Source organism: Homo sapiens, chromosome 13 (genome assembly GCF_000001405.40).
Source record: "Homo sapiens chromosome 13, GRCh38.p14 Primary Assembly".
Taxonomy (NCBI): Eukaryota; Metazoa; Chordata; class Mammalia; order Primates; family Hominidae; genus Homo; species Homo sapiens.
In genome coordinates, this window is record NC_000013.11 from 90,866,303 (window position 1) to 90,938,391 (window position 72,089).

The 72,089-nt window shown below is 36.2% G+C and overlaps 2 long non-coding RNA genes across 2 annotated transcripts; one reads left to right on the plus strand and one right to left on the minus strand.

The window, feature by feature from the left end:
• Nucleotides 1-14,012: 14,012 nt before the first annotated feature.
• On the plus strand, nucleotides 14,013-30,600 carry LOC105370311 (uncharacterized). The gene is made up of 6 exons (XR_931637.2): nucleotides 14,013-14,077; nucleotides 15,959-16,294; nucleotides 18,716-18,817; nucleotides 20,864-21,053; nucleotides 22,154-22,208; nucleotides 30,339-30,600. It is a non-coding gene; the product is annotated as an uncharacterized LOC105370311 (long non-coding RNA).
• On the minus strand, nucleotides 24,652-60,295 carry LINC00410 (long intergenic non-protein coding RNA 410). Its single transcript, NR_027039.1, has 6 exons — nucleotides 60,179-60,295; nucleotides 45,029-45,152; nucleotides 37,092-37,208; nucleotides 34,919-34,936; nucleotides 27,085-27,238; nucleotides 24,652-26,139 (listed from the first exon to the last, which is right to left on the minus strand). It is a non-coding gene; the product is annotated as a long intergenic non-protein coding RNA 410 (long non-coding RNA).
• Between the last annotated feature and the right edge of the window lie 11,794 nt (nucleotides 60,296-72,089).

The following is a 72,089-nucleotide window of genomic DNA, read 5'->3' on the forward strand; positions in this document are numbered from 1 at the left end:
CTATGCTAGTTTCTCATGAAGACTGCAGTTGGATAGCTGCTATACAATCTGTATGGCCAACAAACTCAAAAATATTCACTCTCTGAGTCTTAAAAGGAAATGTGTTAGGGATGCAAATTATTAAACAAGTAATTTTTGAATGTTTACTATAAACTAGGTGCTAGAGATACAAAAATGGGGAAAGAAAAAGACAAAGATCCTTGACGTTTTAGAGCTTACCTTCCATGGTCAGCTCATATCTATCATTCCAAAAGTTCAATATCCCCCAACACCCCTCTTTTTGTTCAGCTTTACTGAGGTATAATTGACAAGTAGTAATTGTGTATATCTAAGATCTACAACTTGACCTTTTGATAAACATATACATTGTGAAATGATCCCACAATCGAGCAAATTAACATATCTGTCACTTGCACGGTTACTGTGTGTGTGTGTGTGTGTGGTGAGAACACTTCAGATCTAAGCATATGTCAAGTACACAATACTGTATTGTTAGCTACAGTCACCACTCTGTGTACATTAGATCTCCAGAGCTGATTCATCTTGCACAACTGAAACTTTGTACTCTTCGACAAACAGCTCCCCACTTCCCTTTCCGCCAGTCTTAGCAACCATTCTTCTACCCTGTTTCTATCCTTCCCCCCTTTTAAAAACATTTCAGTGATTTTAGTGTTGCTCTTGGTAACACAAAACTTCCCATCAGGCTGGACGCGGTGGCTCACGCCTGTAATCCCAGGACTTTGGGAGGCCGAGGCAGGTGGATCACCTGAGGTCAGTTTGAGACCACCCTGGCCAACATGGCGAAACCACACCTCTACTAAAAATACAAAAATTAGCTGGGCATGGTGGCCGGCCCCTGTAATCCCAGCTACTCGGGAGACAGGAGAATTGCTTGAACAGGGACTGGGAGGCGGAGGTTGCAGTGAGCCAAGACGGTGCCACTGCACTCCAACCTGGGTGACAGGGCTAGACTCCATCCTAAAACAAAAACAAAAACCTTCCCATCATGTGTTTTATTCCTCCTGTGAATTGGTTGCTACTCATGGAATCTTGTGAGACTTGAAAGCCTATAGCAGTGTTTTCTGAGAAATTTCTTTGTTAAGAAAAGAGAGACTAATCAGAGGTGTGATGTCAGCTTTACAACAAAAAAGACTTGTGCACCACCTAGAGGCCGAACTGGGCGTCGGGATTAATCAGTCCTCCATTGTTGACAGGGGAAATAATGGTGCTCAAAGGCCTGAAATGGAAGCTAATGGTCACACCCACTGCACGGTATGAGGAAGGATGATATAAGAGGATGTGCAAATATTATGAAGCACATCAACTGGTACAAGGCAAAAGAAGCAACAAGTATTTGCCTTAAAAAAGGTCAAATAATGCATTATATTCAGATATATTTAAACCTGAGGTAAATTCAGTCTTCTTTTCTGGCTTATCAAGATGCAAAACCCCCTGTATTATTCAGCACCTCCATCATTTTGCTGTATGATTGTTTCTGTTTCACTCTCCACTTGGAAACTGTGAGCTGCTTGGGATATCAGAGAAGTTTAAAAACTTCTCTGGTTTTCAAAGCAGTATTTGCGATGAAACCAGCACTCAAATATTTTTCTGAACCAAACAGAATAAACAGTGGCATTCCTGAAAAAGTAACTAACAGATGCTTAGTTGACTAGATATTTTCAAATGCTTTCAAATCTTATTTTATTGAAGGAATAAATAGGATTATTTTTCTTTTTTAAAAAAGATGTTATAAAAATGTTTTTATAAACCAAAAGTCTAGTTTTGTGTGCTATGTGGCTGCCCATTTGAAATAGCATTTGTCATTTGGAAATCCTGAAGGTCTTACAGATCTTAACCATTGTAATTATGTTATTTGTCTTGCAGTGTTTAGGCAATCAGTGATATAGTTGGTTTTGCACAACTTAGAGAAGCACAACTTTGTCATACTTGACTACCAAGATAACATTCAGTGAAGAAAGTTTTTCACTAAGGAAAATGACATGCCCCAGAGAGTGTGGAGGCTGTACTTCTTTCTTTCAGGTTAATGTGACCCATTAATATATTTCAGAGTTTCTGGTGCATTTAAAATTGGTTTATTAAATTCTTTTGCAAAGATAAAAAATCTTCCAAAGTGTCATAATCCATTTTAAGGGAAAATTCTGAAAATTAGAGCAAGGGAGCCCCCTTGTGGACTGACTCTGATGCCATGTACAATGAATTATCAGTTAAATCAATGATTTCATCAATATTTATGAGATAATTTTAATAGTAAAATAGCAATACAGTTGACCATTGAACAATGCAGGGATTGGGGTGCCACTCTTATGCAGTAAAAAATCTGTATATATCTTCTGAGTTCCCCAAAACTTAGAACTAATAGCCCACTGTTGACCAGAAGATTTACTGGTCAATTTAACAAATACATAGTCAATTTAACAAATAAACTAGTATCTACGTATATTTTATGCATTAATGACATACCTAACTTTCTCTTAATTTTCTGACTTTTTAGGTTATGCAGTTCATCTGCGTGTTTTCTCAAATTGTCACAAATCTCCAAAAAATTTCCAATATATTTATTGAAAAAACTGCATATAAGTGGACCCATGCTGATCAAACCCATGTTGTTCAAGGGTAATTTATCTTCAGATGAACTTTATCAGAAATGAATTACAAATTATATTTTATTTGCAATATATTTATATGAGTATACTCAATATAATACGAAGTAATTCCTAAAACCTGCCTGGATGAATCCTGAACTTGGAAAAAACAAACTGTCCTAGCCTTAAGTGATTACTCCAATAAAGCAGCCCAAAGGATTGATTCTAGAATCAATGGCTGCTCATTCAAGAACTCAAAAATATAGTTGGCATTGGAAACCAAATATGTTTCTTTGCACGATGCTGAGTTTAAGCAAAGGTAGGTGAATTTATTGATGACTATAGTTTGTTTAACAAAACCAGTTATTTAAAAATGCAACTGCTTATATTTCTATCCAGAAAGCTGCTCTAAAGGATACATAAAAAATATATTCCCTTATCTTAGTAAAACTTTTCTCATCTGGAAAGTTGAGAATGAAAGAAAAGAAATGTATAACTAGATTTATGAGCAGTGACACAGAAACAAATGCATTTCCTTTAGGCTAAGCTCCTCTATCTCACATCTCAGCTGCAGATCTTAAAAACAAACTTCTTTTAAAAGTCTGGTTTTATATTTCTTCATCTATCTATTTTCCCCATGTGCTATATTTGGACTGGAGAATAAAAATCAGTAAAAGTAAATAGTTACAAAAATTGTAGTTATTAAGTTATTAATTTTTTACATTTTAAGTACCAGTAAAAAATCGTTTTTTAACTTTTTTTGTTTTTTTATGACAGGGTTTGCTCTGTCACCCAGGCTGGAGTTCAGTGGCACAATCTTGGCTCACTGCATCCCCGACCTCCTGAAGCTCAAGCAGTCCTCCCACCTCAGCCTCTTGAGTAGCTGAGACCACAGGTGTCTGCCACTATGCTCAGCTAGTTTTTGCATTTTTTGTAGAGACCAGGTTTCACCATGTTACCCAGGCTGATCTTGAACTCCTGGGCTCAAGCAATCTGCCCACCTCACCCTTCCAAAATACTAGGATTACAGGCATGAGTTACCTCTTCCAGCTAGTAAACAATCTTTATACACACTTAAAAACAAGAGGCCTGCATGCTCTAGTAATAGTTTATAAATTTATTGAATTCTTATTGCATTGGAAAATTGCCCAGATGTTAGTGGGCAGAAATAGAATATATGATTTATTCCATTTGAATGCAACTCCCGATCTCTATTACAAACCTCCTTTGATATTTTATTTCCTCAGGAAACTGCACTAGCTTTCTGTGGGGTTTTATTTGAAACTTGTGATTGACATATAATAATTGTACGTATTTATGGGGTACAACATGATGTTTTGATACATATAAATTATATAATTATCAAATCAGTGTAACTAGCATATCAATTCCCTTGAACATTTATAATGTATTTGTGATGAGAACATTCAGTAACCTCTCTTCTAGCTATTTTGAAATGTACAATATATTGTTGTTAATGCCAGTTATTTTACTATGCAGTAGAACACCAGAATTTATTTTTCTTAACTAACTGTAACTTTGTACCCATTTACCAATCTTTCACCATCCCACCTTCCCTTGTCCTTCCCCTTCTTCTGTTAACCACGATTCTACTCTCTACTTCTATGAGAACAACTTTTTAGATTCCGTATGTGAATGAGATCATGCAGTATTTGTCCTCTGTGCCTGGCTTATTTCACTTAACATGACGTCTCCCAAGTTTTTGCATGTTGCTGCGAATAACAAGATTTCATTTTTTTGTATGGATGAATAGTACTCCATTATGTATATATACCATATTTTCTGTATCCATTTATTCATTGATGGACATTTAGGTTGATTTCATATCATGGCTATTATGAATAATGCTGTAATAAACATGAATATAGATATCTCATTGACAAACTGATTTTATTTAATTTAGATGAATAGCCAGTAGTGGAGTTGCTGGATCATATAGTAGTTCTGTTTTTTTTCTGAGTTTTTGATAATGGCTGTACTAATTTACATTCCTACCAGCAGTGTGTAAGGGTTCCCTTTTCTCCAGATCCTTGCTAGCGCTTGTTTGTGTACCTTTTGATTTTTTGATAGTAGCCATTCTGACTGTAGTGAGGAGATATCTCGTGGTAGTTTTGATTTGCATTTTGCTAATAATTAGTGTTGAGAACTTTTTCATATGCCTCTTGGCCATTTGTATGTCTTCTTTTTTTTGGAAGAAGTAATATTGTTTAAAATATTCATAATATACAAAGCAAGCTACAGATTCAATGCAATTCCTATCTAAATACCAATGGCATTCTTGATAGACATAAAAAAAAATCCTAAAACTCATATGGAACCACAAAGCCCATGAATAGACAAAGAAATCCTGAGCAAAAGAAAAAAGGTGGTGGCATCATACTTCTGACTTCAAAACATACTACAAAGTTTTAGTAACCAAAACAGCATGCTACTGGCATAAAAAGTAGACATATAGGCCAGTGGAACAAAATAGGAAATCCAGAAATAAACCAATACATCTACAACCAGTGGATATTTGACAAGTGTGCCAAGTACACACGATGCAGAAAGGGCAATCTCTTCAATAAATGGTGCTGAGAAAACTGGATATACACAGGCAGAACAAGAAAACTAGACCCTATCCTATCTCCTACTGTATGCAAAAAGTAACTCATAATGGATTGAAGACTTAAATGTGAGACCCAAAACTATGAAATCACTAGAAGAAAACATAGCGAAAAGCTTCATGACATTGGTCTACATAAGGATTTTTTTTTTAGATAAAACCTTAAAAGCACAGGCAACCAAAGTAAATATAGATAAATGACATTACGTCAAACAAAAAAGCTTTTAAATGGTAAAGGAAACAACAGAGCAAAGAGACAACCTGCAGAATAGGAGAATATTTTTTGTAAACTGCATCTGATAAGGGTTTAATATCCAAAACATATAAGGAACTCAAACAACATAACAACAGAAGAACTAAGAACCCTGTTTTAAAATGGGCAATAGTTGCCTGTGGTTTTTTACAGGTACAAAAATGTGCTGTTTAAAGCCACACAAATCCTCTGTGCACTACAATATTGTTATAATTTATTTCTGTTGTGAATTGATTTCTTTTTTCAGAAAAATATTTCCATGAGGGGAAGGAGATAATATAGTAGTGACAGAGTGACAGCTAAACTGTTCCGCATATGGAATTAATCTAAATTCAGAAGTTTGAAAGCATTTGAGGAGCTGGGAGATACAAGCAGAGTACTGAGGCTAGGAAGTAGATGCAATCAATCTGTAGCAGATAGGGGAAATGCCTCTTAATATAAAATTCCTGGCTGTGGGGATGGATGGCCCAATACTCTTACACACAATGGTGTCTAATTTTAATTAGTTATTTTTATTGTGTGATGGGCCACTTTTCCTACCATTAAACAAACCCCTGCAAAAGTTACCAAATCAAAAACGTTTTGTGGGAAAGTTGTATTGAAGAAAGCATGGAAAATGAGCTGTTATACATGTAGTTCAGGGCAGAAAAGGACTCAGCAATGGGAAATCCAATGCGACAGACCAAAAATCCAAAAGCAGTGAGAAATCCAATCCAAATATGACTATCAGAACATAAGCATTCAAAGAAATTGTGGAGGATATACTGACTTCCTATAAGACATGGATACTTGGACAGGATAATCCGAGATGATAGTTGCACTCCACAGTTATTGCAAATTCCTGTAAGCTAGACTTGCCACAGCCTTATAATTTCTTTACCTACACTTCTCTCTCGTTACCAAGCAAACATTACTTTAACCCACTAACTTAAAATGTGTCAGTGGCTTAAAATCACTCTTGAGATAGAGCCTCTGAATACACCTCTAGCTCCTTCACAACTGTGTCTCTGTAGTCTAGTCACTTTAACCTCTCAAGTTCTCTGTTGTGCAAATTCCTTCACACCTCAGAACCATGGTCTGTGCTATTATTCGAATACCATCAGCTTTTGTTATCTGATGCTTTTAAGCCTTTTCCTTACGCATCTCAGCTTTCTTTCCAGATGACAGGAAACTTACTAAGAGCAAGGCATGTATTTCATAATTGGGCAAGTTTTCAGTAATAGATCCATTTATTCCTTGTGTCTCTGGCCTGTTAAAGGATAAATTCATTTCATGTATGCTCTCTCTCATTTTCTTTTCTTTTCTTTTCTTTTTTTTTTTGACAGAATCTCGCTCTGTCACCAAGACTGGAATACAGTGGTATGATCATGGCTCACTGCAGCCTTGAACTCATGGGCTCAAGTGATCACACCATCTATTTTTTTTTCCAACTTTTTGTAGACACTGGAGTCTCTCTATTTGACACAAGCTAGTCTTCAACTTCTGGGCTCAAGTAATCCTCCCACCTCAGCCTCCCAAAGCGCTGGTATTACAGATGTGAGCCACGATGTCCAGCTGTCTCTCTAATTTTAACAACATGAACAGAAGAGAAAAAAATAAATCTTCTGAAGGACTATCACTTAGCATGTTTCTCTGGTGCTGCCACAACTTCTATATCTGCCTAGGAAAACAATATCACAGATGTCTTTACCTTACCAAGTGTTCCTTGTGAGATTGTTTTTCTTCCTCTCCATCCATGATTCAGGGTCCCAGGAGGCAGTAGTTTGTTCAGAAGCCCCATTTCATGAAGCCAATTCAATCTACCGTGAATTGATAGATTGCCTCCTTTTAAACAATTTTTGAGACTAATTCCATCATGCCTTTTTGCTATGCATATCTGACTTCCAGAAGCCCAAAATTCCCAGAGCATCTGTTGTATTTTACCACTTTACTCTTCTGTGTATTTCTAACCTGAGCTCTGTAAAACTTTTCCACTGTTCTCTCTGAAACTCCTGTGGAACCACCACCAAGTCCCTATAATTTTCCTTCAAATACGTTTTAGTTTTTCTACCACCTTTTTACCTTAACTGAAACCTAGCTCCCATGAGAATACCTTTTCCCTGCAGCCCTCTTGGGTGGAGCTGTGTTCATGCTTATACCCAAAATTGAGTTATGGCTTTAAGGATATATTTAGTAAACATTACAATGAAATGGAGGATATTGATTAGTATGGCCTCCAGGTGTCTTAAATATTTTCAGCATCTCTGATTTTTTAATGCCCCAAACACCAAATAAAATCAATGTGGACCCATAGTTGTTGTTGTTGGTTTTTTTTTCCCTCAGCTTCCTATGGTATGAAAAGGGAAGAAGATGTTAAATGCCTCCCAATCAATAATGCAATCTCTTAATTTCTCTTCTACTCCACAATTCTTTCTAAATTGAGTAGTGTTTTTGATGAGGTCTGGCATCTAGAAGATGATGAATTTTTAGAGTAATATGTTTTTCTCCTCAAGTGGATAAAATTCAAGCAATAACCTCAATAATTCCCCTTTTGGCGTCCCAATACAGACTAGGGAAGAATAGCTTCCTTCACATTGGCACTGACTATACAAAATAAGCAGTGGTTTCCACTTCAGATATAAAAAGGACACACTTACATGGCGCACCAAACACAACCATAGCAAAAGGTCAGAGGAGTTAACACCTGAAAAACTTAAGCAGCTAGCCATTATTCAGAAGAAGATTGAAATGTACATGAAAACCAAAGAGGGATTATTAAAGAAATGAAATAATTAAGAAACACACCTATAGCAGCTGTCAGCACCGAGAATGACAGGTTAGCATGAAAGGTAGTTTGAAAACTGTAAGTTTGAGTAGGTAGTTAGGTAATATTAAATACCTGCAACCTTCAAATTTGTTTAATTTTGCATCACCAGTTCTTAATTGAAAACTGGTTTCTGAGAGAATACTGTTTCCTTGCAGCCCCCTTAGGTGGAAGCTAGACTTTCTTCTTACCTCTGTATGTCGGAACTTGAGGGTGGGAATATTGTCGTGCTTGGTCCTACTATGACTTCCAATCTTTTTTTTTGTCCTTTATATCAGTGGACCCCAACCTTTTAGGCACCAGGGACCAATTTCATGGAAGACAATTTTCCACAGACCAGTGGAGATTTGGTGGGGAATGGTTTTGGGATGAAACTATTCCACCTCAGATCATCATTAGTAAAATTCGTATTGGGACCACTCAACCTGCATCCCTCACATGCGCAGTTCATAATAGGGTTCGAGCCCCTATGAGAATCTAATGGCACCGCTGATCTGACAGTAGGCCAAGCTCAGTTGGTAATGCTGTCTGTCAGGCTGCTTACTTTCTGCTGTGTGGCCCTGTTCCTAACAGGCCCAGTGATGGGGACCCATGCTTTAAATTACAAATTGTCTTAAAGGACTTACTTTGGCTATAGCTCCCTGAAGCAATAATTAACAGACCTCCCATTAATTCTTCTCTATTTGTTGAAAACATTAACTCCTCTTCATTCCTTTCTTTCTACCCATACTCATATCATCATTCTTGATAATATCAACAGGTGGGAAAAATTCAACAAATAATAATATCCAACACTTTTATAGTGCTTATAGACACAGTTCTAAGAAGTTTATATAGTTAAACTCATTTGATTGATACAAAAACCCTGTACAGTAGGATCTATTATCTCCATTATACAAACAAAAGAACTGGGACACAGAGACATTCAGCAACTCACTGGGTTCCTTCAATAACAGGAAAAGGCAGGATTTGAACCCAAGGATCTGGCCCCAGAGTTTGTGCACTTAGACATTAACAACCAGTTGATGGTCACAGCTATTACTATTTGAATATAGTTGTCATACTTGCACACTTAGTCCCTCCAGGCAAAATAACATTTCCTTTTCCTGTATCCTGCAAATTTAAGAATCCTCATATTTTGATTATTTCCATTTTAGATACTCAGTGCTTTCAATCTCCAAAAAATAAACTGTGCTATTTCCAGTGTGATAGAATCAAAGCAAACTAGAATAAGGCAAATTTATCTGCCAATATGGACACTAATAATTACATTTACATAGCCTTAGCTTACATGAAATTTTAACATCCATAGTGAAATAGATGTAGGAATGCAAAGTACAGATTGCATTGAAGATAATATACCAAATTTGAGATATAACTCCCTAAATATTTGTTTAAGCTATGTCATAAATTTGCCTGTGTGATTTTTACTAGCCAGAATAAAGGGGTAATCAAAATATGCTACATCATTCACAGGTTCATAAGATTAAAGCAACTCATTTTCTCAGGGGAGGCACAACCTTCAGTGAAAATGAGATGAGAAAGATGTTTCCCCAATGGTTCCAATTAAGAAAACACTCTGGAATATCATAAACAACCACCTTAACAGCAAAAATGCACAAGCAAAGCACAGAGACTCATGGAGATCGTTTCTTAAAATATCCCCCCAAATATAGGGCAATGGGCTTGCACCAATGTGCAAATGAATAAAGTTCTCTAAGGGACTAATACAGTGTAGTTTTTTAAAATCCTTTTGTTAATTAAATTGGTTTTATTAATTAAATGTATTTACAATTCTCAGGTCATAGTAAAACTCATGTTCATTTTTTTGAATTCAATATACCCTAGATATATTTCTCTCTCCATATATTCATTTCTGAAATCTAGATTTTTGTGTGTTACATGAAAGACTAAAAAAGATTACTTCCAATTTTCAGAAGACAAATAATTTTTGCGAGTCAGATAATGATTCTATTTCATTAAATAGTGGATAAAATAAGAGAGTTAAAGTCATAGTACTATGTTTAAATAACAATGCACTACATTATAATTAAGACACTGGTCAGAGACCAAACTGGCTACGCTTAAACCCAAACTCTGACTGTTAATAGCTGAGTGAGTTTGGGCAGGTTTTCTTCTGTCTGTCCCAATTTCCCCATTTACAAAACTGGGATAATATTAGTACATAATTTTATAGGAGTCATAAAAATTAAATGAGTTATGATATGTAAGGCACTTGGTATAGTAGCTAGCAGAAGGAAAACTCAGTCAATATTAGTTTGCAATGATAATGATGATAATTTTCATGAACAAGTTACCTCGTTTTCCTAAATTTTTCCATTTTCTCATTAGTATAATGGAGATAATACTACTCACATATAGACTTTTTTAAAAAATAAAAATTATAATAAATTACAATATAGAAGATGGCATATTAACAGTGTGTATGTAGTTCACTCCCTGGTACATAAGAAGCTATTATTACTGTTATTGTTATTCATTTTCAACAAATTTTATAGCCTAATATTAACAAAGCACTTCGCTAGTTCTAGAGCAAAGCAGGACATGAATCTTGGAGGATATTTTTTCCAACTGATCTGTGGAGGAGGGCAGATAAGCAGGACTAGCAGAATTCTAGCAGCATGTAAAATATTGGATGCTGGAAATAAACATCTGGGCTTTGCTTCTTATCTGGTCCTCAGGTGATTGCAGCTCAGAGTAAGGAAACATAACATGGTCCTTCCCTAGGGTGTAGAGGCAGCTTTACTCTACAAGTCCAGTCAACTGGCTGTCTTGAGCATGCACGGGATGGTGTGGTCGGTCCACTACCTGTTCTGGTGCGATCAAGGCTCGGGTTCTAATGCAGGGAAGGGAGGGGTAGGTGGGGCAGAGTTCTTTTCTACCAGGACAAGCCATTTGAACAAAGCAGAGTCCTCTTGGACTTGCCTCTGACTGAGTGGCTGGATGATCCAGAACTTCTGTTGACCACATTTACCCAGATTTTAAATCTCATCTGAGGCTCATTTGTGAAACATGAAGGAGTTTAAAAGCAACTGAATGTAGGATGTTGGCACATGCATGCATGCATTTGTGTGTGCCTGTGTGTGTTCATGTACTTTTGAAAATGAAGTGCAGTTGGGAAGAGAATCTGGAGACAAGAGAGGTGGACTCTGGTGTCAGCATCCTACTTACATGCCACGCAGAAGAAATCAGTTTGAGGATGTAGCCTCTTGTTCCCAAGAATAACTGTATTTGGATCATCAGGGGATTCTAATTTTAAAATGACTATGGCCAGGCTCTAACAGTAAAGATTAGGAAGCAGCTTGGTCGTCAAGAGTTTTTTTTTTTTAATTTGTTTTGTTTTCCATGTCTAATATGTAGGCAGTGTTGAAAATCAATGCTTCAGGCAACGAGATGCTGCATAAAGATAATAATTAGGAAGTAACATGATGTAATTTGCCTTTTTAGAAATATCTGTCAGCAGTGTAGATTAGAAGGGGCACAACTGAACACAGCAGAATACAATTTATTAGAAACATCAAGTTGTTAGAAAACAATCTAAAACCAACAACCAGAAAACAGTTAATTGAGAGGAAATATACCTCCCACTCCATTTCTGTGTTATTCTTCATTGACTGGATAAATTGAATTGCTCACATGTCAAAGAAGACAGTTTATTTGTGTTTTGAATTATGTGACTCCTAAGGTCTCAACACACTATGATACACAGTGAATTTTAGTTCCTAGATATAGATATATGTGTGTTTCCTGTTGAACATTAGATGCTACATGTGCATTAAGTTTTATGTACTTAGATTTCCACACAATATATAAAATTATATTTTCATTCTTTTGAAACTGTTTATATGTTTATTAACTAACCACAGGAAACACATTTTTTAAATCACAAGTAGCAAGAAGGATATCTATTTAGATGGAACTTGAACATGATATTGTTGAATTATGGTATATTGAAAGGGTTTGGGAATTATATGGAGAGAAAGTTCCAGCACTAGCTTAATTATGGGAGGGTATTATTTAAAATACCCATTATCTAAAGCCATACCTACTTTGCTACATAAATTAAGTATATACTTATTAACGTTTGGAAAGGGTATCTTTTCTTAATTTTTATTCTTTCCTGACCTAGCATTGAGAACTGAAAATTTACCATTCATTCATTTGGATGAAAGACCTGTTCCAAATTCAATTGAATAAAATGTCAAAAAAGGAAGTGTGTTAGATACTAAAACCCTATTATTAACTGATTATGTATAAAATTACAACTAAAAGCAAGTAGGTCACTTTATGGGTTACACATTCAAGAGCTAAGTTTAAATGCACAAAGGGAAAGGTTAGAGAGGGCTATTAAAATAAACAATAAATAATTGCAGGGAACACCTTGAGAGCAAAGAGAAAGGTGAGGCTAAAAGAGAAAAGGAAATTAAAACCGAATTAAGAGGGTTCTAAAACCAAATGAGAGTTGTGAAGTTTTAGAAGTAGAAAAAACATTAGGGATTTTCTACACAGTTAGTACAATTAGTCGGAATCAGCCGTGGGACTCGGACTTACAGCCTTCTCCATCCAAATTCAAAGGTATTTTCTACTCCTTGTTGCCGCCTTTCCTGTATATAAAATACTTTTTCTTGAAATATATGAACTCTCTCTCCCCTGACCCCCTGGGCTTGTTTCAGGTCAATATTGGTTATAAAGCTTTGAATTTTAGCAGAAAAAAATTTCAGGGCTTCTCTGTCAAATAGATTCATGCCCAAACAACAAAAATGTGATGATCCAGTCTGTATAATAGGAAAAACTATTCTACCTCAAGATTTCCATCTTTGCCTATAAAGTAGGCATTCCCTCCCTTCAGAATTACAGGGTGCTGGTGAGAAGGAGCTTCTCTTTTCAGAGCATCTCACCTCTGTCTGCACATAACTGCTACCATTTAAGAAGTGCTTAAAAATACCAAAGTTGGTTATGCTCCCAAATATTCTGATTTAAGTGTTGAACCACGGTTGAAAACCATTACATGGGTGCACTTGAGAGAACAGATAGATAAGTCCCTCTGTCTATTCACCTGCACACAATCTTCTCTTCCCATCTTGGGCTGAATGATCAAAATCAGCCCTTGTCTATCCTAAGAGCCTCTTATCCTAAGAGAAAAATATTTTGTATAATTGCTAAATAAGAAGTCATTGTGTTTAACAATAGTTCATGTTCTTTAAGTTTTTATATCTAAGTCAAATATAAATGGGATTTCAGTCAGAAATAAGAATATAATCTTTATCTTATATCAAATTTATATATTATTTATACTAACAGAACTTAAAGCCATCTCTTTAAAAAAAAGTGAAAATATATAAATGTAGGACTACAGTAGTATCTATATCTTCTCTCTCTCTATATATATATATATAGAGAGAGAGGAAATGTCTTATTTCTCAATTAATAGCATATAAATGCATATTAGTATATTTAAGTTGTGCCTTCCAAAAACACTTGTTTGCCAAATAATCAAAATGAGCAAGGATATTATAACTAGCAAGAAATTATATAGAGAGCATTCAGAAATGGAAATTTGAATAAACCTATGTGTTGGTTTCCTTAAATAAATCAACAATTCATTTTTAATCATTGTTTGAGTAAGGTAGCCATTAAATTTTCTTAAACTTGACTATATTTATTCAGATTAATTTTACTTTTTCACTTATGTTTCAGTTAAACCCATAAACCATACCCAGAATATTTTATCAACAAGGCATCCTGAATAATTCATACTGGATAATAAAAGGGTAAGTTTATATCTTCATACACACATACACACACACACACAACACAACACAACACACATGCGCGCATAACATACATAGTCTATTCAGTAAATACAGTTTGTAGATTTACGATCAATTTGAATGTGCTTGCATTTCCATGGATACATAGCCATCTATTGTTCTAGAAAAATGGCAAATGATGCATATATGGTACATATAAATGTGTGTGTGCTTATTGCATACATCCAAGCTGTGACTAGCAATGGTTTTAAATGGAGAATAAAGCATGCAAGACTTTAGTTCAGGAATTCTTCTTTATTTTGGAAATAACATTAATAAAAGAAAAGTGTCCTGGTTGTTGTCTTTTTCACTTTTGTAGTCACTGCACACTGACAATTTCGAGTATATGTTTTATCATTCCTACAATATCAGGTCAATCCATGTCTCAACAGTATCTCAACCTTCAATGTCTTGCTGGAGTGCAGTGGCTATTCACAGGTCCAATCATCGCACAGCCTCAAACTCCTGGGCTCAATTTGTCCTCCTGCTTCAGTTCCCTGAGTAGTTGAGACTACAGGCACACGCCATTTCTTGAAGTGGAATGGGTGTGCTCTAGCAAAACAGAGACTGCGATCTTCAACGTCTTCTGTCCTTCGGCTCCAGCAAAGTCTCCCCTCATGTGCTGCCTCCTTCTCTGCTCTTCTTGATTCAATCAAGGACCCAGATTGCTTTCTGCCTTGCCAGTCAAAAGTCCTCAACAAGTGGCCATATGAGCCTACCTTCCACAAATCCACAAATATTATTGATATAGTTTGAATGTCCCCTCCAAATCTCATGTTGAGATGTAATCCCCAGTGTTGGATGTGGGGCCTGGTGGGACGTGTTTTGGTCATGGGGGCAGATTTCTTATAAATGGTTTTGAATCATACCCTTGGTGCTGTCCTTGTGATAGTGAGTAAGTGCTCATGAGATCTGGTTGTTTAAAAGGGTGTGGCGGGAGGGGAACATCACACACTGGGGCCTGTCAGGGGGTGAGGGGGCTATGGGAGGGATAGCATTAGGAGAAATACCTAATGTAGATGACGGGTTGATGGGTGCAGCAAACCACCACGGCACGTGTATACCTATGTAACAAACCTGCACTTTCTGCACATGTACCCCAGAACTTAAAGTATAATTTTAAAAAAGTGTGTGGCATCTTCCCCGTCACTCTCTCTTGCTCCTGCTCTAGCCATGTGACTGCTCCTGCTTCACCATCCAGCACAAGTAAAAACTTCCCGAGGCCTCCCCAGAAACTGAGCAGATGCCAATGCCATGCTTCCTGTATATCCTGCAGAACCATGACCCAATTAAACCCCTTTTCTTCATGAATCACCCAGGCTCAGCTATTTCTTCATAGCAATGCAAGAACGGCTTAATACAATCACCCCACTTTCATTTCATGTGTATATAAACACACACACACACACACACACACTGCATCTTATTTAACAATGAGGCTTTTTTCAACTATCTGTAACAATGTACAAAATATGAAAAATATGTTTCCTAAGGTGGCATTAATCCCAAAATGATAAACTATAGAATATTAATCCCAGTAAATTCCTTGGTGTGGAGGTGTGGAAACAGAGGGTGGGGATGAAGCAACTTTCTTTAAAAGTTTTGGAAGTGTACAATCACAATATATAATAGCATATATCAAGAGTCCTGTATGTTTCATAAATAAATATGTTTAAACTTGTAAATCTAATATATCCTAAAAGGACTCATCCATAAATTTATTTTTGTCATCTAACACTACTAAGATCCTTATAAGAAAAAGTTACACGTGTACTCTTGCTTCAGTTATATAAAATTGTTGCCTTTGACTTCATGTGTTATACCATTTACTATATCCCGCAGCGCATCTGAACTAATTCACAGAGGACCTGGTTGGAGGCCTGGAGAAAATCGGCAGTCTCACATGTAAACTTCCAGTTTATTGGGATGAGCTAAAAGAGTGTATTCTCGACAAAGTCTAGCAGGCTCAGCAATGTGGGTTGCGTGTGGCTTCTCAGGACTCCTAGGTCCTCCTGGGCACACATGCTTTGCTGGTGGCAATGGCACTCCTCCTGTCCAAGGAGTTCTGCCACATCCCCCTCCCGAGAAGGAGCTTGCCTTGCTTCTTTCAACCATGTCACTTGGAACTCCAGCCTTTAGCAAGCCATAGCAACTGGGATCAAAGGATTTAGATATCAGGTACAACTTTTAACTTTACTTCCAGTTATTTCATGCTTCATGGACCACAAATTATGTAACTATGACTAGGAGTCATGCGTGGCCAATCACAATGCAACTACCTTGTGTGTGGAGGACCAGCCTGTGGGCCCGTGCAGCCACACGAGCTATAGTGTGAAGGTCTAGAGAGAAGTGATCACAGCCAGTCTGGGCACGGCCTATGGCACTGTCCACATGAGAATATTCTCTGCAGCTTGAACCCAGTAAAAATATCGTCTCCCCTAATACCCTAATATTATTTTGTTATTGAACACTTTATCACATTTTAGTATAATATTTCCTTCTTCTCTTAGTCCGACAAGGAGCTTAGAGATAGCTTTTATATTCAATTGAAACACTGTATTTTGGGTGCATGATTTTGGGGGAATTTTGTTTGTTTGTTTTTTAACAAGCTACTCAAATCATGTTTATCCAAAATTAAAAGATATAGACTGCTAAGAAAACTGTGAGGTCTATTTTGAAACAGATAAATGAGAATGAAAGAAGTTAGAGTATAAATGTAATTTAAACATACAATATTCAGCAACTATCAGAAAATAAAAATTTATTGAAGAAATTTCCTATTCTTTCTGAATTTCTCATGCTGAGGAAGAATGATTTTTAAAAAAGCTATTTGACTTTTGGAATTTTATCCTCAGGGATAAAACTCAGAACACTACAAAATGATTTATGTATGAGAACATTCATTGTGGCATTTTAAAAATTGAAATAAAGAAGAAATATTAAATCTCTAATATACCTGTAAAATTATTTTTGAGGAATCTTTAGTAAAGTGAGAAAATGCTCACAACCTAGACTTGGATAGGAAGGCAAATTGAAAATAACATGTATAATTAATATAAATACCAATATCTGATGTTTGTGGAGTGCTTACTACATGCCAGACATTGTACTGAGTATTTTTCACTGATTACCAGAAGAAATAATTTATTTTGGAAAATGTAAAATATATGCAAATAAGTGAATGGCACAATCCAAAGTACCCATAATTGTCCACATCGAGAAAAAAAAAAAGACCTATCATGAGCATTGACAAATATACCAGGAACTGTGAGAGGAAATTTAGGTGCATTCACTCAGTTATTCCTCCCAGAAAACCAGTGATGTAGGTTATTTTTGTCATTCATGCTCATTCCACTAGATGACACTGCTATAATAATAATAATAATAGTAGTAGTAGTAGGAGGAGTTATAACATATCTCCCCTCCTTGAAAAATGATACTTTTAATGATAACCCTAAAGAGCATCAGTGAAAATTAAATTTATAATATCCACTTACATATTAAGTATGTTTAAAATGTTGTAATTCTTTTGTAATTGATAATCTATTTGTAGTATCTATAGACCGATGTACCAAGGCAGTAAAACATCACAATTTAACTTTTATACTTTTTTATTTTCTTGGAATACAATGTACATGTCCCCATAGAAATGTTTAAACAGTAGTTAGTGACTGATTTCAGACAAAAAAAAATGCTATTAATTCATTTACTTAGGAGTTCAGAAGAGGTAAGGTATGCTGAGGAACTCTCTCACATTCAAGCACACACACACACACACACACACGCGCACACACACACACCTGTGGAATAAGCATCTCTCACTCCCCTTTATGCTGAATGAACTTGCCAAGGGCTTCCGTTGGTAGTGGCCATTACAGATGTCCTCTTATGCTGGATTTGGAACAGGACATGAGAGGAGAGTCAGGCTTGGACTGGCACAGGAAATGAGGATTCTGCCAAAGTAAGAGGGGATCCGGGTGCCCTCTGAAGAGCTGAGACTCAGTGCCTTGTCAGAAGGGCTTCTCGTGGGCTCAAGGGAGAAAGGGAGAAGGGCTAAGATTTCCATGAGATGGATGAGAGAGGGCCTTCAGATCCCAGGACTCTTAACATGGAGGATGTTCACTAAAGGGTAGGGAAACGGGGCTCTCAAAACACCGGAACCAACTTGTAGCAGCTGCTTGATCTAACATGGAAATAGCAGCTCAGACATTTTCATTGCTAGACATTCTGAAGAAATATGAAATTTTCTGAATATTAAGAGACCCCATCATCACCTCTGTATTCAAAATGTCTTTTCATTTATGCTGTCAGAAGATGATTAGAAATAAAATTTGAAGTGAAACCGTACACAATTTTTACCTAGATTTATCATCCTTCTTTGAAAAATATTCTTGACTATATTCGTTACTCTGAGCCTTTTCAACATTCTGTTTTGTACAATTCAATCATACTATTGAATAATAATGTGATAATATGTGAAATTTACTATTTTTTGGATTATCTATCTAACTTTTTCTACTCTAATGTAATACAATTCTGTTTGGTTATTTAATATCACCACTTGCTCACTCATTACCTGTTCATTGGGATTGTTTACAGGTAATATTTAAGACGTAGAAGCAGAAGACAATGCTACAATGTAGGACAATAAAAATACTATTTCAAATGTGTCATCTCTATACTGGCCCCAAAAGAGGAATGGTACGTTTAACGGAAGAGAATTATATTACAAATCATGCTTAAATAATAAAAGCCATCATTTAAGAAAGAGTCTCCTCCAGAACTGTACTTAAAATAATTTATTTGGGATGCAAAAGTACTTTCAATTGTCTCTATTCATCTTTACGGTCCTACCTTCAAGAGCTAGTTACAAATCTCATTCTGCATTTTGTCAGCTACTTGAACCCAGCTCTCTCATTTATGAACTTGAACTTCAATTCTATATTGTCAGAATAGTGCATTATTACAGTGTTAGGAGTGTATGTCTATTTTAATGGAAACTATATTTATGATTTCAAATGAAATCAATTATAAGTCCAATATAAATCACAAATTGATTAATGTGGTCTCTTGCCAGTTTAAGAGGCTTTTAAAGGCTCTGCTGCAGATGGCTGACTGCAGTGTTTTGATCCGTAGTTTTTTAGAATTTTTGGAACAGTCAAAACTGGGTATTAATGTTCTGTGGCAATGTTTTAGGCATTTTACTAGGTAAAGGATTCAATATCAGGAGGGAATTACATTCTGTTTACTAATTTCTTTTCCTGTAATATTTTAGTAAGGTTATCTTTACTGAAAATATGTCATTTTTATTACTATTACTGCATTACATATTTTCATGAGTGTAACTTAGTTCATGCCCCTTATTTGATTTTTCAAAGAGGAAAGAACAAGCTAGATTTCTTGCTTTACTAGCCATTAATAGAACCTTAAACTTGATCATAAGTAAAAATAGATCATTTTGTTAGAATTAATACAATAATCTCAAAGATATAATTACTATAAGTGGAAATTATAATACTTATTTTATTTTAGCTTAATTAGAATTTATGCCCTTGAAAATAAAATGTGAAAAAGCAATATAAATATATTTTCTCTGAATTTTTCCTTTACAACTATATATATCAATCATTATACATATCATCTATACATACACCTTGATTATTAATGAGTCTAATATTTTTAACTTTAGCTCCTAGAGTCACCCACAGGAAGGAGATCTTGAACCCTTTCAATGATACCCACTTCACTTTTACCATAGTCCTTCACATAGTGATATTTAAGCCTCTCAGTTTCCATAAAGCAGTTGTATAAAGAGATCAGATCTATTTACATGCTATGTCTAGATTGGCCAAATTTTCTCAACTAAAATGTAAAAGAGAGAGAGAGATAGAAAGATGGAAAAAGAGTAAGGGAAGGAAGGAAGGATAAGAGAGAAGGGATGGAAATAGAAAGGAAGGGGGGATAATTTTACACATAACTCGTAGGGTTTTCATGATAATTTAAAAGAATACGAAGAATCATTTATTTTAGAATGCCTTTATTGTTTATAGGATTAAGCATGTTATGTATCAGTTAGGATCTAACCTCTTCCTACAAGGCCGTTTCCTTGAGTAACTATGCACATTTAAGTACCTGATACAGTAGGAACTCAATAAGTAGTAGACACCTCTACCATTACTATTAAAAATGTACTGGTAAAAGTGTTTGAAATGCAGTGTGAATGAAGCTCTAAAATTCTGCTATTGATGTCCTGTGGCCTGGCTTGCCTTATTATATTCCAACCTTTGTTTACTAGTAAATAGATCATCCCAAATCAGTGCAAACATGTACCTTCCTTAGCAGTATTCTAGAACTACCTGAAAAAAATCAGAAAAATATAAAGCTTTGGTTAGATTATTAAGATGAAATAAAACATAGGAAATAATATAGACATTTATAAAATTTTAATTTTTTTTTGTCTCAAAAGCAACTCAAGTAAAATACCTATTTGTGGAAGGACCTGACTGACCGTGGTTAGTTTGACCAATGATGGTAATTACTTTACAGTGCATAGTTATTCAAGGAAAGAGCCTGGAGAAAGAGGTTAGATCTCAACTGATACACAATAGGCTTAATCTGATCAGCAATATAGAATTTTTTTAAGACCCTGATCCCTCTTAAATCTGGAGTTAGAGTATTACTTCCTCATTATAGCTGACCTGACCAAAAATTACTACTCAAATCAATTAGTGAAAATATTTTTGACAGATATTGTGAAATTTCATTATACTGGGGAATGGAGGAGGAGGGAGAATGACTTCACTTGGAGGAATAAAAGTACTGTCCTTCACAACGTCCAGAAGCACAGTTCTCCTTCTCTCCCAAATGAACTAGCGTTGGTTATTGGGATCATTCACTTGAACCGTAGCTGAGGTTCCTCCCTGGGATTTCAAGACATGTAAGTATCTTATATGTGAAGCAAGAATTCCGGTACAGTTACTTAGATACTGTTAATCACTATAATATCTTTCATCTTGCAGCCTTATCTGGATAGATATGCAACCGTTTGCATTTTCAATGAACTTCCAATTTCTAGTGATTTGGCACAACAGGAATTGATTATAAACTGAACAGGATAAAATGGCTGCCTACCTAATTATGGAGATTCCAAAAGTTCTGTATTTTAATTGTCATAATAGGCAAGAATTCAGAAGAAACTGTCATCTTGTAAGTTAGGTAACAGGATATTAGATACAGTTGTCCCGTATTGCTTCTTGAAACCCTTGAGGCCTAATTTAGATATCTGACTCCCTGACACAGAGAACATGATGTGTAGAAGAAAGTTTAAACATCAAATTCTTTAGATTGGTTAAGACCACATACACAGAAAATATTAAGTAACGTGGTGAACTGAAAAATATATTCTGGGGCTAATCTAAGAGGCTGTGGAGTAAGGACATCTTGGTAACTAAGTCTATTTCTAATTTGGCAGTTCTAAGTTTAAGCGAGTACTAGGAATACTGGGGGATAAATGAGGACCATTTGTTCCTGAGAGCACTGCCCTGTGGTCAACCAGTCTGTGTTCACAATGTTTATTGTATTACACCAAGACCTGTAAGGTGTACCTGCCTAAAATAAGATGGCTCCCAGTAGATGCAATGAATATCTGCAGCCATCTGTATATAAGCCTGGCCACAGAAGGAAGACTTTGAGCTTTCTCAAAAGATCTGATATGGTTGTCGTTCACTTAGACTTATCATTTGCAATTGTGTGTTTACTTCTGAGGGCTTTATAGGGTGCCTATGAATTTAATCCTCTGTCTATCACTTAAAATAGTGTGGATTTTCCTGCTTTATATCCCAACTAGCTGGCTTCTTCTTGCATCCTTTAAATAAGCAAACATACTTGATTTACCTCAGTCATGCATGTCTGGTCTCCGTCAGTGTAAAGCTCTTATTTACATTAGTAGAATACCTTGATACTAAGGTCTTATTATTTCAGTTGATTCACTCAACTCCTAGAAATGGAACAAAATATCTGTTTTGATTCCCATTTTAGATTGAGGAAACTCTGCCATAGTTGATTAAGAAAATTATCTGAAGTCTTCATGCAGGTAAGAGACAGATTAGAGATGTAAGAGAATGTGTTATAATTCAACTCCAGCACATTTTTTATTATATCTCATTGTCATACAACATAACTTCCAAATTTAGAATTTAGTTTATGGCATTGTTATAAAGATCACAAGAACTGATACACATGAAAGTGGTTTTTGCACATAAGACTATTCAAGACTCTGGTTCATAGAAAGTCTCTTGCCCTTGCCTCCAGCCCCTAATAAATAGTTTTGCGATAAAATAAAAAAAAAAAAACTTCCTATTAAGGTCAACGTTATTATTTTCAAAATATCGAAATTAAAATATGACAATGACCTTTAATCTAAATAATTATGTGGTGTGGCCGGGTACGGTGGCTCACGCCTGTAATTCCAACACTTTGGGAGGCCAAGGCAGGTGGATCACTTGAGGTCAGGAGTTTGAGACAGGCCTGGCTAACATGGAGAAACCCTGTCTCTACCGAAAACACAAAAAAGCCAGGCATGGTGGTGTGTGCCTGTAGTAGTAGCTACTTGGGAGGCTGAGGCTGGAGAATCACCTGAACCTGGGAGGCAGAGGTTGCAGTGAGCCGAGATTGCACCACTGCAGTCCAAACTGGGTGACAGAGTGAGACTCTGTCTCAATAAATAAATAAATAAGTAAATAAATAAATAAATAAATAAATAAATAAAATAAAAATATATATGTATGTGGCGGGACCTGGGCAATGGGTGTTTTGAGAGAAGTACATATAATTGAAGAAAACAGGAAAACAAGATAATGATGATATAATAAATATTAATTTTGGCTTAAGACCAGTACATTTAAAGGTAAAATTGAATAAGGCAAAAATAAATTCTATCAAAAATAAGCTTATCCTGGAAAGTCCTGTTTAGAAAGAGCCAGCTGATCTGGATTAATCTAATAAATGCTGAATCCAAAGAAATGTACCTGAATACAGAATTGTGTAGATTGAGAACTAAGGAAAATATACTATCTTCTTTCAGAAAACCTTCTGAATAAATATTCCCAAGAAAAGTTACTTGAGTCTATCCTTTTCTATTGGCTATCTTTAAAGCACCCTTTCCCAAGTCAAGGTAATAAATAAAAACTGTGCTTATATTACTATTAATTTGGCTTCTTGTATTTTAAAACCTTTATTTCATTCAGTAAATCTAAATGTGATTTTTATTCTTGAGTGATGTATTAAAATCGTACCTTGGCACTGCATGTCTCCATAACTACATGCATAAATAAGGAAACATTAGTTGATCTCAACCTCGAAGTCGATGTATCCCTGCACTTCAAAATTTGAAAACTGATACATTTCTCATTGTATGTGCCAGCTTGAGACAGATTTTCCATTAGATAAAGCTGCATATAGCCTAGTTGGTCTACAGTTTTTTCCCAAATGAATAATCATTATGTCCCAAAGCAAGTGGTGCAGTCTAGACAGGAAGAGGCAAGTACCTGGAACTGTGAACCGGCTCTAGGTAGAAAGAGTCAATGACACCTGATGAGTTGAAGTAAAACTCAGTAGGAAGAATACAGACAACAGATGGTAATGCAGGAAAACATTTGGCCTCCTGACTGCCCAACACAATGTAATGAAGGTGCCTCTACAGGCAGTACTCTGAAACTCAGTGGAGCAGATGATAAATCTGTCACAATTTTCCATCCCAGTTACAGAGCCAGCATTCAGGAAGAATTAGCCAATTCTTAGAAGGAGAGACAAATAAGAGCAAAACAGAAATCCAGCCTTAGAAGACTCTGGTACTAATTAGATAGCAAAAGCAGGAGTTTGGACACTCAAAATAACGGAAAGAGGATGTGGAAGGAGAACTTAGTCCGAGTAAAGGTCACAAGAGATGTAAAACTGGAGACAGAGTTGGAATTAGTGTAGTGGAAAGACTAACTTACTCCTGAGTCTCCTGATTGTTGGAGCATCTTAAATCCCTCTTAACTAAAGTCAGGCTTGGTCCTAAGCCTGGAACAAGACATGGGAATTATGTTGATGAAGTAATGTGTCTCTCAATAGAAAGAACATGAATATATTTGGCAACTGAGGAGCCAGTAGGTCCTAAAATGATGACATAGTCATTTGGATTAACTCCTGATTTCTTAATAGCCACTTGACTTTAACAAGTATAAACTGGGAACTTACTCCAGCTCTTAGGTAAGTGAGTTTTGCTTGGCTAGACTTTTCACAAGCATGTTTAGTTAATATTAACAGTATTACAACTTAATGTCGCAGCTGATCTCTAGAAGTCATTGGTCTAGAGAAATCTTAAAATTTAAAAAGGAAATTGAATCCTGAAAGAGGTGCTCAAGAGAAAATGAGGAATAATATATAAATGAGGACACACATCATTTCTTCAATTTTTCCTACATTTGTTGAGTTCCTACCTAACATAGCAGGATCGAGCAACTAAAATCACTAACACAAAAGTTTTTTTTTTTAATGTCTATATTTGGAATACCTTCATCAGAGGCCACCAACCTATAAGAAAGATAAGACAAAGTGAAAATCATTGTTTAAAAAAATGTTTAACTTAATCTCTTTTGTATTAGTATTCAAACCATTTAAAATTCAAGTTCTTATCAGGGTTGTTTCTCCCTAACTTTTCTTACTCCCTAATATGGCATCTAATTTCAAGAAGAAAATGTGGTCACAGTTCATTTTCTGAGTGTAAGTCTCTGGCTTTGCTCATCCTGTGTACCTGGTGTGGCCTCCTGCTGATGAATTTAGAGGCTGTTGAAAGATGTGGGATGTTGTCTTAGCACTGGCAGTCTGTGATTTTATTAGCTCCCAGGATCACAGTTGTTTTCCCTAATTCATTGTCTCCATTTCTTTATTAGCAGAAAATGTACTTCTCTGACTCTTGGGCACAATCTGCATGGTTCCTCAGTTAAAATGTCTAATTTCCTACTCCACCTTCAGGGTTACCTTGCCCCCTTGAAAGTGCAGCTTAGTGGGAGGCATAAAAGCTCTTGTCTCAGCTACATTTTTGCTCCCTCAGTGGTGTTACTGAATAACTTACAGATTGACTGTGTATTAATAGAACTCAACAGGGAAGTATCATTATTTGTGGCTTTTTCACTTACACACCAGCCTCCATCAATGCCGTATCTGCACAGGTAGACAATGAGTCTCAACCATGAGTGAGTGGTGAGAACCAAGACATAAATTTTGAGTATTTTGTCCATTTTCTGTATCCATTCCATCATGACGCCTCTGGAAACCATGCAAAGAGACCTAGCTTCAGTTTGCTGAGTGATTTAGAAATAGTAGGGATGAGAATTCCATTGTGCCACATTCTCAATCCTCTCCGTGCTATGACTTAAATGTAAACTCAAGATTCAAATTTCTAAGTTTTCTTTTGATAGGTACACATGCTTGTAAGGGAGGAGGGTTAGAGCATCATCTTTATATGGACCAGAAAAAGAAAAAAATTATCTTCTTTCTCTTCACATTTCTTTTTATCAATCTCAAACCCCTTCAAGGAAGTGAAATATGTCTTGATTTCCTAAAAGGAAAATGTGCAGAAAGAAGGCAAGAAAGACAGACAGCAAGAGTGTACTACAACCAGAGAGAAAACCTGGTTCAAGCTTAGTTTGGGTGGATACGAAATGTTGGGTTGAAAATTCTTTTCTTTAAGAATATTGAATATTGGCCCCCAGTCTCTTCTGGCTTGTAGGGTTTCTGTAGAGAGATCTGCTGTCAGTCTGATGGGCTTCCCTTTATGGGTAACTCAACCTTTCTCTCTGGCTGCCCTTAACATTTTTTCCTTCATTTCAATCTTTGTGAATCAGACAATTATGTGTCTTGGGGTTGCTCTTCTTGAGGATTATCTTTGTGGTATTCTCTGTAATTTTTGAATTTGAATCTTGGCCTGTCTTGCTAGGTGGGCAAGATGGTTGAATAGGAACAGCTCTGGTTTGCAGCTCCTAGGGAGATCAACACAGAAGGTGGGTCATTTCTGCATTACCAACTGAGGTACCTAGCTCATCTCACTGGGACTGGTTAAACAGTGGGTGCATCCCACGGAGGGTGAGCTGAAGCAGGGTGGGTGTCCCCTCATCTGGGAAGCATGAGGGGTCGGGGAACTCCCTCCCCTAGCGAAGGGAAGTCACGAGGGACACTACCATGAGGAATGGTGCATTCCAGCCCAGATACTATGCTTTTATCATGGTCTTCACAACCCACACACCAGGAGATTCCCTCGGGTCACCAGGGCCCTGGGTTTCAAGCACAAAACTGGGCAGCCATTTGGGCAGACACTGAGGTAGCTGCAGGAGTTTTTTTCATACCTCAGTGGTGCCTGGAATGCCAGCAAGACAGAACTGTTCACTCCCCTGGAAAACGAGCTGAAGCCAGGGAGCCAAGTGGTCTTACTCAGTGGATCCCCCCCCACAAAGCCCAGCAAGCCAAGATCCACTGGGTTGAAATTCTTGCTGCCAGCACAGCAGTCTGAAGTCGACCTGGGATGCTTGAGCTTGGTGGGGAGAGGGGCATCTGCCATTACTGAGATTTTCCCCTCACGGTGTAAACAAAGCCTCCGGGAAGTTCGAACACTGCAACTCGGCAAAGCCTCTGGAGCCACACTATGTCTCTAGATTCCTCCTCTCTGGGCAGGGCATCTCTGAAAGAAAGGCAGCAGCCCCAGTCAGGGGCTTATAGATAAAACTCCCATCAGAGCACCTGGGGGAAGGTGCGGCTGTGGGTGCAGCTTCAGCAGAATTAAATGTTCCCGCCTGCTGGCTCTGAAGAGAGCAACAGATCTCCCAGCACTGTGATTGAGTTCTGCTAAGGGGCAGACTGCCTCCTCAAGTGGATCCTGACCCCTGTGCCTCCTGACTGGGAGACACCTCCCAGCAAGGGTCAACACTCACGCAGCAGAGCTCCGGCTGGCATCTGGCAGGTGCCCCTCTGTGACGAAGCTTCCAGAGAAAGGAACAGGCAGCAATTTTTGCTGTTCTGCAGCCTCCACTGGCGATACCCAGGCAAACAGGGTCTGGAGTGGACCCCTAGCAAACTCCAGCAGACCTGCAGCAGAAGGGCCTAACTGTTAGATGGAAAACTAACAAACAGAAAGGAATAGCATCAACATTAACAAAAAGGACGTCCACACCAAAACTCCATCCACAGGTCACCAACATCAAAGACCTAAGGTAGATAAATCCACAAAGATAAGGATAAACCAGAGCAAAAAGTTTAAAAATTCCAAAAACCAGAATACCTCTTCTCCTCCAAAAGGTCACAACTCGTCACCAGTAAAGGAGCAAAACTAGACAGAGAATGAGTTTGACGATTTGACAGAAGTAGGCTTCAGAAGGTGGGTAATAACAAACACTTCCGAGCTAGAGGAGCATGTTTTAACCCAATGCAAGGAAGCTAAGAACCTTGAAAAAAAAGGTTAGAGGAATTGCTAACTAGAATAACCAGTTTAGAGAAGAACATAAATGACCTGATGGAGCTGAAAAATAGAGCATGAGAACTTTGTGAAGCATACACAAGTATCAATAACCAAATCTATCAAGTGGAAGAAAGGATATCAGAGACTGAAGTTCAACTTAATGAAAGGAAGAATGAAGACAAGATTAGAGAAAAAAGAAGAATGAAAAGGAGCAAGCAAAACCTCCAAGAAATATGGGGCTATGTGAAAAGACCAAACATATGTTTGATTTGTGTACCTGAAAGTGATGGGGAGAATGGAACCAAGTTGGAAAACACTCTTCAGTGTATTATCCAGGAGAACTATGGGTTTTTACAGGTTCATTATCCAATGTGATCCACACCCTATCAAAGTTGACAGGACAGACATCATTTTCCTCAATAGATGTAAGTTTAAAAGGCTTCTATTCATGATTACAGCATAAGTAAATTATGGAGCAGAGTCTCATATCAAGGACTTCTAATATCAAGTGTAGCCTTTTTTTCCTCTATAACCACTCTGTCTTCTTAGACAGACAGAGGAAAAGAAATTATTTTTATTATTGCCTCCAAGAGATACACACTATTCCTAACATTTTGTTAAGAGAATACTCAAAATAGAGAGATAGCTAGGTTTCATAACATATGTTATCATAATGCAATGAGATGGTATTATGAGATAATTTTTAAAGTGACTATTTTACTTATTTTCACATCAGTTATTAGCACATGCACACACAACTTTGAGAGAGGACTTTAAAACTCATATTAAAATTTTATCTTTTCACCAGCTTTATTTAATACACTCTGCCTTCTTTATGATGAACCAGGATCATTATTTTGATGATTTTTGCTTCACTAGGCTGAAATTCAATAATGGGCCGTGAAGTTATTAAACAGAAAAGAACTCTTTGTTCCCATAGCAAATGTCTGTAGATTGAATTACAGTTGCTGATTTTATTTCTTCTCGTTTTTCTCCCCCACCTGTTACATCTTAAAGTTTTATTTTGTTCTATTTTCCTCAGTTTCTCCTATTTGCCCTATTTGCTTCCATCCTCCTAGTAGATTTCTAGTAGACTATCAGCAGTTACCTAAGGGGCATCCAGATAATCAAACCCTGTATCAGTTAACTTAGTTTCATATGCTTAGACATTTGCATCCTTGGGACTTGAAGGTAAAGTTCATGAATTGCCATGAGACATGGTTTTGTACAATTCTTGTTAGTTGCCAATGGCTGCACTTACGGAATATTACTATTATGCTGTATCATGCATAGCATAATATAACCCGTAGGAAGAGTCACACAGAATGACAGGAAAGGTTACATTTTTCATTCTAAATGGAGTGTTTTTCTCTGTCGTCTTCTGCATAGAACTCATGCATTCTTCTTATGGTCAGATAAATGAATGAAATGTATACATTACTCCATTCTTTTCAATAAAACTGTGGAATGGTTGCCATTTCAGCTTACTCTGTATTTCTTAGAGTTGGGGATTGGTGATATTAAAGTTCTCTTGATTGATCTACAAGATAATTCCTCTATCATATTTTTTATATTATGATAGGACACAACTTATTTTAGACACAAATGAATATTTACGTCATGACAATTTCCCTTTGTTTTCTTCCCATTTTATATATACATGCCATGTAGATGGTAAGCAATAGTAAAAATTGTTCTTAAAAAGTAATAACACCTTACACAAGCAGAATAAGTAAGAAAAAGGTAATAAAATCTACATGAGAAACAGGACACATTTTACTTTACTTTTTTATCCTTCTGAAAATATTTATAGTGATTATCAAAGGCATACAAAGTATTTTACTCCTACCAAAGTATTTTTACACACACCTTTAAACTGGAATTGCTCAATGTATGTAAAAGAAAACTGTCAATTAACTTATCACCATTCACTTTAGTAAGCATAAACAGTCTAAAAACAGGAGGCATATACTGTCTGATCATAGTTTAACCTGAATTCTGAATCTGAAGGAAACAAAATCTCTCAAAGAAATAAACATATTTGCTTTGTTATTATTGATTTCTGTTGAATTTCGATCGAATCATTCCTCAGATTTCCAGTTCTTCTAAAGCAATGATGAATGTGAATATAGGTATATGCCTGTAACGGAAATTTGTGAGCCCTGTTGAAATGAGGTCCAGAAGTTGCACTTCCAAAGATGATTGTCTTCAAGGCAATTGCTTCCTGCCAGTTTGGTGATCCCTGGTGCTGGCTGAGAGGACAGAGTCTAACAGCTGCAGCAAATAAGCAGCCCATAACTGCAGAAACTCCCTGATAGGAGGGAAGCGAAAGCAGCTAACACAGGCCACTGAAGGAATCATTTGCTCTATGGCTTTGGCCTATAAATGGTAATATTTCACAGTTGTGTTGTGGTTTTGTTTTAAGATACAATGCCCCATTGAGCCATATCATAGCCTGAGACAAAAGGAAAGATCAATAATACTAATCACATCTTTATTTAAAAATGTATTAGTTTGTTGATCACTTTTTGCCTTTTGCAGTAATTTTTATTTTTAAAAAAGATTGCATTAAAATAGTATTTATCTTGATTACTAAGTTGTTTTGGTGCCCTAAACTTTGCACCTGAGGTGGGTAATTAATAGTATTTGTTGTATTGGATCAATAACCCTGTCCCAGTATCTTTTGGGTGAAGCCTAATAATCTGTTTTCTTTTTTTTTAATGGTTTTAGAGTTTGGTCACTGGACTCCTGCCTCGGAGGCACAAAGGCACAGAATCATAAGCGCTTCATTTGCCTTAGCCTAGACGCACCGCATCTTAATAAGAGAGCTCCTCATGTGTAGTGATCAAGGTTCCTTTTGTATCTCTTTTGAAGCCTGAGTCAATAGGAAGAATTGAGTAGATTTTTATTAAGTATATATTGGCATTGCTTTTCATCTCTCCTTATAAAACCTAGACAAGTGATATTCAAAAACTGATCCCCAAAGAAGTCACTGCATCTTTTTTTTTCTATCTCTTTGCTAAGACTCTTCAAACTGGCATCACTTTCAGTTTGAAATAACAATAAAAGCGAAGAAGCCAGGGGCAAAAGTGAAATGCAACATTACACTTTGCTATTAGCATAATGTGGATATCAATTACACACGTCAAAATTTTTGTTGCAAACACTTTATAGTTTGTTTCTTCATTTTAAAATATGTATTAAATATTTATTAAATACCCATTCTTTGGTGAGTCTACAAATAAACAAAAATATATTAGGAAATAAGAAACAATCTAAGCTTAGGTCTGGTAATGTAATGCTTGAAAAATAACCCCAGAGGAAGCATAAAATATTTACTAGTTTAAAACCAAGTTAGATAGTCTAAACTTTCTAAAGCTTTATGGGATCTCATTAATGCATGGAAAATTTGACTGTAAATCCATTATTTCCAATTTATACACTGAAGGTAACATATAAAAGTCAAAAATCTTTTACACAAAACAAATGCAAAACTGAAAAAGTTTCATACCACAAACTTGAAAAATCTTTTTGTGAGTTTTGCACAACACACTAGAGTGTAATAAATCATAAAGAAAAATATTGGTTAAAATGGGTATGTTTAACAGAATATGAAATACAGAGACAGGGAGATAAACATCAATGCTTTTATCTCTTTCACATTTTTACATTATAAATTAAATGTCAACACTTGGGTATCAGTTGATCTGGGAATTCTCAATGTGCTATAGAAGAACTAATTATGAAGCCCTTGGGAAAACTTAAACTTACTTAAATCTCTGGGAAATCCTAAGAAAGCTATGAACTAAATAAATATTATCAAAGCAACAATTCATGCATTAACAAACCCTAAATATTATTTATCTACACTTCCTCCTCCTTTCTCTCATCCACTCAATAAAAGTATAAGCGATATAGGCACATACAGGAGATAGAGACTGTTATGCAACTCCCAAAAGATTCATTTAACCTACAGCAATGATTTACTGAATCCCTCCTCTATTCCTCGAAACTATGCTGGTTATCAGAAAAGACTCACCGAACTGCAATATCCAACTCTCCAAAATTTCATGGCCCCTCTTTTATGACTCAGGCCTAGCCAAGTTTAGAATAACAAGCTGTTAGGGTCAGGCTGTTTGAATTTAGGACAAAAGGCAAAAGGAATCTTTTCTCTTTCAAAATTGGAAGTATACACTCCCAGCTGTTAAGCAAGATTAAACCTAATAATTACATAAATAGGTAAAACCATACTCTGGATCATTAATTTATATCTGGGATAGACAGAATGATTAGTAAATACCAACACATTAATCTGTTATAGTATCTATTGCACATTCATAAGTGATATAGTTTGGCTATGTCCCCACTCAAATCTCATCCAGAGAATTGTAATCCCCATATGCCAAGGGAGGGACAGGGCGGGAAGTGATTAAATCATGGAGGCGTTTTTCCCCATGCTGTTCTCCTTATAGTGAGTGAGTTCTCATGAGATCTGATGGTTTGAAAGCAGTAATTTTCCCTGTGTGGTCTCTCTCTCTCCTGCCACCTTGTGAAGAAGGTGCTTGCTTCCCCTTCGCCTCCTGCCATGATTGTAAGTTTCCTGAGGCCTCCCCAGTCATGTGCAACTGTGAGTCAATTAAACCTCTTTCCTTCTTAAATTACCAAGTCTCAGGTAGTTCTTTATAGCAGTGTTAAATCTAACTAACATGATAACACATTTTCATTGTTTCCAGGAGTGTTAGGTCCCCTTCTGTTTCTCTTCTCCAGGATCTCTCATGTTGTTATTTATTAGCCTTCATCTATTCTCATTCTACATGCTGTAACAAGAAGGCCATATTCACCCTAAGGTTCTCCTGTTATCTGTGAGCCATAGTCTGATCATCCCCTCAAAAATATCTCCAGCAGAAAATTCACATTCAAATTCTAGGTTTTTATTTACAAAAATGAAATCAGAAGTTAGAACCATCTCTAAAGTCCAAAATATAATTCATTATTGTTTCCTTCCATCATGTTCTTTATCTGTTTTTTCCTACTAGTCAGTGACACATATTATCCGTCATCTCTCAATCCAACTGCATTCTTCAGTCTCCCCAAAGCTATGAGGTGAAATTACAGAGTTGGTATTCAAAAAATGTGTTAAGAAAAATGTGTAGATAAACAAAGTGATGGTATTGTGAATTAATTTTGTTCACCAACCTTAGTAATACTTACCCATACAGCTAAATTGTCAAAAATAATTTTAAAACTTTATTTACATGAATGTTTACATGTGGTTTATAATTGTTTACTTTTAAAAATCTAAATGTTTATTGAACTTAAAAAGGCATCAAATAGGCAAATATGCTTTAAAATTATTAGCAATTTTTGTGTAAAAAGTAATACAGTCACTTATATTGTCACCTATACTTTCCATTTTCAGGGCAGCCTGAATTCTAAAGATCCTTGCCAAGTACCAATTACATTTTCGATTGCCTTTAGCTAATCATAATTTAGTCTTCTATTAGGAAGTCTATTTAAGACTATTTAATTCATTAGTATGTGCTTAATAGGGTTTAGTGCTTGGTTAATTCTGCATTTTACTTTGTGGTTTTCTACCTTTGTTTAACTAAGTCTCTGTAATCGTTTTGTTCCATTTCTAATAACATCAGATGGGTAACTGTACAAAGGGTATGTTTAGAGTGTGAAGCTAATATATTAACTTTAGCACCTAATTCTCACTAATGATTAACTGACAATGAAATTTCTTAAGCAATTTAGTAATCCTCAATGGGCAAAACAACAGTTTATTTGAGTGAAGAAGGTGGAAAAAAACCCTTCCTTCTCCTCATCTTGAATTTCTTACTATAGAAAGAGACTCACTACAACATAAAACTTCACCAATAAAGCCTAAAGAGCTTTACCTTTCCTATTCAAGGGGAATGTGCATAAATATTACACACAAATTTCTTAATAAAATACATTTTACCCAAAAGATATTACATTCTAGGGATACACTTCATCTGAAAGCTACCCTATTCTCTTAATAAGTGAGTGGCTTTTAAACACAAATTTTCCTCTTCTAAACTTTACCAACTCTGCCACCATAACCAAGAGATAAGAGATTAAATAAGGAAAAAATATGGAAATTAGAGCATAGAACTCTAGGGAGACATTGTATAAAAAGGAAAGTACATGTCCTTAAAACCATTATTGATAAAGATCTTGTACTTTGAGGAACAACTTGGAGTAAATTTATCGAGGAACACATTGCTCTAATAAATAAATATTACAACAAGGAAGTAATTATTTACTTTTTCTGGGGATTGACTCACAAACAATGAACTTTATTTATTTATTTATGTTTAAATTTAGATTCAGGGAGTACATATGCAGGTTTTGTTACATGGATACATTGCATGATGCTGAGGTTGGGCACCTAATGATACCATTGCCCAAGTAGTGAATACAGTACCTGATAGGTAATTTTTTAACCCTTTCCCCTTCCTCTTGCTCTCCCTTTTTGGAATCCCCAACGTTTATTGTTCCCATCTTTGTGTCCATCTGTACCCAATGTTTAGCTCTCACTTATACCTGAAACATGCAGTATTTGCTTTTCTGCTTCTGCCTTAATTCATTTAGGATAATGGCCTCTAGCTACATCCACGTTATGGCAAAAGCACTTTGGAGATTTTTCAAAGAGCTAAAAATAAATTACTACTGGTTATATGCACAAAGGAAAATAAATCATTCTACCAAAAAGACACCTGTACTCATATGTTTATCACATCACTATTCACAGTAGCAAAGACATGGAATCAACACAGGAATCCATCAATTATGGATTAAAGAAAATGTGATTTATATACACCATAAAATAATACACAACAATAAAAAGGAACAAAATCTTTTGAAATAACCCTTTAAATGTCCTTTTGAAATAATCATTTAAATGCATAGTGTTGAACATAAAGAGGAAAGGAAAGGAAATTCAGGATATAATGAAAGGAAATTAATGATATAATGATTATAAAGGAAATTAATGAATTAATGATACATAAAGAGGAAAGGAAAGGAAATTAATGCTTTTTCAGACAAAAGCAGATCAACAGAAATTTTTCCTTAGGCACCCATGGCTAGGAGTTTTATCTTTCTTAGTGAGCAAGAATTAGAGCTAGCATACCCATAGTGTAAAATGTGCTTAAGCATCTATATAGTCATTTTATATGCTATTATTACAGTGTGGTTCATGTCTTTTTAAATAATTTTATGTTTTTCTTATAAATTCAACATTTTTGTTCTCCAAATCGGAAAATCAGATAAATAATACATACTTGTTGAAAGCTGGCTCCCTGAAAAAAAAAAAAACACAAACAACCTGTTAATCACACAAAGCTAGATACACACTATCTCAGCAAGGGAGAACACTACCAAAACAGTTGTAGTAGCCTCTCGGAAAGAGAAGAACAAAGTCAGGGTATCAGTAAGGCTTGGAATCTGATTTAAGGCAGGTCTTTCATTAAGTGTGGGAGGCATGGGATGGGGAGAGAAATGGGCTTGATTAGGTTTAAAGATTATAATATACTGGTTTAAGATTGGTGGATATGGCAGGGCTTGCAATTTGAGATGAAGGAGCTTCAAATACTTTGGGGGTAAACAATTGGTTCATGTTATATTTTTGAGAGTTTAATAGCTTGATTTTTATTTAAATTGTTTTCACTATACTAATAAAGTTACTTTTTATCTTCCTAGGCAAAGTTTTCAGGATGTCAAAAGATTTAAAGAAATTAGATCCACTTATTTACATGGAAATAGTATTGCAATAAGCATAAAATTCAAGATGTAAGTTAATACTTTAAAGATAATTTTGCTAACAGACAATATATTGACGGGAAATGTGAGTTAACAACAAAATTGAAAGAGAGGGAATGATAAAATAGTAAGTTATGGTGGAAATGGCTGTTAAAAGAAAAAAGTATAAAGTCAGTTTCAGAAGGTAGTGTTCAACAGCAAAAAGAGAAAATATGAAGAGCAAAAAGCTATTATTATATATTATATTTTGCCACAAAACCCAGGACAACCCAAATCCAATAAAATAATACTGATTCAAATAAGTTCAAATGGAAGGAAAAATATTAAAGTATATTTAAAATAAAAGGTCAGTGGAAAGAATCTGAACATCACAGCAAACTAAGTGCATGTATCTTTTATGCCTTCTGCATAAATTCCCTTGAAAAGAAAAAAGATGCTTTAAAATGTATAAATCTATAATAATGCTGGGCAGCAAGAAATAGTACCAGAAGTGTAAGAAAAATATTGAACAATTCTTAACAAGAGAAAGCAGACAGGACTGGATTGACAATCAGGCAAGACTAAGAAAAGTCTCATGAAGATATGGTGTTGGGGAGAGCTGCTGTGGAGGTGGGAGTATTGTGAGATGTGTCCAAGCATCGTAATCAGAAGGGTTCTTCAGGGCTCTATGAGGCTTATTTGAGAAAATATCTTTAGGGATGCAGGGAAAACCAGCATCTCTCTTCTTGTGCTATTCTGCTAAACTGAGTGCAACCATCACACTGGCACACAAGCTAAGGCAGCCAGTCCTGGAGCCCTAAAGCCACCCAGTCCTGGAGCCCTAAAGGCAGGGCTATGCAGCAGGTCATCGATGGTCAAGAGTGAAGAACCCTCTTCCAGGAGGACACCTCTCAGGAGATAAACCATGCCACTTCTGACAGCATATATCACTCCTCTGCCCAAATCACCAAAGGTAATATTGTGAAAGAAGAACCGGCAAATACAAATAGGTTAATTGATATCTAAACAAATGAATAAATAATTAATAACAAGCATGAAACATGAAATAAAACATATTTAAAAGGTGTTCAGTTGAACAAAAACAAAAAACAAACAAAAGAAAAAACCACAAAAGAATCAACACCAAAGCAGTAGAACTAATAAAGCAAACTGAAAAAGACTGTAAGATAAGTAAAATTAATATTCTAGGAGAGACTGTGGTGACTAAGGCAGGAGGACTACTTAAGCTCAGGAATTCTAGGCTGAAGAAAGTTTTGATTACACCACTGCACTCCAGCCTGGAAGACAAAGCAGGACCCCATTTCTAAAAATAAATAAATTAATTAATTCAAAAAAAAATTAGGAGAGATTAAAGGAATTATCACATGCACAAGCTATTACAAAATTAATCAGTTAAAGGTCATGAAAAGTAAATGTATAGGTTTTGGGGATGAGGAGAAGCTACCTGTGATTAATTTAATGGAAAATAGAAATAGCTAAGGAAGAAAGTTGTATTACTATTAAACAAGCTGAAAAATCATAATTAGAAGGATAGGGCCAGGCACAGGGGCTCAGACCTGTAATCCCAGCACTTTAGGAGGCCAAGGCAGGTGGATCACTTGAGGCCAGGGGTTCCAGACCAGCCTGGCCAACACAGCAAAACCCTCTCTCTACTAAAAATATCACCCCCCAAATTAGCTTGGTACGGTGGCGCACCTTTAGTCCAGCTACCTGGGAGGCTGAGGCAGAAGAATCACTTGAACCAGGGAGGCAGAGGTCACAGTGAACTGAGATCATGCCATTGCACTCCAGCCTGGGCAACAGAATGAGGCTCTGTCTCAAAGAGAAAATAAAAAGGATAAAGTGAAAATTATATGAAAGAATTATTGAGAGACAGGAAGAGACCAGGAGCCCAATACCTTTTGCCATATTTTGGATGTTTTGTTCCCTTCAAATGTCGTGTTGAAATGTGATCCCCAATGTTGGAGGTGAGGCCTAATGGGAGCTAAGTTATGAAGGTGGATTCCTCATGAATGCTTTGGTGCCCTCCCCATGGTAATGAGTTACCAAGAGATCTATGGCTAAAAAGAATCTGGGATCCTCCACCTATCTCTTGCCCTGTGACACGCCTTCTCCCCCTTCACGTTCTGCCATGAATAAAAGCTTCTTGAGGCCTCAGGAGAAGCCAAGCAGATGCCAATGCCATGCTTTTACTGCCTGAAGAACCATAAGCCAAATAAACCTTTTTTCATTATAAATTACCCAGTCTTAGGTATTTCTTTAAGCAACACAAAATGGACTAACACGCCCATCTAAGAGAAGTGAAAGAAGTTATCAATAGAAAGAAGTTGAAGAAGATAATTAGATGAAAAAAATAAAAAAACAGAGAAGAAGATATATGAGCCTTTTAATTGAATGGGCACCAAAACCATTCCATAAAGAAAATTAATAAAACCTAAACATAATGTGATGGAAACTCTGAACGTCACAGATAAAGGAACAAGGATCTTATTGGGAAGACTCTAACTTCTCATTCAGCAATAATTAATGCTAGAAGAAAGAGAGACTATTTTAAACCTCTAGTGGAATATGAGCATAGAGTTATATTACTAGCCAAATTTTCATGATTAAGAGAGAATAAAAGGATTGTTTTAATACACAAAGCCTCAGAATGACTGCTTTCCATAAACTATGAAAGAAGATCTTAAGTATACACTCCAACTTTGTAAAAATGGATTTCAATACAAATAAAGACATGAATTTAAAAAAATTAGTGTACCAAGAAATTATTAAATGTGTTATCAAAACAATTATTAATTCTTCTAAAAATGAGAATTTATCATTGGTATTCAGAATATGCTCAATCTGAAAGGGAAAGTGATATAAAAGTAAAATAAGTGGAAATTTGCTACTTTTTTTGTTCTTTGGGAAAATCTTATCTAGTCATTGATAGGAAAACAAATAAAATAAATTAAATTATTAGATTCTAAAAGATTGTGAGATATATATATCCTTCTTGATATAACAAAACAACTACAATAAAAAGTTAATAAAATATAAAAAGTCAGGAAAGAAAAATCAATACAGAAATATGAATAATAAAGAGTAAAAGTAAGATTTGTTGGAATCAACAGTGATTATAATAAATTCGATAAATCTCCATCCTCCAAGATAGTAAACATCGAGTTGGAAAAAAAATTTGGACACAAGCTAAAATTCACCTGAAGTTAAAAGGGAGAGTAATCAGGTGGGAAAAGAGACTTATTTGGTAAATTCAGCAAAGTCAATCATGTCTGAAAATATTAAACACATGAGAAATAAAACTCAAAGAAATGCAATAAATCAAAATAAAATGAATAGCTATTTTCAAATTAAGTTAGAAATATTCCAGAGACTAAATGAATCGTGAGTGGTTTATATCAAGGTTCACCCACTCAATTACATAACAAAATACTTTTTAATTAAGTAGATAATAACATAAATTATGCAGGAAGGATAAACATGGGTAAAAATGGTGGGCATGACAATCATTGTAAAACGCCATAAAAACAATACAAAATGATTAGTTGATTCATATCTAGCTTATTGGAAACCAGTGCATAAATAACATCTGAATTATGCAAACAACAAAGTTACAAAATACATGAAGCAAAAACTAATAAAACTCAAGGAAAACTGAAATATCCAGAATGCTAGCTGGGGATTAGTGTAATATTCTGGTAACTGTGCAAAGGAAAGTATATCAAGAAGAAGAATGTGCTCAACTATGTCAAATGCTACTGATGGTTCAAGTAAGGTGAAAACTGGGAATTCACCATGGAAATAGTTACAGGAAGGTCATGGGAACCCTCACAAAAGCTATTAAATTGTGGAGAAAAAAGCCCCAGTTGGAGTGAGTTCAAGAGAAAAGTGTAAGTAGAATTAAATTAGTATAGAAAACTTTTCCAAGGAGTTTTGTAAATAGAAGTAAAGTAAAGTGGTGCTATCCAGAGGAGAACTGACATTAACAGACCCCTGAGGGGACAAATAATAAGAATAGGATTATGAGTAAATAAAATAGTATCTTTTAGTTTGTTTCTTGATTTTTAATAGACATATAATTTTAAAAATTGTTAAGACATAGTGTGTCTTGTTTCTGCTTTTGCTTATTAAAATAATTAGAGAAATAGGTTGTTTGTATACTGATGCAAATAATGATGTGAGAGGGATTTGACAATAATTAACACACAAAATCAAGTTGCCAGAGCAATGATTTTTTTTAAAGCAACTTTTTTTTTCAATTATTTTAAGTAGGTGAGGAAGGATAGAATGTGCTGCACAAGTGGATGTGTTGCTGGTAAAAACACAGGGTTTAATAATTGTAATAGAGGGAAAGTGAGGGCACTTCATCACAAAAAGAAGCCTACAGAAGTCCTAGAGCTGAAGAATTTGATGAATGAAATAAAACTACAAGTAAGGGCTTCAATAACAGACAAGACCAAGAAAAAAAGGAATTTCTGAACTTGAAGACAGATCTTTTGAAATAACACACGCAGACAAGAAGAGAAAATAATAAAAAAGAATGAAGAAGCCTACAGGATTTATGGATTTATGGGACACCATTAAGTGTACAAATATTCATATTATGGGCATCCCAGAAAGAGAAAAGACAGGAAAAGATGCAGAAAATGTATTTAATGAAACAATAGCTGAAAACTTCCCAAGTTTTTGTAGAGAGAGAAACCTTTCTTCTTTTTTGATATTTTTCTTCTTTTTTAGTGTATGCATTTACAGCTATAAACTTTTCTCTTTATACTTCTTCCACTGCATCCCATAAGTTTATGTTGCATTTTCATTTTCATTTTCATTTGTCACAATGCATTATCTAATTTTCCTCGTAATTTTTCTTTGACCCATTGGTTGTTTCAGAGTGTCCCTAATTTTCAACATATTTGTAGATTTTCAGGTTTTCCTCACACTATTGATTTCTAGTTTTATTCCATTGTTATTATAACATACACTTTGCATGATTTCAATCTTCTCAAATATGTAAAGACTTGTTTTTGGTCTAACATGTATTCTATCATAGGGAATGTTCCAGGTGCTCTTCAGGAGAATATATTGTCTGCAGTTTTGGGGTAGAGTGTTCTGTGTATGTCTGTTAGATTCATCTGGTCTATGGTGTTGTTCAGGTCCTCTACTACTTGATTGATCTCATGATTGGAAGTGATCTATTGAAGTATCCTACAATTATCGGGCTGCTATTTTTTCCTTCAGTTCTGTCAAATTTTTCTTCAAATACAATGTTAAAATTTTTGTTAAATGGTATTTTAACCTATATATAAATGGTATTTCTGCATTTGGGGTTATGATAGTTTTTTTATCATAATGATGAAGCAGGATATTTTCCTGACTTCTTTATGGGACTTGTGACATGAGTGCCCCATTTATTCAGCTTACCACTCTCAACTCCTTGCAGGAGGGAGTTTGCGAGTCGACAAGGCAGAAACTGGAGTACACGAGTGCTGGAACCAGCTGGCTGCTTTGGCACTGGCAGGAGCGAACTCCATGCACTCTGACCTGCTATGTTCCACCCCTCATGGGAGGGAGCATGCAGGTGAGTGAGTGCAGGAGCCCGGGCAAGCACTTTTAGGCACCAGCAGGAGCAAACTTGGTGCAGGTCCCATGGCAATATCTAGAGGAGGTGCATGTGACTTCTGAAGCCCCAGTAGGCATGTTACAGTGCTCTTTTAGCTCTGCCATCCACAGACAGCTTAAGTGTTAATGGCTTAGTGGGCCCTTTTGTATCCACACTTGCTCCTGAGCTCTTGTCTGGCATCCAGGAAAAATGAAGTTGCAGGAAAAAATTAAAGGATGGTAAATGTGGGGAATTTTATTGCTTGTGAAAGTGGCTCTCAGTGGGAAGAGGAGCTGAAAGAAGATGATGGGAGTGGGGAGGTGTGCAGTTAATCTTATTCTGAAGTCCAGCCATCTCTGGCTGGATTCTTCTCAGGAGTTATGCCGTCAAGCTGTCCCTCTGAAGTCAAGCCACTTCTCTCCAATGTCCAGCTTGTTCTTCCTCTCTGCCAGCTGAGTCTGGAGTCTTTATAGGCACAGGATGGAGTTGGGCAGGGCCATGGATGGCTTAGGAAAAGGCAACATTCAAGTGGGGAAAAGGGATATAAGTTCTCACTTTGGGCCGTGGTCTCAGGATTTCCAGCTTGAGGGTGGGGCTTCGCCAGGGACCCTACCTTTTTTTTTTGGATAGAATTTCTCTGCCTCCTGTCACTATTAATAAGATATCATGAATAAGAATACTTAAGATAGTAAAAAGACTTATAGACTGTTTTGGAGGCTAATTAAAATAACATTATTAATGGTTTCATAGGTTGCAAGGATAAATTATAGAGAAAATATTTTGTGCATTCATCATGCATAATTCATGTGAGAACCTGTTTACCCTAGCTCCATGGTTCCCTCTGCAGTAACTCTTCTAGGATAACACTCTAGGCCTCTTGCCCTATCCTTATACACATGTGTTCCATGGGATAGGAGTGATTTATCTGACTGTTGAATTTGGAAAAGTGGGCTTTGGGGGTTAGTCCTTCTCCCTACTTCCTTTTACAAATGAATGTATCCACCCCCTGGAGCAAATATTCTTTTTCTGCATGCCGTAATTTTTACAAGGTAGGTACCAACAAGGTAAGATACCAGAAGTACTTCAGTCCTTTCTAATTTTGGACAACGCAACTTGAGTTCATGGAGCTTTATGAAGAACTCCTTCATATAGAAGAACTGGAATTTGAACCCACTCGTGTGGCCTTACAGCTTGGCATCTTAGCCATTAGGCTACACAGCATCTGTGTTTGTGTCAGGAAGTTGTAAGGAAGACCCTATATGATAATGTAACAAGGAAGAATTTTTCCCCCTTGTATTTAATGTTAAGAGTGTAAGAGGTCTCTGTGGTGTAATTCATTGTATTTTTTGTTTATTTTAGCTCTAATTTGTATGTAATTATGCTGTAACACTTCTTACCACACCAAGAGAGAAGTCTGTTCCACTAAACTTCATACTTCAAGTTGCAGGAAAATACTAATTGAATACACATAATAGGTCAATTTTAGAGAGTGGATAAAGAAAGATCAAGGATCAGAATGTAGCAGAGGAAGGGTTTGGAGTCAAACAGTCAAAGAAACCTTATCCATTACTCCTCAAGGTATTTAATCTATACAGAGCCATAAGTAAACTAGAAATCAATATGAAACAAGAGGAAAGGGTGTTTCAAGGGAAAGGAGACCACTGGAGAATAAAGACATGAAAGGTAAGTGAAAAGGTAAGAGAAAAAAAGGAAAAGAAAGCCAGTATTCAGAAGGAGGCATCGGATAACTAAAGGATATAGATTTTATGATGAGACCCAAAGAAATACGGCTTTTAAAAATTAATCAGAGAACAGGCAATCAATGACCCTGTTTTAACCCACCCCAGTTAAATAGCATACTGAAAGTGATTTGGCCATATTCAGAGAAGGAAAGATCAACCACACAGAGCTGATCCATATATCAAAAAGAAGTCAGAAAAAATAGAACAGTTTTATTAGTGAAGAGTATAGTATTTTGAATTTTCTAAGGAACTTGCCTCAACAATATTTTAAGTGAAATAAAAGTTATTTTGTTCTATATAACAAAAATGAGTATTTCATAATATTTTCAAGGTTGGAAAACTTTAAAGTAATGATTAGTTTGATACCATGAGAACCAAATTTTTTAACATTGATATGGATTTGGTTCATGAACTATGTTCTTCTCCAACTTGAGGGTGCAATTTGAACTAGCAAATTCCCACAGGTCAATAAGGAAAACAAATATCTATGCCAGCAATAAAAACAACATTTCTCATTTTATGTTTACAGGGTTTTAACATCATAATGAAGTTTAGATCACACTTGCCCAAAATAAGTGATTATGATGCCAAAGCCCAGTGGCAAGGAAATAACCAAACAATATGCCTAAGTTGTTTTCTTATTCGACTGATTTTATAGAATGTGCTAGACCTGAAGATAAGCTCTGCTACTTGCCTTCCTGAAAATATGCTACAGATTAAATATTTTCTTGTGAGATTTTAATGAAAGACTGGTTTTAATTATATTCACTTACTATGCAAATTAGGTTTGAATCAGCCCATTCATTAATATCCTATCTGGGATAGCAAAATAAATACACCACCTAAATTTTATTAAACATGCTTAGAGGTCTGAGGTATTACAGAATGTGAATCTTTAATTATGATACAAATTAACAGATAGTCTTATTGCTTGATATAATGGTTCTTGTTACCTGATGTAAATACTTGCAAATATTGCACATATGCAGGGTTTCTTTCTTTTGTTGACATTAACAAGAAAAATCTCTTTATAAAGTTCATTTTCATTTACAATTGTAGATTAGTCCTGAACGTTTTTCCTCATTACATGCAAATCATTAATCACACAAAATGAATGCAGCATCACTTTCTGTTCTCCAGAATGATGGGCTTTGTGATGAATACGTATTATCATAAATCTTTCTAAAAGAGGTCCTAATAGCATCTGATAACTTGCAACATCAGTGAGTAAAATGTAAAGTACACTCTCTTCCACTAGCTTTTGTATCTGAAGCCATCATCATCAATTTTCACAAGGACAACTTAAAACACAAGTACGTAAATACAAAGATCCATATAACCAGTAATGCAAAACACATTTTCTCATTTTCTACCTTTTTTCTCATGAACAAGATTTCCAATGCCCTTTGTTTCTCTGTTGTTCCCCTCCTGTTCTAATATCATTAGACCCTGATGCTCAATAATTAGTTCCTTATGCCTTGGTAAAACAAATTTTCAGTATTTTTTTGTTCAGATACAGAGTATTTTCAAACATTAAATCAAAGAAAAGATGAAAAATAATTTATTTTGAACACTAAGATATTTTTATCATTGTATGACATTTTAAGGGTTTTAAATGCACTTTTTGAACCTTCCACTGACCAATTTTGATGGGCTTAAATAGTAGGATTTAGGATATTTATGTATACACTCACCATGAAACAAGCCCAGTTTTCTCATACCACCTAAGCAGTCCTGCATGTGCTCATTGCCAGGGTGAACCTGGACTCAGCATCCTTGTGAGATTATTCAAGAGAATACGATAAATATTCATAGGTCAAGACAGAAAAAACAGATATTTTTATAGACCCAAGAGCAAATAAAAACAACCTCATAAAAATGTATTATATTCACGTTTATTAAGCTGCATGTTGGAGTCTTCTAAAATAAATTTCCTTTTACAAATTATCTAATTTTGACCTCTGCATTTAAAGTCAAAATATTTTTATAAAAGGCACCATTTCCAGGAAACATTGAGATCATTTAAGGCATAATATGGAAGACACGTTCATATAAATGTCATCTATTGATTTTTGTTGTTGTGTTTCCAACTTGAGCTAATTACAGAATCACCATAAAAAGATAAAAGTGTCAGGCTCAGTGACTCACGCCTATAATCTTAGCTACTTGGAAGGCTGAGGTGGGAGGATCGCTTGAGGCCAGGAGTTTGAGACCAGTCTGGGCAACAAAGTAAGACCCTTTCTCTAAAAGAATAAAAGATGGAGATAAAATTAGCCAAGTGTGGTGGTGTGTACCTGTAGTCTCTGCTACTCAGGAGGCTGAGGCAGGAGAATCACTTGAGTCCAGGTGTTCAAGGCTGCAGTGAGCCTTGATCTCAGCACTGTACTCCAGCCTGAGTGATGGAGTGAGATCCCATTTCTAGAAAAAAAAAAAAAAAAGACATAAAAACATCAGGTTCAAAAATTTTCTACAGTTGAGATACTTAGAGCAAAATAATTGCTGAGTCTTCTACTGGGGAAAAAATACAAATAGAAAGTTATTCAAAACTCTCAAGTGTTTCATAATTATTATAAAATAGTAATAATTTTCTGAGTGCCTATAACTATGATCCTAGCACTATTTAAGCTCTGACTCCATTGACCTCTCCAAATCCAGATAATATGTGAGGTAGGCTTTGAAACCCCATTTTATAAATCAGCAAAATGAATCTCAGGGCTTATGTAGTCATGCTGTATTAAATAATTGGCCAAGGAAAAAATCAGAAATCAGCTTCGTCTGTCTTCAAACCCAGCTTCTTCCAACATATGCCTTTGTATTGCTTATCTTCATTTCTCCTTGTTTTAAATTTTAAGAGGTGGTTTTAGCTTTCTTCTACAAATAGACATGAAAGGTTAACTCAGATATATAGTAGATAAACAGCTTAGGAAGATCTACAGCTGACCAATTCATAAGGATCACATCACAGCGGATATTTTGTGTGTTTTATATACCATTATATAGAAATTGATGTTGAAAAAATTATACTACTGCTTTCAATGTCATCAATTTTTAATATACTAAAAATATGTAATAATAAGTAAAATTGATTTAAATGTATTGTATTACAATTAATTTTTATCTGCAATTTGTATCTTCAGTTGCATAAATTTGTATCTTCAATTGACCCTAAAGATTTTCCAAGGAACAATGAATTACGGTAAGTATTGCTAGTATCATTTTCTTATCTATAATGAATATGTTAAATGTAATTTGAGATCTTTTAAAAATACATTATAAAACTATATATAATATTATATGTGTGGATATGAGCATACATCATGATATATATGTGTGGATGTGTGTATATGTCATAGTGTATATGTGTGTGTATATATATATTTATACATATATGAGATAAATGTGAATTTTAGAAATTGTGAAAATCTATTGTGTGTCTTGTTCCGCAGCTCAACTCATCCTTCCAAACTCATTCATTAAGTACATGTGCTTACCATACATACAGATTTTAAAAACAGTTAAAATCAGTTATTGTTCTTAGATATATTATGAACAAGGTATATTCCTAATTTAGCTAAAAATGTTGCTATGTTATAAGATCAAATATTTTTAAAAAATAATTTTAACTTTTATTTTAGGTTTAGGGAGTACTTGTGCAGTTTGTTACATGGGTATATTTCGTGATACCAAGGTTTGGGGTACAAATGATCCTATCACCCAGGTGATGAGCATAGTACCTGATAAGTAGCTTGTCGGCCTTTGCCCCCAACCCCCTCCCCTTCCCCCTAGCAGTCCCCAGTATCTATTGCTTCCATCTTTATGTCCATATGTACCCAACGTTTAGCTCCCACTTATAAGTAAGAACAGGTAGCGTTTGGTTTTCTGGTCCTGCATTAATTGGCTTAGGATAATAATGATCGCCAGCTGCAAAGGATATGATTTCATTCTTTTTAATGGCTGCAGAGTATTTCATGGTGTATATGTAGCACATTTTCTTCATCCAATCCATCATTGGTGAGTACCTAGGTTGATTCCATGTCTTTGCTATTGTGAATAGTGCTGGGATGAACATAAGAGTTCATGTGTTTTTTTGGTACAGTGATTTATTTTACTTGGTGTGTATACCCAGTAATGGGATTGCTGGGTTTAGTGGTAGTTCTGTTTTTAGTTCTTTGAGAAATCTCCAAACTGCTTTCCACAGTGGCCAAACTAATTTACATTTCCACCAGCAGTGTATGCATGTTCCCTTTTGTCTGCAGCCTTGCCAATATCTGTTGTTTTTTGACTTTTTAATTATGGCCATTTTGACTGGTGTAAGATGGTGTCTATTGTGATTTTAATTTGCATTTCTTTAATGTAAAATCAAATCCTAAATTGATATTAGTAATAATATCAACAGTAATTATGTAATGAAATAAGAAAAAAATGGAAACTTAGTAAATATATAGGTTTTGAAACATCAGGAACAAGAATTTATGAAGTGTCATACAAGTAATACACTACTGTAGTGATGATAATTAAGTGGCAAATTCTACACAGTTGATTGTCACTCAGGGAATTAGTGCTGTTGCAAGTGCTATTATGTTTCTAGTCTTGGACAAGGTACTTGAGGGTCTATCAATATATTAAGGATTTCTGTGAAGTGAAATGGAAGTAGTTTCCACCGGTTTCTTCCATCTAAAGTCACCTAGCCAGGGATAAAGTAGAGAAGTTGTACGCCTGCTTCTTTATTCTCATGAATAATTGAACAATAGCCTTGGGTGGATTTGCAATGTGCAACTCAGCTTAAGCTGCCTGAAACTCTTCTCAAATTTGTTCACATACGTATCTGTAATGACAGAGGAGGGTGGACACTTATCTCTAGGTGTTGGAAAATGGGGCCCCCTGAGGCCCAGGAAGCATTGTATCTATCTCAAATATATACACTTCTGTATTTGCAATATTTTATATTTGCCTAATGTAACCAGTTTTAAAATATCATCTAAAGCCTTAATCTCTTCTAACTTCACTATTGACACTTTGGGAGAATACACCTATGAAAATTCATAAGTGAGAAGTATGATCTTAAGGTTCATCTTCAGATATCTTAAAGTCTTGAAATTTGGGTTTTCCAATGTTTATTAATTAACCTTAGTTTTTATAATTCTGATACAAAATGTAAACATTACAATGTAAAATGTATGTTTTTAAAATATGAAGTACTCCTGAGGATATTTTGGATTTAGGGGTAAAATTTTATCTACCTCGTTGAATGACATGTTTTATGTATATGGGCTTTATTCTGAATTATTTGATTGAAATGGTTTTTATAAAAATCATCTAAACTCAGAGAAAAATTACTAAAATACTTATATAAATATATTTTTAAATGAGATCTACAGGCATATTTGAAATCCACATAACTTAAAGTCAGCTAAGTCATTTTCTTGTTTTCAGATTTTAGTTAATCGTGGTGCTATTATGAGGATACTTGAGGAGGAACTGCAAATTATAAATCTTAAATTTTCATGTTTTAATATATATTTGTCTTACTATTTTTTTCATTTTGGAGGTCTCCATGATCCGTGCTTATAAGAATTTTCTTAAAAATGTGTTATTCTAAGCACTAGTCAGTGGCAGACGATAGTATTAGCTATGCTAGTACTCACATGTAAATTACATTTGTTCTTTAAACTTTAAAAACAGTAAAATGTAGCCTTTTTCCATGCTTTTGTTGAATTCTGTATTTTAAAACGCTAATGGGACCTTTAAACCTGTTCGTAATTTTTAAGTGCTCTGATGGATATTCTGCATGGAGATTATTTAAATGAATTAGGCTGTTTAATCCCCTCTGTATTTAAAATAGTAGATTGTCACCACAATATAATTTTAATTTCCACTGTATCCATTGAAATAAATGCAGAATTATACCACTCACATCAGGCAATAAGGGGGTTGTCTTTTTCATTTTTTTTTCTTTACAGCTTCTAAAATATGGGAGACCCTCATTAATTCAACCAGTAATTGAACACCTGAAGACTTTCTGCTAGGTCTTGGAGAGATAGAGATTTTGTTTTTCCTAAAGAAAAGCCCAGTTTATTATAGAAAACAGGCAAATTCCAGACATGGAAGGTTACCTAACAGTAACTTACCCTGTTACACAAGATGGGCATCTCACATGATGTGGCACTAACATAAGTCTCATGGAAGTTGGAAACAGAAATCAGAGGAAAGCTAGCCCACTGTGCATGGTAGTTCACTACACAACCAACAGAACAGCACATAGTGGACAGAGAGGAAGGCCATTTCACACAGAGGAAATGAAACCTAAACTTTCTGCCAAAGTTCAAGGAAACACATTAGCATTTTGTTTTGGAGTAATGGGGCGAATGATGTGATATTATTTTCATTTTAGAAAAGTTAGTAACAGTTGAAAATAGGTTAAGAAAGAAGCAGGAGCCAATAAGACCAATCCAAAGTCTGTTATATATCAAGTAGAAATGGCAAGGACCTGAATCAAGAAGTGATACTGGGAAAGAAGGGTGCTGAGGATATATTCTAGAAGAAGACTGGATGGCCTGTTGAGGCAGGGAAGAAGAGTGAATAAAGAATGTAGGGTGTGCTTCATTCTGGCTTGACTAACGGGGCACATGGTGGTTGCCTCCACTGAACTGGGATAAAAACACATTGAGGGTCTTGTAAGATTGCAAATGATGAGCTTCATTTCAGTCACGTTGAACTGGAGGTATTTGTAGAATATGCAAGTGTTTGGAGAAGCCCAACAAGAGGCTGGATGCATTGTTGTAAAATCAAGAAAAAAGATATGTCCTGGTGGTATAAATTTGGTGGTCATAACGGTGACAACTGTAGCCAGTGACATCGCTGAGATATACAAGAGATATTATCAAATGGGAAAAAAATGAGGGCAGAAGGCAGAACCTTAGATGACACTACATTTAAGCTCCCGATAAAAAAGAATCAACTGTGAAAGAGAATGGAATGTATGGAAGCTCTTTTTTTTGCACCCGCCAGACACTTCTTCCCTGAACAAATGAACACTGTCAACTACACAGAATTTCCAAGGAAAGATGTCCATTTATTTCAGTGATGCTGTCATTGCTCAAAACACTTTATTTGGTCCTCTTTCATCTTACCTCTAGACCAGCAGCATTTTCTTTTTAATATCTTCAGTGTTGGCAAAGCTTTATTTTTTGACAATAAGTGTGTTTTTTTAGAGAGAACTCAGATGTCAAGAAGATCTAACTACCTAGTAATGATTCTTATTTCACCTCAAGTGCATTATAAACTGAGTGTGAAAGCAATTTCAATGAGAGGAGTTATAAAAATTAAAAGCCATGTTTTAATCATCTTCAAAAGAGTATACATTCTGCCAGAGACTTTTTGAAAAATGTTTAGTAAGTTTATATTTTATAGAAATAGAGCCATGCCTTATACATTACTATCTTAAATAATCTGACCTCTAAATATTTCTGAATCTACACAATTTAATGTGGCTTCTATTTTTTATACAAACCTGTCAACTGTCTTATAGAGATTAACGACTCAATGTAAATGCAGACCTTATTTTAAAGTTGCATTAAAATTCTTACTTGCCTTTACATCTTCAGACATTACTTTATTGCTTTTGCACTACCAGTTAATCCTAATTTGCAAGAGTTTTCTCTTTTATAAAGACACTGAAAAGTGGATATGTCACCTGTTCTAGTAGTTAATACCTCTCAGCAACCTTTTTTTCTTATTTCTCCTTTAAATTCTCTCCATAGCTGTCACTTAAAGGCATTTACAATGTAATTCGTGGTCGGCAGGGCACAATGTTTTCAGCACTTTGGGAGGCCAAGACGGGAGGATCGCTTGAGTCCAGGAGGTCAAGACCACCATGGGTAACATAACAAGACCCAGTCTCCACAAAAAAAAAATAAAAAATTAGCCTAGAGCAGTGATTTGCACCTGTAATCGCAGCTACTAGGAAGACCGAGGCAAGAGGATCACTTGAACTTAGGAGGCTGAGGCTGCAATGAGCCATGATTGCATCACTGCACTCCAGACTGAGTGACAAGAGCAGGACTGTGTCTCAAAATAATAATTAATAACCCGTCTCAAAATAATAATAATAATAATAATTTGAGGTCAATTTAAAATATATTTTTTTATGATGGAAACACTAAAAAATATAGATCACCTATATTATGTATCAAAATAACAACAAATTGTGTTCAATGATGACAGTAAAATCAAGTGAGTTATGGTATCCACTTTTGATCCACTTATGAAACATAATATGTTTGAGACAGCACTGTACTGAATATCCCTAAACTTGTAAATAAACTAGTTAGATAACCAAAGTATTGTTTTCTCATTATCATGCAGTATTAAAAAGTTTTGTGGATGATATTTAGGATTCCTGAAATTTGAGGCACAAGCTTAGATCAGGCTTATAATCCTGGTGCTCTAACCTTACACTCTTAGCACATAGAGTCTAGATATTGCTATTATGAAAGGTCATTACACTATACAATGGGCTTCTTAATTTTGAATAGATGTAAAATTAATTTCTAGGAAAAATATCTATTCCAATTTTTATGTTTGCCCTTATTTTTATTTTGTCATGTAAACATTGGTGGAATTCAGCTTATTAAACATTAAGAAACTTTTTTTTTAGTGTATGACTTCAAATGTATAATGTACCTAGAACTTTCTCATTAGTGAAAAGATGATTGCTAAATGTAAGATTTAAGGTTAATAAACTACTTGGTAACCTTATCATAAAGTTTAGATATAACATGTTCTCAAGTCATGAGGGATGTTTAGCCTTGTAAATTATTCTTGATGAGTTGAAAGATTGGACTATTTTAGTGCTAAAACCTCTACTAACTCCATGATGTTATTATTGCTCCTCACATTACTTCAGACTGAAACTGTTAGTATTCATTTCAACCTCTGTTTTTTTTTCCAAAACCCCATCCCATGCTAGGATACTCTTATACATTAATTTAACTGTCATGCTTAAACTCTGTGAACTTTTGGATTATGTCTAATTCATCTTTTTGCCCTCGTAGAGCATTCAGTACAATCCTCTAAAATCTCTCCTGCCAATCCCTTTTCACACACACACAAAAAGAAAGGCAAAGAATGAGTGAGATTCTGGTGCCAGTTACTGGTGAGTTGTATTTTCTCTAAATCACTGGATACTTGATTGTGATAAAACTTCAAGCTTCAACTCCTTGTGCTGCACACTTACATATGTTTCTGGACCCATCATGACTTGTGACTTCTCTTCTGATTGTCCATCTCTGAGTGTTAGATGTCATTCCACAATCTATTCTATAAATTAAGCTATAGAAATTCTATAGACTATTCCATAGTCTACTAGAATTTTTCTAACACATCATAATATGTTACACAAAAAAATACTCCCACTACACATGCTAATCAGATGTACAGCCCTTCAATGACTGTATAGTCATCAGAGCCAACAATTTATGTATGTTAATAAGGTCAAAGTGTCTGCCTCCATATAGTCATCAAATGAAATGCTGTGATTAGAAACATCCTGTAGACATCTGTACAATGCAGCAATGAAGGAATAAAACTATGTGGGATGAAGATATTTGGTACTCGTATTTTTCTAAGTTGAAAAGCATGAGCTCATGGCTTATTCACTACTGGATACTGAATGGAGGAAAGTGAATGACTCAGCACACTTAAGTTTGCATGTGAAGTGCTTAACTCTGGGAACACTAAATTGCAGAAGCAACTCATTACATAGACAGCATTTTTAAGGTTTCTTAGGTCAAACAATTCTAGCCCTTTGGTAAATAAGTAGCAAACGGGATCTTATAAAAGAAGAAATTGGAAGATGAATAAAGCAACTACTATTTGTCAAGCTTACCTTATATGCTAGGCATCATGTTAGTTTCAACCAGATTATTTCAACCAGATGTTCCTCAGACACACATATTAACCCCATCATGGGGTAGCACACAGCCAGCCAGGGACTGGTTTAGATTTCTTCCAGCTTATTAATGTAATTTTTATTTTCTTTTGAAGTAAGTATTCCAGTTTGGAATTGTTCTCTTGTCTTTCACAGTTATTGAAACTTCAGTTTGCATTCATCCCTCAGCAATCACTTATCCTATTTTCCCATGTCCCCAAGTGAGAGACACTGTACTCAACTGCAATTCTACGAAGCCGTTTGACCTCTGTATAATCAGATGGAATACGTTATGCTTTGGGAACAACTCTCAAATTCACAGCAGCTTATCTCAACAAGAACTTCTCCTCTCATAATACAGGCCCAGCAGGAGCTAAGAGTGGAGCACACAATCACTTGGGGACCCAGCAGGACACAGACCTTCCTCCAAAGAAGCTTCCATGAACATTGCAGCAGCAGAAGAGAGGGCTGGGTGGTATTATCATGGCAATTAAGTGCTCCCATCTAAAGCTAGACATATTCCTCTGCTAACAGCTCACTGGACCAGCCAGTCAATGGTTATGTCTGGGTTCAAGGAGAGTAAGGAAGTGCAATCCTGCCTTAACGCATAAAGAGGAGCCCTCATTTGCCTTAATCTAGACTACACAACCATTGAAACGACTAGGGAGCCTACCCCCTCCCCGCCCCCGCCCACACACAGACATGCCTACCTGCCTACCTTCTTTCTGCTTCTCCTTTCCTTCTCAACTCGGGGATAAAGAATCAGATGTATGTTACATATGATTGTCTCACTTCTCACAAAAGGCCATGAAGGCCGAGAGTGGTGGCTGACACCTGTAATCCAGCACTTTGGGAGGCCTAGGTGGGCAGATCGCTTGAGCTCAGGAGTTTGAGATCAGCCTGGGCAACATAGCGAAACCGTGTCTCTACAAAAAATACAAAAAATTAACCGGGCGTGGTGGCAGACGCCTGTAGTCCTAGCTACTCTACAAAAAATACAAAAAATTAACCGGGCGTGGTGGCACACGCCTGTAGTCCCAGCTACTCGGGAGGCTGAGGCAGGAGAATGGCGTGAACCCAGGAGGCGGAGCGTGCAGTGAGCCGAGATCGAGCCACAGCACTCCAGCCTGGGTGACAGAGCGAGACTCCATCTCAAAAAAAAAAAAAAAAAAAAAAAAAAAATTAACCTGGCTTGGTGGCACGTGCCTGGAGATCCAGCTACTGTGGGTCCTGGGGCTGGAGGATTGCTTGAGCATGGGAGGTCCAGGCTGCAGTGAGCCAAGATCACGCCACTGCACTCCAGCCTGGGTGACAAAGCAAGACCCTGTATCAAAAAATAAAACACCATGAAGTAGGTATGAATAATCTGCACTTCACAAGTGACAGAACTGAGACTTCTAGGACTCCAGCGCCTTACACATCATTGTGCACATTTGGGGTCCAGCCTTCGACCCCAGATCTTTTGGGCTTAAAATCTTCAGTGAGTATCCAATTTCTGTAAGAAAGTTTTTACATTCTTCAATAAGCTATGCACAGTCCTCCAAGACTTGCTTTCCCATCACTCTCACGAGTTAGTTTGTATTGCCCTCAGCCTTCAAGCCTTACTGTACCATCGCAAGGAACCTCCTGTGATTTCTTTGGGCTTCATTTCTTTATCCCTTTGCTCATATGGCAACTCCACTTTTGACTCTCCTTGGTCTTCCTGAGAAACACTAACCTGATTTTAAGTTGCAGTTCATGAATTCGTGCCTTCTAGGAAGGCTTTTTAAATTTTCACTCTTACACCAAAGTTAAATCAGTTATCTCTTCATTTTATTTCCATTGTACGCTGCACACACTTTTATGGAACTAATTTTTGTCGTTTTTACTGTCTTTTGCATGTCACTTTTATACTCAGGGTGCCTTGGGGATACCTCTTCTTCATTTTTATAACTGAGCATCTCTGTGTCTGTGTTGGTGATTAACACATGGGCTTTTATTAAATGTTGAATGAACGCAGAATACACATGTAGCAGCGCCTTCAGGCATATACTCTGGAGCTCGACTGTCTTAATTGAAATCCTACTTCTACCATTGCCATTGTCTGATATGGCCCAGATTAATTTCTTTGTGTTTCAGTTTTTCTTCAGTAAAAGTAAGGTAATAATATGATCTTTCCATTGTTGTGTCGGTGTTATTTTTGGGATTAAAGAGAGCGTAATAAGGGTTTTAAGGGAGTAATTGTTAAAATCAACATCTCTCTCCAGTTATTTGGAGCTATTATAAATCTATGTCTTTAGATCAGACCTATTGCCATTTGCAATAGGTCTGATCAATAGGTGAAAGTTGCAGGGAACTGGATGGATAATTATAATTATATTGCTCAATTAATGCATTCAGAAGTAAATATCTAAGTTAAATGTATTAAATATATAAGTTAAATGACAAACTTATACTAAAAATACAATTTGGGCCCACAGATTGGATGGTTCAAATATTTTTTTTTCTGGTTTGCTCTCTGTTCATGTGGAATTAATTCCTTTTGTAGCAGAATGTATCCAATACTAACAGATATGAAAGAGTTAAACCACAACCCTTGAACTATAAGGTTAAAAACTTAGAATTTTCTCCCCATTCACTGCAGCTGTAGATAAGAAACAGCCGTAAAAGAAAGGAAAAGTGCTTGAGTAATGAAGAAAGTTATTTGGACTGGAAGATATCATTTTTTTTTCCTGTCTAACATTAGAATGTTCTTTTAAAAAAAGTTTCAAAGGAACAGCATAAGCTTTCATAGATATTTTCAGGCATTCTGTCACTTGAAATTTTACTTCCTGTAGTTTCTGCATTATGTGAGTTGCTTAATAGCAGTTACGAATATAAATAAAAATAAGAAAAACAGATATAAATATATATTTGTCTATACACCTCAGAAAGAATGCTTGTTACATAAGACTGAATTTGGGGTAACCAAAAAAAGAAAGAAAGAAAAAACTTTCTGTCCAAGGCACAAGAGTATGGACCAGGCAATAATACAAAAGCAGAGAGAAGGCTTTAAAATGAGTGAAGAAGCAAATGAGATAAGGACAGCTATGCCACTCATATTTCTAGCTAATATTCCCCCAATCCACAGATAGGTTGGTGGTTAATACTAGAACCACATTTTAGTAATAACTCTGTGTTAGCCAGAACATAACACAATGTGATTGTGAGGACTTAGGTTAGCCATTGGTAAGCTGCCTGTAGTAGATTTTGATGAAATCTACTACAAAATCTATGATGAAACTCATCATAGATTTTGATAAGTTTTCATTTAACAATTTTTTTCAGTCTTACATTACAAAACTCTTTCTTAGATCATTAAAGGTAGGTTTTAAACTATGGGAACCAGCATTATGTATGCTCAATAGTTATGCTTTACAGTTTGGTTTCTAATAGGGACCAAATTTTACACTCCGAACACCTAGTTTTAGAATAGCTAGAACTTTTGGTTTGGTACCTACCCTAACATTGGATACAATAGAATTTATTTCTTGAAATAAATGAGCATGCGAATTTAAAAATGTGAAAGGAATTTGGAAACAGTAATCAATTTACTTCACATATGTCACTAATTTGAGATAACAGGAAAAATTTAAAATAATTATTTTGACACAAATTGTTCAATGCAAGGAAAATAGAAGTGCTGTGGATATGGCCATTGCTTGTATAATATTTCTTTTTTTATTACCCAGGACCCATTGATTTGTACTAGAGATAAAATTTCCCCATCTATTTATGTCAATAAACATAGTGCAGAAAATACATATATATATATATATATATATACACATATATATATATATATATATATATATATACATATATACTCAAATTACTAATGTTCATGTAACAGCACTATTAATATTAAAGCTTTAAGGTATGCTCATTCTGGAATTTCCATTTTATTGTCTCATTCTCATCACATATGATGATGATTCTTGAAGTTCTTGAGTCACTGGCATGCTACAAGTGACACTTTTGTGCGTGTGCCCTATGAGCAAATCCTGCAGGTAGAGAAACCCTCTTAACTGTGAGAGAACCGTTCAAATTAAGGTAACAAAACTTTATTTAATGATTTCTTTTTAAAAACATATATTTTGAGAGCAACTACCCAAACCTATCATCTCTTAATTGCGTTTCTCTTAAGTCATTAGAAAAGTTTTTACAGCAAAAATTTTAAAGTTACAAAATCGGGGTAAATATCATCCAGTTCTCTGCCTTTTGATTTGACTTACTTATCTCTTAAGTTCAAATAGTTATTGAAATTGGATTCAATATATGTGTCTCAAACATTTACTTTTTTAAAACTCTGGCCTTACTGAAAGATTTCCAAAAGGCAATTTGGATTTCCACTCACTATATCTCTATGACTAAAGTCTCTCTAGTGAAATGTGAAATGAGGATCTGGAGAGAAACAAAATTCATTTTATTATAAATTAAATATTTCATGGGCTGCCCACAATGAAATTGAACTAAATCTTATCTAATTTTTCTGTGTAGTCTAACAAACTAGACTTTAACAAGTGATCAAAATGTCTTGCTAAAGAATTTGAAGAGTTTAAAACACAAATGTAAGAAATTGATAAACATATTTAGCATCAAATTAAAAATCTCCCATTGGTGTTCAGTTTTCCTAAAATACATCTTACTGTTAAAATTATAATTTTCATATGTACAAGCCAGAAGGCAATTCTTGCTTAAAGAGCACAAAGTTTAACAAAATCCATTGAATCTATTTAGGTTTTCATGCTTTGTAAGCATTCTAGAGATTATTCCTTTTATTTCATAAATTATAGATATAGGTGGATTTTTCAGTGCTTTTTTTCTTTCCTCTCTGTTTAATGAAAATCAGAAAATGTAGAATGTGCCATGATGAAATCTTTCATTTGGGGGAAAAAAAGCTAAATCTAATATGGCTTGATCCATTTGAGGAATTTGCATTGGAATGATGAATTATTATGTTAAATAAATTCTGGATTTTATAGCTATAGGCTCTTAAAAAATGATAGAAAATGCTTTAGGAAATCTGTCACCTTCAAATGCGTTAAAATGTTTGTGGATGCTACTCCTAAGAGAATGATTCAAACGTTTTTAAATAAAGATGTACCTGACACTTCAATAGCATGAATAGAATCTGAATTTATGAGCAACACTAGATTATAAAGAAATGCCCACTTACTCATTTCCTTAAACATTGGCAACATTTTAAAATGGCAATTCCAATTATATATAAAACCTTTCCTGGCTTTTGAAATCATACGTGATATCACAATCATCCAATTTCCAATAGGACATTGTATTTCTTTCACATACCTCTCACTTAACATTGTGACATGTGCTTACGTGTGTACCTGTCTCATCTAGTCTTAGGTATTATATTTTACCTCCTCAAACATGAGGAGTAGCATTTATCCTTTTTTATAACTCGCAGTGTGTGGCAGTGTCCTACCTTCAGTGAATGTTCAATAACTTTTTCCAGCATCAAAGACTGGAGGAAAAAATTATCGAAATTCTGACTGCTGCCCTGGAGAAAATAGAATGTAACTCCCTGGTAATAATCCTCCACGTCTAAAGTAAGAATTGAAGCAAAATAACTACTTGACTAGGAGGAACCCAAACAGATAGAAAAGCCATGTCATTTACCTCCAAAAGTGCTGTGTGCGTGTGTGTGTTTGTGTCCAACTCAACTAAGGAGTTTTTATTATTCAAAATACAAATAATCACTCTCCCCACCCCATGGTTCTTTGTATTTTGAAAAGATGGGGAAGGCTGGTGGTGAAAAATCAGAATGTGTGTATTTTGAAAAAGTTCCCTGAATGAGTCTAAAGTCCATTACTTCTTCCCTTTGTCCTAGAAATTTGACATATTATTATTTAATTAATTAATAATATGAAAATTATAATATATCTCCTATTAAGAACTAATTGAATGCAGATTGTCTAGAAGTAATCCAGTTTTCCTATGGATTCCTGTGGCCTTGGTCAACAGTGTAAACCTTCAGTGTATACTAATGTAGTTACATCCTTGACACATACATTGATATAATATACAAACATACACTATTAGAGTGGCATGTAGCATTTGCAGTCCTCAACTATCAAGGTCCTCATGGCTATACACAAGGTAAACCCATTGGAGCAGATATGGTAAAAACTCACAGGAGAAGCACCTAATTATTATAATATGAATTAAACCAAATACAAAAAAGTAAAATACTTTGATTTAAACATAAAAAAATTTAAGAATGCAAAGAAAACGACATGACCCCAAAGAACAATGTTAAAATAAAGGTGATACAAACTTTGATTCAAATATGAATGAGATTTTTGTCATATTATCCCACCAATTTGCATACCTAAAAATTCATGTTTAATTTCAAAACTCTTTTCAGTTTTTGTGACTGTACAATATCTGTTCAAGATACTTATGTTAACAAATCGGTCAGTCAGTCAAATAAATAGTCAAAAAAACAGAAAAGAATTTGAATATATTGATGAACTACAACTCCATAGAGACTATGCTAGGTGCTTTGAAATGTCATGTTTCATGTAATCCTGCCAACAAGTTAAACAAGCCCATTTTATAGATGAGAAAGCTCTGGATCCGGGGAGTTGAAACACAGATGCACAATTTCATTGACCTAATAGCAACAGACTCAAAATTGAAAACCAAGTATGAATGCTCTAAAATGTTTATTCTTTTCACTATTACTATATATCAAGGGTTTGAATGTATGGTCCATAGGCTGAATCTAGACTGCTTTACCCTATGAAGTAAGAATGGTCTTATATTTTTAAATAATTTCTTAAAAATGCAAAAGAATACTATTTCCTGACACATTGAAATTCAGATTTTAAAGTCCATAAATAAAGCTTTATTGAAACACAACCAAAACCACTTATTTAAGTCTTGCCTCTGGCTGTTCTTGTTTTTTGTTTTTTTGAGACTGAGTCTCCATCTGTCACCCAGGCTGGAGTGCAGCAGCACGATCTCGGCTCACAGCAACCTCCGCCTCCTGGATTCAAGCGATTCTCCTGCCTCAGCTCCTGAGAAGCTGGGACTACAGGCATGTGCCATCATGCCCAGCTAATTTTTGTATTTTTAGTAGAGATGGGGTTTAGCCATGTTGGCCAGGCTGGTCTCGAACTCCTGACCTCCAGTGATCCACCCACCTCAGCCTCCCAAAGTGCTGGGATTACAGGCATGAGCCACAGCACCCAGCCACCTCTGGCTGTTTTCATGCTACAGCATTAGAGTTGAGTATTTGCAAGGGAGATTGCATGGCCTACAAAGCTGAAAGTATTCATGAGCTGACTCCTCACAGAAAAAGTTTGCAGACCCCAGGTATATATTTTTACCTCCCCATTAATGCATGCTTGTGGTCATAGAAGTGGTCTAAACACAAAGTGTATCCACAAAACAGAAAGACAATTTTATTCCAAAACTACTGATGAGTAATGTTTTTAAAGAACAGTAATGCATCAGAAGGACAACTCACCCTGCATTTTCCTTTCCATACAATTTAGAGTTCATTGGCTTGAAAGCTTCCTTGAAGTCTTGCAGCACTTAATACATGCACGTATTAAACCTCTCAAGTTTACTTGGCCCGAGTGTTGTGTAAAAGATCTTGGAAGCAATTTATCACAGAAGAATTTGTCACTGATTAACTCTTTTTTAGATGTGTTGTGGAGTAGTAAAGTGAAGTCAAGGGTGATAATGCTGACAGGGTATTTACCAAGTGGTGGAGAATCTGCCAGCTGGTGCTAAAAGGATTTGTAGTCTTGCCACATCATGTCCTTTTCTGAAGCCCAACCCTATACACCCCCCCACCCCAGTAACCAGTTTCTGTGGAGTCTAAAGCTTATAAAATTTGAGGGGCCCTCTTTAAGAAAAAGAAGACAAAACTACAAATACAAAATTAGACATATGGTCTCGGAGGAGCTCGGGCAATTGAGGGGTCCTGAGATTTAAACTTCATTCGTTTCAGGAGAATAAACTTTTACCCCTGCAGGAAAGAGAGAGGCTGGAGGCACCGTAGACAGGGAGAGGCCATATTCGTCCACATGCTAGCCATGCAAAAACGTCAATTTAATAGATTCCATTGTAAAGCAGAGCTTCCAGATTTCAGTAGCATCCCGAATTAGGAAAGCACATTTCATGTAACTTCAATGTCTTCAGCAAGTAAAGTCCTGCTAGATTTTTTTTTTTAATTTTCTATAAAAAAAAAAAAATCCTGCTGAGGAAAAAACAGCTATAGTAGCTCACAAAACACATGGCTGCAGAAGTGTAATTCTTCCCAGGTTCACTTCAGTCCACTCCTGCTCTGCTTTCTTCTAGTTTCTTTTGAGGTTTAAACTCAAAACTACAAACTAAAGCAGCTGCATGCTCTCCTCTGGGCTCACAGCATGTCCAAAGCTTCAGAGACGCAACTCAGTCCCTGGACAGCCCGACTCCTTTCGCCCACTTCAGAACAAGTGCCAGTATCTCCATGAACATTTCCTATCCTCTTTTCTCTACTCACTTCCAGATTTTTTCCTTCACTTTCTTCACCTTTGATTCCAGATTTCTTCCAAACACAAGAAGGTTTCTTTTTTGTGGGAAGTAGTTGACTAGACACTAAGGGCTGAAGCCAGAATAAAATAGGAAAGAAGGGACCAGATGGTGCGGAAGTAAGAATTAGTCCTAGGTCTAGGGGGAAGCCAGATCTGAAAAAGCAACAGAGTTGGAAGGTCTGAAGTAAAAGACCCCGGTGATGATCCTGCTGACTGATATGGTCACTGTTACCACCAGGAAAGAAGATGAAGGGTTTCTGCTGCCTACCTGACTTTGAGTGAAGCAAATGCTTTCAAATGTCAAAGGGAAGCATGCGATAAAGGAAAGATGCAGGCTGAAGACTTGACGAGAATGCAGCCTGAGTACCACTCTCTCTATTACCAGCTATGTAAGATCTCAAAAATCAGTTCTTTTTAAGTTGATAGATTATTGGTACTTATTCCTCCCAGAGATAAATGTTGTCTATAAGAAGTGAGAGAAAGGGTTTGGAGGGCTCAGTGCCATTCCTGGTATAATGATATTTGAGGACATTAGGTACCACAGCTTTCAGAATGCTACCTTTCCTTAGGAACCTCTTCAAATAATTACCTGGCATTCCCAGGCTTTCTGATTTACTTCCTGAACGCAGTCCTAAACACCTGCCCAAGATCATGCTAGAGACCCGCCCTGCCCCTCAGGATTCTGATCTGTGCTGAGTATCTTCCATTTGCACTCCGATTTAGACCTTTTCTTGACTCTTTCCACCCCGCTCAGCGCTCTGCTGGCCGCATTCCCTTGCTTGTTGAGTTCACCACTAGTCACCATCAGCAGGAGATGGGGAGTGAGAGGATATTTACTCCCCCAGCAATCTTACTGCTCAGAACTATTCCTCTGTAACCACAGCTCCTGATGGGTGACGCCTCTTGAGTTGCTCCAGGTCTGTCTGGGCTCCAGAAGTGACTCTATTTCCTCCTTTAGTCCCTTCAACTGCTTCAACTGCTATTCTTTGGACACCTCCCTCGATACCCATTTTTGTTCTCTCAAGCAGTCCCTTCATTACTGCCTACAATTTTTAAACATAGTCCCTTCCTTAAATGACCTTCATTTGAACCATCAGCTAAATTCCTCTCATTGGAACCCAGAGTTTTGATTGTAGTCTATAGTTAGTAAGATGGTATTTGGGGAAATGTGTTTATAATGAAGTTAGTTTGTAGCAAGCTAACCAATCACTGTTGGTCAGGAACTGTTCCCTTCTTTTTCCAAGCCAAGACTTTCAGAAACAAACAGACAAAACCCCACACATCCAACCAGAATGGAGTCCAGAGGAAAGAGAAAGGGCACCTTTTTAAGGAGTCAAATCCCCAGGGATTTTCACTGAGGCCACAGGTGTTCCAGGCACATCCTACTGTCTTGGGAAAATTTATCTTGTAGGAATACAAGTTATATTTTTTATTCAATGGCATAATAACATATAAACTGCTTAGTTATATGTGATATATGAAAAATAATCTGTCCTTCACTGGCTTCACTATATAGAATCACTACATTTTTGGTTTTTCAGAAAATTCAATTTACCCTTCAATGAAATGAAAGTATTTTAAATTTCATTGATGTGAAAATACTTAAAATATAAACATTAGAAATATTATTTTAACATCAAACCTCATTTGAAAACTCATTTCTATTTTATGAAAAAGAGGACTTTGATAACCATAATTCTTACACTGTCATACATACTAGGAAACAAGAAATGTTGAAAAGGTAAAGAAAAGACATGCTCACAGAATTATAGTTTATAATGTCCAGGGGTGAGTCTAACGTAACAAAAGGATCAAGAATGTAGCGAAGTACTATTATCATCTCTCTCTTCTAATACTAATACATGGCAAGTAATTTTATATTCAAAAAAAGATTGCAATTTCCAGAACCATAATTAATAAGCAGGCTGTTTGTACCTTCTGGGAATGCCAAAAATACTATTTCAAGATTCAGATTCCGAAGAGGAGAAATGATTTTGCTCTTGACAAAGGGTCCTAATTTAGTTATCTTTCCCATTCAAATACTTCCTTTGTCAACCTCGTCCAGTAATCTAATCTAAGTATACGTTGGCAGGCTTACCTTGTGCTTTCGTGTGCATTTCAGACATCAGCAGGGAGGAAAGAAGAAAGAGCCAGTATACATGCAAAGCCACCAGTCCAGTGTCAAGGAAAACGAGAAATACTGAGACTTTCAGAGAAGCGGTCATACTTCAGTTGAGGCCACTGCACAATTCCCCAATAGACATGACAGCCCTGGATCTGAGAGAAGCTTTGTACAGCATTCCCTACAGTACTTCCTTGTAGAAATGCAGGCTGTGCGCAATCATGCTGACCACCTAATTGAGGAGAGAACAATGATGTCATCAAGAATGTCAACAAATTTTCTTGTAGGAGAATGTCTGGAGAAATCGGAATCAGGGAAGATGAAAGAGTTTCTTTTCTTATGCATAGAGTAGAACAAACATGAAAGCAACATATAGTAGTGTCCATTGTTGCTCATGCCCAGTTCTTTCCCTTGTTTGAAAACTACAACTAACTACATTTTTGCTTGCATGTACAGTATATGCACTCTAACCATGAGATCTGAATTGAATTGAATACTTTTGGTTGTAAAACTACCATGGATTTTCTCTTTTTTTTTTTTTTTTTTTTGAGACAGAGTCTTGCGCTGTCACCCAGGCTGCGGTGCAGTGGCTCATTCTCGGCTCACTGCAAGCTCCGCCTCCCGGGTTAACACCATTCTCTTACCTCAGCCTCCTGAGTAGCTGGGACTACTGGTGCCTGCCACCACGCCCGGCTAATTTTTTTGTATTTTTAGTAGAGATGGGGTTTCACCATGTTAGCCAGGATGGTCTCGATCTCCTGACCTCGTGATCCACCCACCTCGGCCTCCCAAAGTGCTGGGATTATAGGCGTAAGCCACCGCGGCCAGCCGACTATCTCTCTTTTTTGTATGTCCCTGCTTACGGCTGTATGACATTTCAATGCTTGCTAAATTAAGAATTATGGCATAATGTTTTGCTAATTTTCTAGATGTCCAATTAAACCAAATAGTTATCATTATTGGTTACAAATGTTGATGTATTATAACACAGAGTTTGTAAAATAACATTCTTTCCAGCACATTGACAGGGTTTGTACAGTTTTAACAATTAAGTCTTCATTTAAAAATTGAGGGATGTCATTGTGGAAAGTAGTGTGTTGATTCCTCTAAAAGGTAAAAATGGAACTATCATTTTCCCAGCAATCCCATTACTGAGTATATACCCAAAGGAATATAAATTATTCTACCATGAAGACACATGCATGTGAATGTTCGTTGCAACACTATTCACAAGAGCAAAGGCATGGAATCAACATAAATGCCATCAGTGACAGATTGGATAAAGAAAATGTGGTACATGTACACCATGAAATACTATACAGCCATAAAAAGGAATGAGATTATGCCTTTTACGGGAACATGGATGGAGCTGGAGGCCATTATCCTTAGCAAGCTAATGCAGGAACAGAAAATCAAATACCACATATTCTCACGCATAAGTGGGAGCTAAATGATGAGAACTCATGGTCCCAAAGAGGAGAACAAAAGACACTGGGGCCTACTTGAGGGTGGAAGTTGTGAGGAGATAGAGGGGTAGAAAAAGTAACTATTGAGTACTAGGCTGAGTACCTGGGTGACAAAATAATCTGTACAACAAACTCCTGTAACATGAGTTTACCTATATTACAAACCTGTACAGGTATCCCTGAACTTAAAATAAAAGTTAAAATTTAAAAATTATAAACAGGCCAAAAAAACATGAAAAAAAGCTCAACATTGCTGATCATTAGAGAAATGTGAATCAAAACCACAATGAGATACCATCTCACACCAGTCAGAATGGTGCTTATTAAAAAGTCAGGAAACAACAAATGCTGGTGAGGCTGTGGAGAAATAGGAACACTTTTACACTGTTGGTGGGAATGTTCAACCATTGTGGAAGACAGTGTGGCAATTCCTCAAGAATCTAACCAGAAATACCATTTGACCCAGCAATCCCATTACTGGGTATATACTGAAAGGAATATAAATCATTCTACTATAAAGACACATGTGCATGTATGTTTATTGCAGCACTATTTACAATAGCAAAGACATGGAACCAACCCAAATGGCCCATCAGTGATAGACTGGATAAAGAAAATGTGGTGTATATACACCATGGAATACTATGCAGCCATAAAAAGGAATGAGATCATGTGCTTTGTGGGGACTTGGATGAAGCTGGAAGCCATCATGCTCAACAAACTAGCAGGAACAAAAAACCAAACACTGCATGTTCTCACTCATAAGTGGTAGTTGAACAATGAGAACACATGGACAAAGGGAGGGGAACAGCACACACTGGGGCCCGTGACGGTGGGAGGAGGGGAGGGAGAGCATCGGGACAAACAGCTGATGCATGCAGGACTTAAAACCTAGACGAAGGGTTAATAGGTGCAGCAAACCACCATGGCATGTGTATACCTGTGTAACAAACCTGCACGTTCTGCACATGTATCCCGGAACTTACAGTAAAATAAGTATTTTTCAATAAGACAGAAAAGAAAGAAATAATACACAGTGGAGGGATGTCAAATAATTTAAATTTCAGAGTTTTTATAAAATCAGATCTCACAGCACAGGGTCTCCATTCTTCTAAGACAGTAATCAGCTTGATAAAGGTGGAAGCCAGCATTCCCTCTTCTTGAAAGCTTCCTTTGTTTTGGGGGGCACCACACCTTCTTTGTTTTCTTCTTGATTCACTGGTGGTTCTTCTCCCATCATTTTGCCAACTTCTTCCACCTTTAAATGTTGTTACTCCTCAGGACTCTGTTCTAGGTCCTGAAGAAGGTTCTTTTTCTTTTCTTTCTTTCTTTTTTTTGAGACAGAGTTTCACCCTTGTTGCCCAAGCTGGAGTGCAGCGGCGTGATGTTGGCTCACTGCAACCTCCGCCTCCCAGGTTCAAGCAATTCTCCTGCCTCAGCTTCTGGAGTAGCTGGGATTACAGGCACGCACCACCACACCTGGCTATTTTTTTGTATTTTTAGTAGAAACGGGGTTTCACCATGTTAGCCAGGCTGGTCTCAAACTCCTGACCTCAGGTGATCCACCCGCCTCGGCCTCCCAAAGTGCTGGGATTACAGGCATGAGCCACCATGCCCGGCCAGAAGGTTCTTTTTCTTATTCCAAATGTTTTTCCTAAGCAGATCTCAATCACTCTTACAATATATGTTTTATATATTGTGTACCATGTTTCCCCTTAGCTTCAGGGAATATGTTCCAAGATGTCCAGTGAATGCCTGAAACCATAGATAGTACCAGGCCCGATTGCCGTCAATCAGAACACATTTCTGTTCATGTCTTCTACCCACAGGTGTAATGCCTTTCCATTAACTAAGCACTTATCCCACAATGTGTTGGAAACTTTTGCAGTCTGACATGTAACAGCAAGACTAGCATAAATTTCTCTTCCCTTCTTCCAATTTTATAAATAAAAGATTGATTCTCACAGTAGCATTTAGCAACCTAAGCATGGGATTCTTTTTCTTTCCTTATAAAGAAGTTTTACCTTTTCACTTAAATGAAAAGCACTTTATGGCTTCTTTTGGCACATTTAAATAGCCAGCAGCACTACTCTTGGCTTTGGGACTATGATGAAGTAAAACAAGGATGACTTGGCCACAGCACTGAGACACCACAAGTCAATCTGATCACTGAGCAGGATGAAGTGGGACAGCACGAAATTTCATCATGCTACTCAGAATGGTGTGCAATTTCAAACTTATGAATGGTTTATCTCTGGAATTTCCAATTTAATATTTTCCTATTGCAGTTGACCTCATGTAGCTGAAACTGCTGAAAGTGAAACGCTGGATAAGTGGGGGACTAGCGTGTGTGTATGAGTGTGTGTGTGTGTGTGTGTGTGTGTGACAGAGAGAGAGAGACAGAGAGAGAAACAACTCAAAAAGTTCTATTTCCAGAACAGTCAATTTCCACTGTTCTTCCTTCCTGTCCTCTCTTTTTCTTGTACACTCATCTTCATTTTATTTATTGAATGAATCACACCATTTCCTGTTACCTGCTATTTGAAAAGTTCTTCCTCTTCTCCCTTACTTTCTCCCTACTTATCATTCAAATTTCTCTTTCAGCCTAGATTTTATTTTTCTACAAAACTTTCCTGATCTAACATAAGATTATGTCCTTCTATTATCTACTTTTACAAGAGCCTAAATAAATATCCCCTTTGTTGCACTTATTAGGACCATAACAAATTATTTGCTTAATGGTAATTTTAATTAATAGAGACTGTAAAATACATTCAGGCAGGTCCTCTTAGTGCTTTTCACTGCCTTTGAATTGAGCAGTCTTTGATAAATAATGTGCTCATAATAAATATTTATTGATTTTGATATGAAGCTGTTCTTAGGTGTTAGAATAAAAGTTACAGGAGATCTTTTAACTTCCCTTTGAGAAATTCAAAAACCTCTCTCTTTCCTATCAACCTTAAGGATATGCCAGATAATTTTAAATAAGTGGGCTGGTAAAGTGATTAGGGACCATGCCAAGTAACCCTATTACACTACTTTATACGTAACACATTATTTTAGCCTGAAAAAGTTAAACACATATAATTCTTAAGACTACATTATTGTAGAATTAATAAATATTCTAAATCTGTGGGCAATAATTATAAAGCACTAATCACTTAGAGTTTTTGTTAAAGTAATAATTATTTTAATTAATATTATTTCCAATAAAGAGAAGTATATTTAGAATGTACATAACAGCCATGTTTTAATCAAGCAATTTTATGGTGAGTTCAAAATATTTTATTTCTTTTTAATATGAAATAAATTAAGTATGTGCAATGTTTTTGTCATAATCTTAACAGTGCAAATGATTTACCACCATGGCCAAGGTCACAACTGCCTCAAATTACTTATTGCAAGAAGTAGGGCAAACATAAGTTCATGCTTATTATATATAGTTACTTGTTGAACTGGGGATCTCTGGGCTTCTTCAAAAAAATAAGGCACACAGCAGAAAAGTTTGGCATCTTAAGTTATCTGTTGAGCTGAAAGCTGTCATCTCTTTTCTGCTTTTGCCTAAAGACCTGGAACACTAGCGTGTTCACTTGGCCAAAGACAGATGGATACCCACACATTCTCCCCAGGCCTAACACTTGTTCTCCCAATACCAACCAACCAAGGAGTTTGGTCCACCATCTGCGGATCTGTGTGGCCTCTTTCTCATCGTATAAATTTTATGACAAGTGACTGAGTGGCTTTACACTGTGCATTCTAAGATTATTCTTTTTTGGTATGTAAGCACTACAGGCCGCCATCTGTACTTGTCAGGGTGGGCTATGTCAGGCTGCAGTAACAAACACCACCCTATTCTCAGTGGCTTAACACAAAACAATTTTTTTTTTTTATCTCACTCATCTTGAATGTCCAAATGGAGCAGCACTGATTTCAGCTCATTGTAGTCACTCAGGCTGATGGAGGCTCCATTTCAGGACTTGTCACAACAATCTCTACACTTGGGAAAAGGGAGTTCAGAGTCATGTGCCTACAATTAAATCTTTATACGTAACACATTATTTTAGCCTGAAAAAGTTAAACACATATAATTCTTAAGACTACATTATTATAGAATTAATAAGTATTCTAAATCTGTGGGCAATCATTATGAAGCACTAATCACTTAGAGTTTCTGTTAAAGTAATAATTATTTTAATTAATATTTTTCCAATAAAGAGAAGTATATTTAGAATGTACATAGTAGCCATGTTTTAATCAAGCAATTTTATGGTGAGTTCAAAATATTTTATTTGTTTTTAATATGAAATAAATTGAATATGTGCAATGTTTTTGTCATAATCTTAACAGTGCAAATGATGTACCACCATATCCATGGCCAAGGTCACAACTGCCTCAAATTACTTATTGCAAGAAGTAGGACAAACATAAGTGAACACTTCACTTCTGCTCTCATTTCGTTGGCTACAGCAGGTCATTGGTTGTGCCTAACTAACTGCAAGCATGGTAGGCTATGGGGAGGGGAGTGAGGAAGTGCAATTCAACCATGTGTCCAGAGGAAAACCAGAATATTGGTGAACATCCCTCAGAAGAATAGTGGAAAAAACAACATTTTGTAGTTTTAAAAAAACTAATCAGAAATTATGTATTATACTTCTTTTACACTTTCAAAACAAAACGGCTCTGTGGCGCATCCTGCAAATCCCTCGCCTCTCTCAACATCTTTTTTAAAAAAAGTTCCTATTTTGGACCATTATGGGCAAGAGTAACATAATCATCTAAAACAGATACAGGTCTATACTGCTCAGTCGGCAACACCAAAAAGTCTGCTATGTTTATAGGTCTTTGCTGAATAAAGGTATTTCTTTCTACCCAAAGATGGTATGCTTTTTGCCATGTAAGCCTGAAAGCCAAATTGTTCTGTTCTGTTCTGTTCTGTTCTGTTCTGTTCTGTTCTGTTCTGTTCTGTTCTGTTCTGTTCTATTCTATTCTATTCTATTCTATTCTAGTCCTTAATCGAACAGAGGTCACTGACATTTGATAGGTGAGCTAATGAAAGGGTATGATAACTCACAAAGGAGCACGAGTGGAGAGAGTAAGATAAATTTGAAGAACAGATCACACCTTAAGGTTACAAGATAAATTGATCATTAGAGTTGCCGATTAATAGGTGACTTTTCCAGTTTTCTATAAGACCTACTGTGTATTTATGCCTTAAAAACAGTAGTGGATGATTTTTCTTTATTTATTACAGCTCGTTGTGTTCTCACATCACCATCATCACAACCTCCCTCTTCATCAACATCACCATTAATTCCATTCCTTCTTTCTTTGTTAGACTCCTTAAACTATGCCAAGGATTGTGCTTGGAACTTATCTGCTTATAGTATGTAATATTGTGTTAACGATTTAGTCTCAGGAAACCTATAAATCATATTTTTCTCTTAACCTAAAATAAAGTCTAATACACAGCCCTGGTAAGACATCTTTTTTCCGAATAAATTTTGCTTAACTGAGCTTCCTGTTCCAGATGTCAGAATTTTAATTTTAATTATCATGATATCATTTTGCTTGGTACAGGAAATTGTCAATGATACTTGAAAGAATATTACAAATTCAGCTTTTATAAAGACATGAATATTAGGGACTACTAAACCCACTCTCTATAATAAGCACTATATAATGTTAGTATATAGAATATGATAAAGTGCTAGGATGTATTCAAAACCAGAAGATAATATTCCACAACTTGGAATTTTGCTATTAATCCAAAGTCCACAATTTAGAGCACAATTACATTAAAGTTGCAAAATTAAATGAAATGTTGCTTTCTCTTGTTTCAATTTGGCTTAACTGAAACTCCCTTTGCCACATTTGTCTTCCATATATCTTTCCAAGTGAGAATTGGCCACGAATAAAATTTGTAAATGATTTTTTAAATGACAGGGGAGCAACACCCTGTTTGTCCTAGAAAGGTGAGTGTGAGTTCAGGATCTATTGCAGCTTATGCATGTTGTTGCTGAATTGCTGGTTTATCTTGTTGTTGGAGTAGCAGTCAGGCCCCAAACTCCTCTAGCTCCTGCCAGATCTCCTCTTTCAGCTTCTCCTGCAAACTGGTCCAGGTAAGTATGCAGCTTCATGATCAAGAGCACCGACTTACCCTGTAGGCACCTGCATCTGTGAAGATAAAGATAATAAAAGACATGATTCCAATTTACCATTGTTTTCCCCTTTTCGTATCCATCCGACTTTTCTACCTACCTCTTCTGCCAACCTCAGACCTGACCCTAGGAGCAGAAACAACAGCCTTCAATAGACTGTTTAACAAATACAATGCATTTGGTCAATCAATCCCTTTAACAAATGCCTTTTTAATATCATTCACTGTGGTTCTGCTTCTCTGCTTCCCTGACACATTAATGTTTAAAATAAAACAAATTACTGATAAATTCCAAACTCCTTTGTTTCTTTGGTAGAATTCCTGAGAGGATGCGTTAATTCTCTTATGCTTTTGAGGTGGGAAACACTGATAAATACATGCAAATCGAGTTGTCTGACACCCTTTTCAAAAGTCCACAGTCTATCTCCTCTTCTATCCTCTGCTGGAAGTGTCCAAAATGTAACCTTGTACTCCACTGCTAACCGCACTGAGGGATATTCCCTAGGATTCTGGCACCTCTGACCTCCTTAAATATAATGTGACTACAGTGGCCTCTGCAGAGGCAGATGCAAGAAAGTTCATACCTCTTTGACTGCCCCTAACACAAAACTATTATAAATGCAACCAGACTTCAGTGAAGACTGGGGCAAGAGGGAATTATAATATAGGGCAAAACAAATAGAAGATGAAGTTAATACTACAGTTTTCAGAAAACAAAGAATACATTATTTAAATTGCATCATCCATACATAAACCTCACATAACCTAGTTCCTGCTCTTCTTCTTTGTTTCAAAATCCATCTTTCTCTCCCTCCTTCTCATCAAAGAGAGAGTTTTTCCTCAACCTCTCCTTTTACAAATAGTTTACCTTATTTAAGACATGCTCATTTCTATCTCACAGATTTTAATCTTATTCATCCAGGAAAATACAAGGAAGGCGATAACCCATGGTGGTGCATTTGCCAAAACCTGAGGTAGTATGTCGAGAACAGCACACCAGAGTTTCAGCAAAACAAAACTGGGGCTGCCTAGTAGAAGACAGTGGAGGTGGGTTCAGCATGGCAGGTGCCCCATAGGATTAGTCTTCCAATGTCAGGTAAATATGTTTTTTA